The sequence below is a fragment of the Humulus lupulus genome, chromosome 7 (genome assembly GCF_963169125.1).
Source record: "Humulus lupulus chromosome 7, drHumLupu1.1, whole genome shotgun sequence".
In the NCBI taxonomy this organism is placed as follows: Eukaryota; Viridiplantae; Streptophyta; class Magnoliopsida; order Rosales; family Cannabaceae; genus Humulus; species Humulus lupulus.
The window spans coordinates 205,148,231-205,220,319 of NC_084799.1; the positions used below are offsets into that span (position 1 = coordinate 205,148,231).

The following is a 72,089-nucleotide window of genomic DNA, read 5'->3' on the forward strand; positions in this document are numbered from 1 at the left end:
AGATTAAAGACCAAATACAAAAGACATAAGGTTTAAATACAATATCAAGCCATATTAAGGCAAAATAGACAGTTAGGCAATCCCTGTCCTGATCCACTCCTCGACCATGGCAATCGAACAACTGGCTATGTATATTCAACCCCACAGCTCTCCATCTCAGGGTTGGTCCAGCTTGCCTTTGCCTTTACCTGCAGCACGTAACACCCGTGAGCCAAGGCCCAGCAAGAAAACATAACAACAAAGCATAAGCAATCAACAGACAAATCAATATCTCATATTGCATCACATGTTCTCAACCATATAATCATACAACATAGTCAAGTATTCAACATACTAGCATATTAACTCATGTCATATAACAGTTCACAAATGATAACTAGGGCTAGCGCCCTCAGGCCGCTCCCTCCATTATCCCACTGATTCCGGCCCGCTTAAACCGAGCTCAGTGAATATAAAGCTGTCCTCGACTACCAGTGGCCAAGCCGCGCCTTGTGCGCAAATATTGTGTACGACACTCTTAGGCCGCTATCACATGTCCCATGGCACGATACCATCATTGACATAATAAAAATACCGGGAGCACTTAGTCCCATCACAAATACATAACCGGGTGTAGTTTTCTTACCTTTCAATTCGCTAGCTTTGATCACTCGACTCCTTGAGCACGATCCCCCTCGAGCCCTAGCGCTCACCTAAACACAACCATAGGCCAAAGTCATCATTAATACTCAAGTCCAAAACCTAGCCTCGGGGCCAATCCCGAGCCCCCGGGAAGTCCTAGTTCCACCAAACAAGGTGGTGGAATCAACCCCAAACCCTTGGTCAAAAACCCTTGAAAACAACCCTAAAATCCCCTTATGAAAACAGGGCAGCGCTACAGCGCTCTTAGGAGGGCGCTACAGGGCTACAAGCAGAACCAAATTCCCCCTGAAAGCTTGGCCTAGTGCTACAACACCCAAAGGCTAGCACTGTAGCGCTAGTCACAGACAGGCAAAACCCCAACTTTCCTTCCTGCGATTTCCTCGAGCCAAACTCAACCAAAACCTCTCCAAACCTTCACCAAACTCAAAAACAACCTTATTAACATACTCCATTCATCCCAAGCACCCCAAATACCCAAGACTCAAACACATGCATCCCTAATCCCAAAATTCACCATAGCTGACCCTAAACTCAAAACTCAGCAGAAACCAATCAAAACATTAGAGTTACAAGCTTAGAATTCATACCTTTAATGGGATTTCGACTTCAATACAACCTCTACACCTCCTTAGCTTGATCTTCCTCAACCTTTGCCCTGAATTCCCTAAAGTTCCCATCAAACTCAGCTTACACACCATATTTCAATAACCAAAACCAGAAACTGAAGAAACTACAAAACCTTACCTCAAGTTTTAGGGTGTTCTTGCTAAACCTCTACCAATTCTCCAAGCCTAGCTTAGGATTCTTGATGCTCAGCCTAACTTAGCTCCTCCCTGAGCTTTGCCTAAAAAATACTCAAGAAACTGATGAAGAAAGCATAAACTGACCTTAGGAACTCTCTGTTTTCTCCCTTTCCTTTTTCTTCCTTTTCCTTCTTTTCTTTTCAGACTTCTATTACTTTCTACAATTCCCACTAACATAAAGCCTCAACATATCTATCCCTTGCAAGCCAAATGACCTTACTGCCCTCCCCTTTAATCTAAAGTCCTTTAATCCACTTAAGGGCATTTTAGTCATTTTACCCAATTCCTGCTAACTCCTCGAGTGTCTCTAATATTCCCAGCTTTGTTCCCGATACCTAATTAATCTCTAATTATATTCCTCGATGTCAAAATAGACTCCAGTATATTCACTAAATTCCATTTATATCCCTAGGCTCACCCCGAGCTGGGTATAAATCCCCGCCATGACTTTTTCGCTAATCTGCTCACTAGGATCGTCTCGAGTCACAGATCACAGATATATCCACATAATAATGTGGTCTCGACAATTATCACATATATCAATTCAGTTATGCCCATAATGGCCAAAATTACGATTATGCCCTTCTAACCTAATCAGGGCCTACATGCATACTAATACACATAGTCACGCATCTCAAATACTCAAATAGTCATATAACATGCTTTAAATCATAATCATGCATCTTAATCATTAAAGTCACACATAATTCCCATTATGCCCTCCAGGCACACTAATCAAGGTCCTTAAGCCTGATTAGCAAATTTGGGTCGTTACATAAGGTGAGGTTTGGATGTTAGAAATGGTGGGTTTTCTGGGCACGAAGGGAAGGGCCGCGACTCTGTTCTAGAGCGCTGCGGCCCTAAGTTGAAGAAAAGCCAAGGAGGCTCGGCCAAGGGTGGGCGTTGCGGCGCCCAAAGCAAGGGCCGCGGTGCGTGTCTTTGCCCAGGGTGGTCCTTGGTTCTGTTTTGAGGCTAGGGCCGCGGCTAAGCTTCAAGGGCCGCAGCCCTTAGTTAAGCACTTGAACTTTTAGGGATTTTAGGCATGGGAATGTGGTCTAGTATGCTCGAGATTGGTTTCATCACCATGCTTGGTGGAATTTGGAATCCCGGGAGTTAGTTTTGTAACCGAAAACCTATATTTGGATATTAATGGAACCCTATACTTTGGTTGTGACTAGGTGATAAAAGATTAGGCTCGGGAACGGATCGTGCTTGAGGAGTGTCATTCATAATCAATAATCGTAAAGGCTAAAGGTAAGAAAACTGCACCTGGTTGAATATATGTGACAGGACTAAGGGTTCCCTATTGTAAACGCTTGAAATGATGGTATTATGCCATGTAAGCTATTTAGTAAACCAACGGCCTAAGGATGCCAAGGGTTACACTAGCGCACAGGGCGCGGCTTGGCCACTGGTAGCCGAGGACAGCTTATTATGCACTGAGCTTGGTTTAAGCGGGCCGGAGTCAGTGGATAAACTGAGGGTGCGGCCTAAGTCGTCGGCCCTGAATATTACGTGATATGAGTGATATAAGTGATTGATTGCGTCTTGAATCTGAATATATGTGCTTAATGTCTATTGTGGATTATTTTATGAGAGTTCATGCTTGATGAATTAACTGTCTGATATCGTTGATTGTGTTGTATACAATGTTTTCTTGCTGGGCCTTGGCTCACGGGTGCTACGTGGTGCAGGTAAAGGCAAGGGTAAACTTGATCAGCCTTGATTGGAGATCTCTACGAGTGAAATGTACATAGCCAGCTACTCAGCCGCCACAGTTGAGGTTTAGACAGGGACGCGAGACTGTTGCGATATTTTTATTACACGCAAGTGCACGTATCATACAAGTAGTAACTCACACAGGTGAGGTCGAACCCAAGGGAATTGCAGCTAAGTACTAACAAAATCGGATTTATATTTCTATTTGGCAACAATAAAAATTGGTTTTTTAAAATTATAATGCAGAAAACACAACAAGCAAAACAATAAATAAAAAGGATTTGACAATGGATGTGAAATTAGGAATATGATTTCAATTGCTTTGATTACCCAATTGTTAATACTAGTTAACTATTCTTCTTCCTCCTATGTGATGACAGATTATAAAATCACCTAAACTCTTTTCAGATCATAAAGGTACTAAATTGCATGTCAACTACTGCATCTTTGAGATAGTACAACAAACAATTCGCATTAAGCAATAATCTAAAAGTCACACAAGCTATGCAAATACTTTCGTTTCACATCAAAACCTATGTTTATTCATTTAGAGCATTCTTAATAATCACTTTTCTGATTTCATATTAGGATCATAAATCATGCTTAAGGTGATCAATCTCAAACATGTATTGAGCTCAAAAATGAACAAATCACATAAACAAGGAAGAAGGAATAATCAAATAGCATTAATCCATGGAATAATCTCAGTCAACATCCATCAAATCCCTAAATAAGAGTTTAGCTCATAATCTCAGTATTCATATCCATAATAAAATTAAACATAAACAATAACATAGAAAATTAAAGAAAAAGAGAATGAAACTAGATTGGGAATTGCCACAGATCGCCCACGCTTGCTCCAAGTTTCTCCTTGTTTTCTGTCTCTAGCCTCTAATTCACGTTTCTTCTCTCCTCCAAATCGCATCAGAACTCGTTACCCTAAATTAGCCCTTGTGAATGGACCAAAATGCCCTTCATTTAAAAATCTGCCGAATTTCAATTTCCAGCAACCTAGCGCGGTCGCGCTCTACAGTAACGAGGTCGCTCTACTCTCTCAGAAAAGGCATTTTTGACAGCTTTATGAATTTTTGTGCTTTTTGGCATCTTTTTCATTCTAAATCATCCCAATCCTTCAAAACCTGAAAATAAACAAAAACAACACAAAACAAGCGTAAAATAGAACAAAACAACCCTAAACCTCTAAAATACTTCCTAATTAGACACACTAAAACAAGTCTAAAACTTGCTAATCAGAGACCCAGAGATTGTCCATTTTGCCTTAGTATGGCTAACCTTTGCGTATGTATTTTTGAGAGTCTGTAAATTAACTTTTAACTCCATTTCTTTTGGGATCCCGTGTATGTAACAGTTTGATCATATAAAATGAGTCTTTTGAGACCAAAACCTTTTTAACCCTAGCTCCTACATGTTTAATGACACGTTTTTGAAATAATGACTTGATTAGCAAGTCTTGCACCTTAAGTACACAGTGTAGTGGTCTTGGCTATCCAGGGCGTTACAACTTTCTTGGTCGTTATGGTTGCAAGTGGTTCAGCTTCGTCCCATTTAGTGAAGTAATCGACAACCACTACGAAGTACTTGACGCTGCCCTTTCCTGTGGCCAGAGATCCGATTAGATCTATACCCCAGACTGCGAATGGCCACGAACTTTGCATTTGTTTTAGCTCATTAGGGGCTGCTCGTGGAATTTTGGAGAACCTCTGGCATTTGTCACACCTCCGCACAAATTCCATCGAGTCTTCATTCATTGTTAGCCAGAAGTATCCTTGCCTTAGGATCTTTTTTGATAAACTCTGTCCCCCAGCATGGTCCCCACAAAAGCCTTCGTGGACCTCTCTCATCAATTCTTTGGCCTTCTCTTTCAAAATACAACTGAGGAGTGGCATTGAGTATCCCCTTCGGTACAAGATTCCATCGACCAGGATATACCTAGTAGCCTGCCGCTTAAGGGTCCTGGCTTTGTTCCTGTCTGTTGGAAACACACCCTTTGTCAGGTACTCTATGTAAGGTGCCATCCATGTATCCACCACTTGAATCACCAAAGAGGCCCCTTCTACTTGGATGATTAGTGTAGATAGTCGTTCAACTGGCACTATGTTTAGGGTGTCAGCATCCTTGGCACTCGCCAACTTGGCCAAAGCATCATCATTTGAATTTTGGTCGCGAGGTACTTGCTGGAGAGTGTACTTATCAAACTGCGCCAATAGATCCTTCGCTTTATTCAGGTAAGCAACCATTTTTAAACCTCGGGCCTGGTATTCTCCAATGATTTGATTGAACACTAATTGAGAGTCACTGTAGATATCAAGTGACTTTATGTGCATGCTTCTGGCTAACCGTAATCCTACGAGCAATGCTTTATACTCGGCTTCGTTGTTAGAAGCAGTGAAGTCAAATCTGATTGCGCAGTGAAATCGATGCCCCTCAGGCGTTATCAAAATCACTCCTACTCCTACCTGGTGCTCATTAGAAGAACCATATGTAAACAACTTCCAAGAAGGAGTTTGGCTTTAAGACTCAGACCCTTCTGGCTGCTCACTGTCTGGAAGCCCAGTGAGTTCTGCGACGAAATTGGCCAGAGCCTGCCCTTGTATCGCTGCTCATGGCAAGTAAGAGATATCAAACTGCCCAAGTTCGACCGCCCACTTCAATAATTGGCCTGCGGCTTCTGGTTTCTGCAGAACTTGCCGTAGAGGTTGGTTAGTCAAAACTGTGATTGGGTGAGCTTGGAAGTATGTCCGCAATTTTTTGGAGGCTAAGATCAGGCAATAGGCTAATTTTTCAACAGGTGGATACCGCAGCTTCGCTCCTATTAGCCTCTTGCTTACATAATAAACAACCTTTTGCACGCCTTCCTCTTCTCTTACTAGGATAGCACTAGCAGCGTATTCTGTGATCGCCAAGTAGATGAACAAAGTTTCTTTATCAACCGACTTTGATAGAATCGATGGCTGCGACATGTGAGTCTTTAAGGTTTGAAAATCCTCTTCGCACTCCTCCGTCCATTCAAATTTCTTGTTGCCTCTAAGTAGATTAAAAAATGGGACGCATTTGTCTGTTGATTTGGAAATAAATCTACTGAGAGTAGCATTTCTTCCGATCAAGCTTTGAACATCTTTGATTTTTGTTTGCAATTTCATATCAACCAGGGCTTTGATCTTCTCGGGATTGGCTTTAATTCCTTGTGAGTTTACTATAAATCCCAGGAATTTCCCTGATCCAACTCCGAAGGAACACTTGAGGGGATTCAACTTCATCTGATTTTTGTTCAAGACGTTGAAGCACTCTTGCAAGTCCCCTATATGTCCTTCTGCCTTTTTCGACTTAACCAGCATGTCGTCGACGTATACCTCCATGTTTGTTCTGATCAACTCCTTGAACATGTGATTGACTAGTCGCTGGTAAGTCACACCAACATTTTTCAAACTGAAGGGCATTACTTTGTAACAACAGAGCCCTGTATCGGTCTGAAAGCTAGTGTGATCCTCGTTAGGGGGATGCATACTGATTTGATTGTATCCAGAGTATGCATCCATGAATGAGAGAATCTCGTGCCCTGCAGTGGCATCGACCAGTTGGTCGATTCTAGGGAGTGGGAAACAATCTGTAGGGCATGCTTTATTAAGGTCTGTGAAATCCACGGGTTCACCACTTACCATTCGGCTTGGGAACGAGCATGGGATTAGAGACCCATGATGGATAAAACGCTACCCTGATGAATCCATTCTCCTTTAGCTTCTAGACTTCGTCCTTTAGAGCCTTCGATCTATCTTTGTCGAGCAGCCTCCTTTTCTGTTGTACTGGTGGAAAACTCTTGTCTACGTTCAGAACATGGCTAATAACCGCAGGGTCTATTCCAACCATGTCTTTATGCGACCAGGCAAAGACTTCCTGGTTTTTCCTTAAAAATTCCACCAGTTCTTGTTTCGTTGTTATCTCTAAGTTTTTACCGACTTTCACAACCCTGGTCGGATCTATCTCATCGAGTTGGACCTCTTAAAGGTCCTCGATGGGACCTATCTCTTCATCAAAATCCCCAAAGCGAGGTTCCAAATCCCTATCCTCACTTTAGCTTCTAGATTTCGTCCTTTTCTGTTGTACTGGTGGAAAACTCTTGTCTACGTTCAAGACATGGCTAATAACCGCAGGGTCTATTCCAACCATGTCTTTATGCGACCAGGTAAAGAATTCCTGGTTTTTCCTTAAAAATTCCACCAGTTCTTGTTTCGTTGTTATCTCTAAGTTTTTACCGACTTTCACAACCCTGGTCGGATCTGTCTCATCGAGTTGAACCTCTTCAAGGTCCTCAATGGGACCTATCTCTTCATCAAAATCCCCAAAGCGAGGATCCAAATCCCTATCCTCAATTTGGGAAACACCCTATTTGGTGACACAATCACCTGATTGGGCTTGTACATCACTGGCTGTTTGCAACTCCTTTCCAGCAACTTCCCTCGACCTGCCTTTCTTCACCTTAGATATTGAGGCGTTATAGCACTCCCTCGCTTCTCGCTAGTTTTCCAACACGCATCCTATCCTTGCATCGATTGGGAATTTCATGGCAAGGTGCCATATCGAGGTAACGACTCGCAGGTCGACCAAAATTGGCCTTCCAATTACAGCATACGCTGAAGGACAATCAACTACTATGAAAGCAGTGAGTAATGTCATGTTTGTAGGCGCAATTCCTGCTATAACTGGGAGTTTAATCGACCTTGTCAGAGAGCCCTTCGCCAGAAAAAATGTATATGGTTTGGTTGCACGGCTCTAGGTCCTTGACGGGCTCTAGGTCCTTGACGGACAACTTCATCCTTTCCAGTGAGGACTTGTACAATATGTTGACTGAGCTTCCTATGTCAACCAACACCCTTTTAGCCATCATGTTGGCAATTTGGACATCAATGACCAGCAGATCGAAGTGTGGGAATTGGACGTGTTGAGCATCGTCTTCAGAGAAGGTTATCAACTCCTCCTCTGTTTTAGCTTTCTTTGGTGCGCGATCCTCCACTCTCATCATTTCTATGTCCTGGTCGTGGTGTAAGATCCAAGCGTATCACTCTCTTACTTTCCCACTATCCCATGCGAGGTGTGGGCCGCCACAGATGGTGAGTAATGTACCTGCCACAGGAGCTGGTTGTAAAGGTGGCGAGCGTTGGCGTGCAGGCGCCTGTTCGTTGCCACCTTGAGCCTTTCGCTGAGACCCTCCTACGACTCGTACGTATCTCCTTAGGTGTCCCTGCCTGATCAGGAACTCGATCTCGTCCTTCAATTGGTTACACTCATTGGTGTCATGTCCGTAGTCATTGTGAAAATGATAGAATTTTGTTGTATCTCTCTTGGAGATATCCTTCCTTATAGGCGCTGGTCGCTTATAAGGGACATTAGAGCTAGTCTCCTGATAGACTTCTGCTCTACTTTCGACAAGGGTCATATGGTTGGTGAATCTTGGCTCATATCTATTGCCTTTGGGCCATTTATTTTCAGATGTTGATGGCTCGTTGCCCGCCCTTTTTCCACCATTTCTGCCGTTTTCGTTCCCGTTGCCGTTACCATTGGGTTTATCCGACCCGTTGGCAGCTTTGGTGGGATTTTCCTTTGGTCCCTTTTCTTTCGTGGGCGACTTCACTTCGTTGGCAATCACATCTTCGAGCTTGATGTATCGATAAGCTCGATCTAGGAATTCTTGGGTACTTCTTACCCCATTCTTTCTCAGGCTGCTTCAGAGGGGGGAGTGGCGTCTAACCTCGGCAGTTAGGGCCATTATCTTTCCCTCGTCGCCCACTGTTTTGGCTCCAGCCGCTGCTTGCATAAAGCACTGGACATACTCCTTTAAGGGCTCTCCCCCTCTTTGGCGTATCTCGACCAGCTAGTTGGCCTCAGTGGGGTGTACGCGACCTGCATAGAATTGTCCGTAAAATTCCTTCACGAACATTTCCCAGGATACTATACTAGGAGGAGGGAATTTAAAGAACCATTCCTGGGCGGTGTCAGATAGTGCGGCGGGGAAGATCCTGTAGTGGGCATCGTCCGACACCTTCTGAATATCCATTTGTATCTCAAATTTGTTGACATGAGATACTGGGTCCTCGTACCCATCAAAGTTTGGCAGTACTGGCATCTTGAACTTGCTGGGGGTTTCTGCCACAGCAATCCTCTGCCACAGCTCCTAGCGTTGACGCTCAATCTCCCTTTGCTGCAGCGCCAAGGTCTCTGCCGCATTTTCCTGATTGGCCCTCAGACTGGCCAACTCATCTTGCAACACGCCTAGTGTTGTCCTCAGCGTCTCAGAATCCATTTCCTCCTCTTCAAAATCCAAGTGTGGTTCATTTTCAGCCACATTTGGAGGAGGAGGTTGAGACGACGCAACGCCATCATCCTGTCCAGCTTTCTTGGATGTCTTCACCATTTGATTTTCTTTAAGCTTCTTGACTAATCTCTCAATGAAAGCACCCGAATTTTGACCCTTGATTTGGTCAACGACACAGAGTCAAAATAACGACAAAGAAACAAAAAGGAAATCAAGAATGAAATAAAATGGGAAAAGGTGACACAAATGATTTATAGTGGTTCGGCCCCAACTGTGTGGTAATAACCTACGTCCACTTAGTGTTCTTATTGATGTTGAATCCTAATGCTGTGATCAAAGAACTAGGGTTCTTGAGTTTCACCAGCCTGAAGAGAATTACAAATTTTCGGTGGATAATCACACTATGTTCTTTATATGAGTATTCGGGTTCAAGGTTAAAAAAAGTCCCTTCCTTGAGCCTTCTCATTCATATTTATAGGCTCAAGGGGTTACATGGGCCAATGAGACTTAATTATCCTTAATATCAGCGTATCAAGGCAATAAAGAGAAAATATAATAAATTGTGTTATTACAAGATTACATATCTTTAAAGGAAATAAACCGAAGCATGCGACCAGACTAGTCGCATCTAATCACGAGATTTGATGAGGCAAGAAACACCTGGTCGATAAGCGAACAACACTCCTTCGTTTTGATGCTGCCATGTGCCAACCACGTGTAATAAATTATTGCCACATCATCAAGAGCCATTTTTGGGTAAACAACATGCATCACATACTGTGTGCATTTTTCTTACCTTTGGTCCAAGCACATGTTACAAATAAACGAGCCATAAGCACGATCTTGTTTCCAAACCCCTAGAGATAACCTAGTCACTACCATAATTTAAAACCTCATCAAAATGAGTAAATGAATACTTCCAGACCCAACCCAAGCCTCCAGGACGTCGAATCCCACTCAACTGGGTAGTAGGATCGATCCTAGGCCCTTAGAGTTAAGTTCCCACGACTAAAAACCAAATCTGGCAAAATTTTCCCTTAAGCGCCGCAGCCCTCCAAACACTATGCCGCGGCCCACCTCCAGACAGAAGCCAGCCTCCTCCTTCTTCAAGCTTGGGTCGCGGCGCCCTAGAACAGGGTCGCGGCCCAACCACGAACCAGCCCAAAAACCTTGTTTTCTCCATTTAAAAACCTTCCAAAAACCTATCCAAACATCTCCAAATTCCAAAATCAAAGTTCCCAAACATCCTAATTAACCAAAACCAATAAAACCCAAGCCTCAATTCATTCAAAAACTTATCAAAACACAAAATCCAATCCAAGCTTAAAAACTTTAAAAACTTAGAACTTAAAACTTGGATTACCTCCAATTGAGTTGTTTCCCAACTAAATCCTTTGGCTAATAAGCTTATAATCTTTCCTAGAATTGTTATGCCTCGATCCTCGCTTGAATCTGAGTCCTAAAACTCAAGTTTCCTTCGAAAATGCGATTGGTGTCAAAAATGGAACTTTGAGGGAGAGTGAACGTTCTTTTTATTTCTTAACAAGTTACTTCAAGCTTAAGCAACCTCAAGCAAGTCCTAATGCTCGGGGTCCTGAAAACGCCCCAGGATAAAATAGTCAAAACTCCCAAAATTTCCCCCTGATCTCACTAACTCCCAATTTATCATCGAATATTTATTCTCGTTACCCAATATCTCGGTAATGTGCTAAATACCCCTTGACTCACTCCGAGTCAAGTATAAATCCCATTGTGACTTTCCCACTAGCTTACTTCCTAGGATCGTCTCGTGTTGAGTAACCCTAGCATAACCAAATAATATTGAAGCACCACACATATACCACATATATGCCAAATATGCCCAAAATATGAAAATTGCCCAATTAAACATAAATGGACTGACATGCATATTTAATACGCCTAAACATGCATATCTAGTCATATTATGATATAACTCACATAATCACATAATGATACACATAAATATCACATAATTCCAAGATTTGTCATCCTCACCCCCAATCAAGGCCCTAAGCCTTATTAGGAAATTTGGGTCATTTCAATACCATATTGTAAGATACAAATTTCTCATTTGCACCCCAAATAATATATACATCCATAAACATGTATATATATATACATGTTTATAAAAAAAAACATATACAAAATCTATTTTTTTTAATAACACCAAAACAATGAATTTTTTTAATAACACTGAAACATCCTACACTAATGATCTAATTTAAAAAAAACATATACTATTAATTAATATATATTTTTTTAAATATATACATAAGCAAACACAAAAAAAAAAAAAACAAATTAACAAACAAATATAATTAATATAAATTAAAAACAAATTATAGAGGCTATGGGGGGCCGTTGGCAGAGGCTATGGGAAGGGCTCCGTATGGTGGTCGGGGAGTAGGTGGAGCTCCTACAGGTCCTCGGGGAGGAGGCGACACCGACTATCAATAAAAAAACTAAAAATCATAAAAAATCTGAATAAAAAAACTTAAAATAAAAAATTACCTTGCTCGGAGTGGGAGGTGGCTCGGATCAAGAGTTAGAGAGAGAAATAGAGTGAGGGAGGCAAAGAAGGAGAGGGAGGCGGAGGTGATGGGGTGGTTCGGTGGTGGGTTTTTGAAGAGAAAAGAGGGAGATGGAGGTAGAGAGTGTGGTGGTGGGGTGGTTGAATGGTGTAGTGGTGGGGTGGTTCGTTGGTGGTGCGGTGGGAGAGGTTGGTCTTTGCAGAGAAAAGAGGGAGATAAAGTTAGAGAATGGAAATGGTGGGGAAGAAGGGTCAGGTGGATGGTATAATATCATTAGACTTTTGCTGGCGCATTTTATTGCACCGACATCGACACCCTAAAACAAAATGACATCATTTCAATTAGTGAGCCTTTTTCCAGCGCAACGAAACGCGCCGGCAAAAGTCTATTCAGCTAACTAATTAAACACATGGACTTTTGTCGGTGCTTTTCACCTAACACGCTGGCAAAATTCAACGATAATAAGCACATGGACTTTTGCCGACGTGTTAGGTGAGTTCCGCTGGCAAAAGTACCTAACACAAGGCTTTCAAGTTTGCCAAAGGCAGGTGTTTTCCCGCCTCACTTTTGCCGGCGCAATTTTGCGCCGGTAAATGTATTTTAGCACAGGGAAAAGTAATGAAATTTTGAAATTTTGAATTTTTTAAAAATAAAAACTAATAATCGAGCGTCGGGGACAATAATTGTGTCATTAACTATTTTTAAATAAAAAATAAAAGTCTTCGAGTATCATCGAACTGCCACTCTGGATATGCCAAATCAAATCGCAGAGGAATAAAATATGTTAAAAAAGAGAGAGTAGATAACATTCTTACTAACTTGTTCTCAGGAGTTTGTTAAAATGCTTAGTAAATGAAACATTTATTGTTTCTGAACACAAAATAATAGTTACAATGCTTAAAGTACAAATACTTTTGCGGTGTTATATCGACAAACAACAATATAGACATTTTCAACGAACGAGTTTAATTTTTAGTACACCTTAGCATTTCGAATATTTTAACGCTAACTGTTTGATTAAATGATTTATAATCTCCATGATTACTTATAAATACTACATATTTCTAATTTTTTGAGAATTTGGATGACATACAACAATAATTATAAATCACAAGAGCTTGTTTATCTACTCACACAATCAATATGATCATTATTAATTCTTGTTAATTATTATAAAACAATAATACTATGATCGACTGATCCTTTATTGGTCAAAAAATGAATAATTATTTAACGTTCCAACAAACTATTAATACTGTTTTTATATATCAACATTGAATATATATATATATCATAATAATAGTTAATACATATGAGTAACATTAATAATGCTTACTGACTACAGACCATTATAGATATTCATAAACTTTGTGTGTAATTAAACAGTTTATTATACCTATGTTAACAATTTTTTTTAAAAATAAATAATAACCTTATGGTTAGATAAGCATAATCGACAATGCTGATAACATTTCAACCCTAATAGTGGATAATTATAAAGTTCATTAGTATTGTCATTAATCTTAGAACAATCTAAATACATTATATGTTAAATACCCATTAATTTATGAATAATACTACATAAAACTTTAATTACTTCAAAAAATCTAAAAAAATGTGTATTTCTATTATGTAATACTTTTGTCGGCACGTTTATGACTTTTGTCGGCATCTTCGAAAGACTTTTACCGACACAATTGCGTAATGCACCGGTAAAAGTAGCACCGTCAAAACTTGGTTTGAGAAAAAACACTTTTTCCGGTGCAATAATATCTTATGTATCGGCAAAAATATTGTCGTAAAAAGGTCGCATTTTTTGCCGGCGCATTTTTGAATTGCGCTGGAAAAAGTCTATTTTACCGGTGCATGTCGGAATCGCGTCGGCAAAAACTACTTACGTCGGCAAAAACTCCGTTTATTGTCGGTGCAATTCATTAAATGCACCAGTAAAAATGACTTTTGCCGGCGCATTTTAGAATTGCGCCTACAAAACCAACATTTCTTGTGGTGTACTATGAAGAAGATAAAAATGGAAGAAAAGAAGAAGAAATAGGAATAAAAAGCATGACGATGAATGTCTTAATTTTTTCTTCAAAAAATAATGTAAAAAAACATTTTATAAAATATGAATGATAAAAAAATATTACAAATAAATTAAAATTAGAAAAATAACCTCAAAACATATTAAAACTAGCTAAACTATAAAAAAAATTAAATATTACAAATATATATGAAAAAAAAACTCCCATAAAAATAGGAACAAAAAAATATGCCATAAGAAACTTAAAAAAAACTGTCATGTTTTTCAAAGTTAAAAAAAAATTCTATATTTGGTGTAATTTCCTATATATATCCTCCCCTAATACACATCACTTAGAAACTATTTCAACACTGGCAAGATATTTCTTATACTCTTGCCTAATGTCTTATTATAATCAAGAAAATGTCCAAGAATCACTTTTATTATCATGATAAGCACATTCTAAGGTTTCAAGAACCTTTCATTTAGGTCTGACTTTCTAGCATAGACTAATTCCAATCATCATTGCAATTTTGAACTAAATAAACAAAAATTGTACTGTTTCAAATTTTAAGTCAAGTTGAAACTCCAATTTGTTGGATGAGAATATGAATTCTCATCGTGCCTCAATAGTTGTTATGCTTAAATTGCATGATGGGGGATTTGCAAAGGAAGAATGATCTCCACCATACAAATCTGTGTTAGTGAAATAGGCTGGTGGTTTGGCCTGAGGCAACATGTTCTTATCACTCAACATTAGAATAACAGAAGACATATTAGGCCTATCAATAGGATTTTGTTGCACACACAAAAGACCAATGTGGATGCAACGCAATGCTTCTTCCATGTTGTCGTATGGATCTCTCAACAAGCCGTGGTCAATAAACTTAAATGCATTGCCTTCTTTCATCAAAGTCCATGCCTAATAAATATTATAAAAATATAAATAAAAAGACAAAGAATCAATGAAACATTTAATAAAGTTTTTTCTTTTGACACTTACCAATCCAGTGAGGTTAAGAATACTATCTTCATTGTAAAGGCCTCTACTTTTCTTTCCACTTATGATTTCTAGCATCAATGTGCCAAAACTAAATACGTCAGATTTTGTTGAGAACATACCATTGGAAGCATATTCTGGCGCCATATAACCACTACATTTGTACAACATTATTTATTAGTATACAATAGATTTATATTAAAGCAACTAAAAGATTTTTCAAGATGACTTACTAAGTTCCAACAATTTTATTTGTGTTTCCATCTGTTTGGTCTCCACCAAAAGTTCTGGCCAAGCCAAAGTCTGAAATTTTTGGATTCATATATTCATCAAGTAACACATTACTAGCTTTGAGATCTCGATGTACAATTCTCAATCTAGAATCATGATGTAGATAGAGAAGCCCCTTAGCAATTCCGCATATAATTTGGAAGCGCTTAGGCCAATCTAACCGTTTGCTTTGCCTTTCATCTGGAAATGTTGGCTTCTACTTTTATTAGAACAAAATTGGCAAATTATATATAGAACATCATATGTATCTTTACAAAATGAAATAGTAAAGAGGTAAAAAGAGTGTTACCAAAAATGAAATAGTCAAGACTTTTGTTGGACATGTACTCATAAATCAATAGTTTTGTTTCTCTACGAATGCAATAACCAAATATCTTTACAAGATTCCGATGTTGAAGTTTAGCAATTAGTTTAATTTCATTTTTAAACTCATTGACTCCTTGTCCAGAACAAATTGATAGCCTCTTCACAGCAATTTCTTGCCCTCCTTCAAGTATACCCTAATATATGACAATGTAAAAATTATTTATTTATTTCAATCTTTAATTGCCATATCTAGAAAAGAAAAAGAAAAAAGAGAATGTTTTCAACCAGGTAATTGAGAAAGAAGCATACTTTGTATACAGGTCCAAAACCACCCTCTCCAAGCTTATTATTCTCTGAAAAATTATTAGTGGCAGTATTTATTGTATGTAGGTCGAACAATGGAACATCCAAGTCATCATCTTGGCTTTCTGAAAAATTACAAGTGGCTGTGAAGATTAAAGCCTCAGAACAAATGAAAAACAGAACATCCAAGATGTAGAAAGACAATCGAACACATTAAGATACATGGTTAGGTCTACCGGAAAAAGAATAAGCCAGCCAACTCATGTTCACTAATAAAAAAATAGAGTGAGAAAACTTTCTCAAACTCTTTCAATCTTGTAAAGCCAGTGAAACAACTTGATAGTAGCAGGACTAATAATTACATTTCTCTAATATATATATATATATACATATATATATATATATATAAATCATTCAACGAAGTAAAAAGATGTAACTTTACTTAGTGAAAGATTGAGTGATTGATTCTCTTTGTCCTCTCTTAGTGAAATCTAATTTTTTTTTATCGTGTATCTATCTTTATAGATGATGACTATATATATGTTTTGTTGATCTAAGATTGTAATCTTAATGTTATTGTGAGCCTCTAGGTATACTAGAAAAAAACATTGTATTACTATTATTGAACTTTGGTGATAACAAATGATTTAAGCAAACTACGGTTCCTGTAGTTTTTCTCACATTGGGTTTCTAGATAAAAATCTTGGTCTCACTTTTATGGTTGATTTGTGTTTTCTATAGCTTGTTGTGCTTTGGTTTATATATTGATATTACTAATTGGGGTGTTTGATAAGTAAACGGAAAAGTTTGTGTTTGTTGCAATAGGTTTTCCAACATGTTTTGTTCAAAATGTCCTCTTAAGTGTCTTCAAATTGAGTATTCTTATGCATTTGATTTTTATGAAAAAATGTTTCTCTTTAAAATATTGCATGAAAAAAAATGAAGGGTAAAGATTCTTACCATAAAAGTATGCCCCCCTACGAATGTAAATGCCAATTAAAATAGAGCCACCAGCTAATCCGACGATGATGGCTATAATTATCACTGCTCTCTTTGCCTCAACCTTAAGACCAGTTCTTGCTTTCCCATTGTTTGTAGCTGAGAAAAGCAAAGATTGGTTAAAATAGAAGGAAATCCATGTAAAACATAGTATATATAACAAAAACAGAATACTCTTGAACTTGATATATATATATATATCTAACATTTTTAATCTATAGTCTGTACCTATTTTTGAAAACGGTATTCGAATAAATACATATTGTCCGTGAGAAGGAACTTGTTGAATATCAAACAGATCTCCGAACCAGAGGACGCAATTGATTGAATAAGCCATGCAAGAGCAATTGCTCGAGCATTTAGCCTTGCAGTCATTTAGATTCATACTCTCATTCACCCAAGTATATTGAGCATCGGGCAATTTCAAGAGAGAAAAGTCAAGGAACTCATCGTTCTCTTTATCATCATCGCAGCTCATAGAACTGTTTTTCACACACCCTTCTGACCAGTACATCTTGTTCCAGTTGTCTTGGTTCTTTGGCTTAAAACCTTCTAAACATTGGCAAATTTTATCCTTCGTTTTGACACACTCCGAATTAGCTCCACAGACACCATAGTAGTCACACCGGTCACTTGGAATTGAGTAATAAGATCTCCAATATTTGTCTTCTTCCATCCATTCCCTGTGTTCAATTCTTTCGCCTAAGGTAATTCTTGAGATGATTGACTTATCTATGACGTTGTACATGTAGTAAACTTCTTCATCATATATGTGTCTGTACGAAAATTCATCATTATTATTATTATAAGTTCTGCTGAAACTTATGCCATCACCAAGGCTTTCACGATACAATTTTGCAGACCCATTACGGATAATTAGTTCAGGATATGCATGGTGTGGTTCAACAAGCTCAATCCCATAAGTTAAGTCTCCATCACAGGGGTCATCAACACTCTTCCATGCCGATAAGCTCCACGTGAGACCTCTTCTCAAGCTCCATCCCAATTTCATTCCGGGTATCATCGTATCGGTAGGATAATCAAAGCTTTCCCACAAATAGTTTTCTGTGTTCTCATCTTTCTCATCTCTCAAAACCAAGTCACCATCGTCCAAGAGCTGAACCAGTGGTTGCCGGGCTTGTTTCGATGAGTTCGTAGACCAAACGACCCTCTTATTCTGTCCATAAAGCACAAGATTTCCTGTGTCGTCTATGGTCAATGAGCCAGATGAATCGTTGATCGGTTCACACCGGTTTGCAACCCAAACAACAGTTTGAGCTGAGATGTTCTTATACCAAATTCCCAGGTAACGATTCTTTGAATTGCCTGGACTAAAGAATCCCAGTTCAAACCTTCCTACACTGGATACCAAAGTTGTGTTCTCTCTCAAAAATTCTGAAGGTCTAATGGTATCAACCACAGCAAAAGTTGTTGTAGAAAGAGAAAGTCTCAAAACAACAAAGGTAGCCAGAAAAGAAAGGAACTCCATTGTTTTCTAGGCCATGATGGTGCCAAGATGATCCATTTTATCCAACTTAGTGATGATATGACTCAAGAGACACACGGCAATGGAGTTAATGCTATTGGGGTAAGGTAGTTTTCAGACATATTTTTTGTGGAAAAATCTTAGCGAACGTGTTTTTAACATTAAAACATTATTGGGCTCCATATGTGGACTTTTCCAGGCTCTACACAGTGATGCACAATGAGAAGTCGGCGGGAAGTGTTTCTCGTCCCCATTTATAATTTTAATCTCCATCCTGCCCCATCCCATCTTATTCATTTCGGGTGGAGAATTCTCTATTGGGGGCACAGAATCACTACGGGAAATTTATTTATTTAAAAAATAAATTTTAAATTTTAAATTAAAAATTAAAAATTATATCAATATTTATTATTTAAAATATTAAACATTATCTTAAATAAAATTTAAAATATTAAAAAGTTTATTACTATACTATAATAACATATAAAGAAAGATATAAAATATATATATAGAATATTACAAAAATATATAAAAATTAAAATGAGGCTCTGTCGGGGCGGGGAGTGCTATCACCATCCCCGCCCCATTTAACATTCGGGGATTGAAAATTATCCTCATCCCCGCACCGTTCTCCATTTAGCAGGAACCTTGCCCCATTAGAGGCAGGTCCTCACGGAGCTCCGTCCCCATAAGAAAAATGTGCATCCCTAGCCTATCTCTGACTGAAAAATTATATACTGAACATAGATTAGTAAAGAAAAAACCATTATTAGAAGCTATTACATTCACACGAAAGTTCATATTATACTATATGGAATTCAAACCAGATCAATGTATAGCTTGTTAAAGGGAAGAGTGTAAAATTTTAACTTGCAGAAAGGAAGTTATGTCCAAATTTTAAGCACAAAAGAATATACTGTCAAAATCAAGTCGCACGTTACTATATAGCCTAGATCAACTTTGATGTCAAAACTCTGGATCTTTGCATGTTATATGTCATATCCAATCCATAATATCATATAATATACAGTGTTGCACCAACACCAAAATTGAGTAATCTTAACACCATATATTTTTTTTCCATTTTAACCACAACACCAGAAATTACACCAAAAAATTATATGATTTATTATTTTATCTAATATATAAAATAATATACATATATATTTATTATTAAATACTAATATAAAAAATAAAATAACACTGTCTTTTGTTTTTGTTGTTGCGACAGTACTCCACTATATTTGGTGGGATAGCTTAGCTTGACAGCATAATAATAAAATAAATAAAATTAAGTTGAATTTGATTTTGTGATTTTTTAACACTATATTTACTATTTTGTAGTTTGGTTAGAGCCCTTAAGTTACTAGACACGGCAGGTATTGGGGTAGCTTCTAGAAAACTTATGGAAAAATGCATGTGGTAAGTAGGGAAGGCTCTTACCTCACATTTCACTACTCAAAATATTTATGTTGAATATTTAATTAAAGTTAAAACAATATATACACATACTATTGATATTGTGGAATTCAACACGATAAAAAGTACGCAAGTATAATTGAGTAAGAGATGTGCAATGTTGACTCCCTTGACCGTAAGCGAAAGACTCATATATACATCACAAGTTACAACTACATAATACATATAGAACTGATATCATATATTTATAATTTGTCTAATTTATCTAATTATGTATATTTATAAAAACCAACTATTTAACCGAAAAATTCAGACTTACTTCTCAATACTTGTATTTCAATTATTAAGTTCATTCTATTATATATCTCTTCTATGTAATAAGTGTGTAGATAACAGAAATTTTTGGTTTTAACATTTTTCTATTTTTTTAATGTTAATTTTAACAAAATATTCTTATATTTAATGGTAGTTTGTAAACACTTAAACTAAAATAAAATAACTAATTAAAAAATAAAAGTATGATATTTTTGAGATATTTTACAATAATAATTATTTAAAAATAATAAATAATAAACAAATTAAAATATGATATTTTTGAGATATTTTACAATAATAATTATTTAAAAATAATAAATAATTAAACAAATTAAAATATGATATTTTTTAGATATTTTACAATAATAATTATTTAAAAATAATAAAATCATACATTTTATAACTTAAATAAAATTTAATTAAACTTAAACTCACTTATTAGAATAATATCATATTAAACATATAATATAATTTACTGTGAATTAACAACATATTATTTTTTTAAAACTAGCAAGAAACTTATTAAATTTAAAATCCACGTATAATATTTAATATTACATTAAACATATAATATATAATCTCTTGTTTTCACTCTCAAATTCAAAAGTTAGAACAAACATAAACTTAAACAAAAATAAATAAATTATTTAATTAAAATATGATATTTATTTAAAATTTATATGATATTAATATAAATTTAATAAAAATAATTAATAAATTCTATAAATAAAACAAAACAAACGTGTATATTGCACCTTGTTTGTACCTAGTATATATATATATTTGGTGAGTTTGAAGCCTTTTCATATATAATTCCTAACGACAAACTTTAGATGCTGTTTGGTTCGCAATAAGAAAAACAGGAAGAATATAATGATGAGGATGAAAATGAAATAAAATTTAGGGAACTTTGAAATAATATGAGTATTAAGAAATGTTACCTACCAAAATAATTTCATTTCTATTTTTTTGTTTGTTTGTAAAGTAGTATTTATTACCCGCATGATATTATGTTAAATACTTTGTCAAATTTACTTACATTCTATTTGGTGTGATATGTTGATTGTTAATGTAAGTCTGTATGATCTATATGGCTTGCATATAAAGCCTCATGTAGCTGATTATTGGCTAAGTGTAACTATCAGCCTAGTAGGACAATTATTCTAGTTATGTCTTTTATACACGAGTCCTATGTCTATAAATAGGCTTGTGCCCTTTATGTAAAGTCAGCTTATTTATTTGTAATCATCATCGGAGCAATAAAGAATACAAGAGAGTTGGTTTTCCCCATGGATGCAAGTTGGAGAAGCCCTTCTGAACCACGTACATGGTGTTTTGTTTTCTGGTTTGGAGTGTGTGTGTTCTCGAGTGCTTGAGTTACTTATTTCTGGTTTGTGTGTGATTAGTAGCTTTGCATAACAACTGGTATCAGAGACAGGTTGTTCGAAGAAGGTTCTTGATTTCGGTTTCAAGATTCTAGTGGACAATCGAAGAAGATGGGAAATGAGAAGTTTGATCTTGAGAAGTTTACAGTAAAGAATGATTTCAGTTTGTGGAGGATGAAAATGAGAGCTTTGTTGGTTCAGCAAGGGATTCAAGATGTCTTACTTTGGGAGAGTGACATCAAGGATAAAACTGAGAAGGAGAAGACTGAGGTCCTTGAGAAAGCACACAGTGCAAGTAGACAAGGTTTTGAGAGAAGTCTCTAAAGAAACCACGGCAGCTGAGCTATGGAAGAAGCTTGAAACTTTGTATATTGCAAATCGTTTGTTCTTGAAACAAAAGCTGTATTCTTTCAAGATGCAACCAGGCAGGAGTGTTGAAGATCATCTAGACGAATTTAACAAGAACATTCTTGATTTAGAGAACATTAAAATCAAGATTATTGAAGATGAGGATCAAGTGATTATAGTTCTAAATTCACTTCCTACAGAAAGCTATGAACATTTTGTCGATACTATGATGTAGGCAAGGAGTCTCTAACACTCTAGGAAGTTCAGAGTGCTTTAATGTCGAAGGAATTGAAAAGAAACTCAGAACTGAAGGAAGATTCTAATGGAGATTGACTATTTGTTCGAGGGAAGTCTTTCAAGAGGGAGAACAAGAATCAAGCTGGTCAGAACAAAGGGAAATCAACTTTAAAGTTTAAGAGGAGATGCTTTGTATGTAACAAAATCGATCATCTAAAGAAAGATTGTCTAGTGCTGAAAGGATACAATCACAAGAATAATGGCGATGTTGATATGATCTCTGAATGTGATGATAGTGAAGGCTATGCAAGTGCAGGGGTTTTGGTAGTAACAAATGGATATTCAAATTATGGATGGGTGATTGACTCGGGTGTTCATTCCATGTGTGTCCTAACAGAAAACAATTTTGTGAATATACAAAACTAAGTGGTGGGATAGTGAAACTAGGAGACAATCGAGCATGTTCAATTGTTGGAATTGGCAATATTAAGCTGCAATTGTATGATGGGGGTGTTATCGAGTTAAATACTGTCAAACATGTTCTTGAAATCAAGAAGAACTTAATCTCAGTAGCCATGCTTGATCAAGATGGTTGCTTTGTATAAGTTGAAGGTGGTCTTTTAAAGATGACAAAAGGATCTATAGTTGTCATGAAGGGTTCAGTAGTGAATGTAATCTATATTCTACAGGCAAGTACCTTAAAGCATCAGGAAAATGTTGCACCTTAAAGCATCAGGAAAATGTTGCGACAAAGAATGTTGATGAAACAACTTTACTTTGGCATAGGAGACTTGGACACATTAGTCATGGAGACTTGAAAATTCTGGGCAAGAATGGAGTTTTTGGCAAAGTTCAGATACAAGAATTAGGCTTCTGCGAGCAGTGTGTAAATCAACCAGAGTTAAGAATCGGAACTGGAATGCATAAGACAAAAAAGATTGTAGATTATTTGCACTCGGATTTATGGGGTCCAACCCGGACAATTTCGAGAGGTGGTGCAAGGTACTTTCTGACCTTTATAGATGATTTTTCTAGACATGTTTGGGTATACATTTTGAAGAATAAAAATGATGCTTAAACTAAATTTAAAGAGCTAAAGATCATGCTTGAAAATCAAACTGGGAGAAGGATTAAAAAGTTTAGAATAGATAACGGGTTAGAGTTTTGTGCAGATAAGTTCAACAAGTTTTGCAGGCAAAATAGTATTAGTAGACACTTGAAAGTACCAAGAACTCCACAACAGAATGGTCTTGCTGAAAGATTAAACATGACCATCTTGGAACGAGTAAGATGCATGCTTATCTATTCTGGACTTCCAAAGAACTTCTGGGCTGAAGCTGTTGTAACTGCATGTTATCTTATAAACAAATGCCCCTCACCTACTATTACCTTTAAGAATCCAGTTGAAGTCTGGACTGGACATGCTGCAAACTATGGATACTTGAGAGTTTTCAGGTGTGTGGCTTATGCTCACATAAGGCAAGATAAGTTAAAGCCTAGAGCAAGGAAGTGCATCTTTATTGGGTATCTCGAGGGGGTGAAACTGAAAGGATACAAGATGTGGAGCATAGAGCCAGGTAACCATTAGAAGTACTTTATAATTCGTGATGTTGTATTTGAAGAAAATAAAATGTATAAAGATACAATCAGAAGGCAAGCTGAAAGTACAAGTAGAGAGACAAAAACTAATTCTCAGTTTGAGGTGGAGATTGATGAACAAGACAAGCATAACGAACAAGTTGAAACTGAAGAAACTTTGAGGGAAGAAGTATATCAACAAGAGGGAACATAAAGTGATAAAGATGAGGATGATGATGATACTCAAGATTATCAGTTGGTTAGAGATTGTAAGAGAAGGGCAGTCAAAGCTCCAACTAGATTTGGCTGTGCAAATGTAGTTCACTATGCACTGAATGTTGCATATATGGGTGATGAACCAAGGACTTATGAAGAAGCCATGTTGTCAAATGATAAACTTGAGTGGGAAAATGCAATGAAAGAAGAGATAGACTCACTTAACAAAAATGGAACCTTGATTCTTGTAGAAAAGTCTGTTGATAATGAGATATTTGAAGGGAACTACAAACATGGGATTGATGTATGGTTCTGATACAAAATCTGAGGTAGTAGGCTTTGTAGACTCTAATTACGCTGGGGACATTGTCTCTAGAAGGTCACAAACAGGGAATGTATTCAATCTAAATGGTTGCACTATAAGCTGGAAAGAAATTCTATAGCCTATTGTTGCTTTATCTACAACGGAGGCCGAATACATAGCATGTAAAAAAGCTGTGAAAGAAGCATTGTGGCTAAAAGGAATTACTAGAGAATTTGGTATAGAACAGAAACATTTAACTGTCTACTATGACAATCAAAGTACCATGCATCTCAGTAAAAATCAGGTCTTCCATGAAAGAACCAAGCACATTGATGTGCGTTTGCATTTTATTCGAGATGTTATCTCAGAAGGAAAGGTCAAGCTTAACAAAGTTTCTACTAAAGATAATTCAGCAGACATGGTCACCAAGTCTTTGCCTATAACCAAGTTTAGACACTGTCTAAACTTGCTCCAGGTCACAAATGATTAAGTATAGTGATCTAAAAATGTTCTCTCTGTCATAATTGTTTCATTATCAATCAAGGTGGAGAATTGTGATATGCTGATTGTTAATGTAAGTCTATATGATCTATATGGCTTGCATATAAATCCTCATGTAGCTGATTATTGGCTAAGTGTAACTAACAGCCTAGTAGGACAATTATTTTAGTTATGTCTTTTATACACGAGTCCTATGTCTATAAATAAGCTTGTGCCCGTTATGTAAAGTCAGCTTATTTCTTTGTAATCATCATCGGAGCAATAAAGAATACAAGAGAGTTGATTTTCCCCGTGGATGTGAGTTTGATGAATCCTTTTGAACCATGTACATGGGGTGTTCTTTTCTGGTTTGGAGTGTGTGTGTGTGTTCTCGAGTGCTTGAGTTACCTATTTCTGGATTGTGTGTGATCAATAGCTTTGCATAACATTTGGAAAATTATTTTGCAATATATATATATATATATGTTGAATGTGTTTTTTTGCTATCAACCTAATATGAAAGTTTTAAAAAAAATCATGGAAAAGAACACAAAGAATTTACGTGGTTCAGGCTATAAAAGAGTCATAGTCCACGAGTCTCTAGTATTTAGTTAGTGAGCTTGAAGCTTGTTTAGGCAAGCTTCAATAAAGATTCTCAGGCAGTATATATTGTACTGAGTTACATCGTTTCTCTCTCTAAAATTCCAAACCCCCTACAAGGAGATACCCTAACCCTATTTATAAATATTAGGGTCATTAATGTTAATAATGTACAATTAATACAAATTTCCCCATTAATGGAGTATTAATGTTGAATTAATACATAAATGATTGCACTAAATAGAGACTATGACCTAATTGTAATGCTCTTGTGGTAGGGAAAAAAGTGAAGCCTGAGAAAATTCTCATATATATATATATATATAAATATATTGGGTGTGGACATGCCTTTTGTCTTTATGGGTGAGGACATTTTTTTGAGCTTAGATTAATAATCAAAGGGTGATAAGAGTTAGGATATATGATAGTGATCATGGATGTTGTTTCATTCAATTACCACATAAAAAAAGTAGGAACCACATATTATCTTCTTTCATTCTTCCCTCTCTCTCATTTCACATGAAACTGACACTCTTTTTTTTCTTTCTTTATTTCATTTGATTTGAGAACTGAGGAGCAGTGGTTTTAGCCCTCATTTTTTCTCTCTATTTCCTGGCCATGGCCATAAGTCTTTTATCGACGACACGCACAGTGCCATCGTGCTTCTCTAACCATTGCGAGTGGCTGAGCCTACATCAACCCCTACCGACACCACCTTCAATCATTGTCATTTTCCAAAAAGAAGAACGAAAAATTTCATTTTTAAAAATACTAAACAAAATTGAGCATTAAACACAATGGCATCCAATTAATACTTTTATTCTTATTCCTTTGTTGTTAAATATGGTTTGAATTTTGTTTTAATGGTGTTATTTGGAATTTTCTTCCGTATAAAGTTTACGAGAGATATAGACTTTTTCTTTTTTCAACTCACTGATTAGAAAAAAAAATAAAAGTTAAAGCATGTTTAATAATTTATTTACTAATAAATATAAAAGTTTCAATTATAAAACTATGGCATCACCTCAAATTCCATGGTAAGCTTTGTTGTTGTTCTTTAGTGTTTGACTGTTTGTTTGAAGATGTACGAAAAAACTTTACTTTTTGTGCAAAAGAAAATTAAAAATTAAAGTAAATCAGAAGAAAAATAAGGATTTATTTTATATTAAATTTATTTGTGGGACCCAAATTGTGAAATGATTCTTTAAATTAATAACTCCACCAGGTATAACTTTTTCCTTCCAATATATCTTATAGGAAACTAAGGGAGTGCGACCCATAGTGTTTTTGTCTCGCGGAGAATTTTCGATAAATTATTTTTATGATTTTGTACTTTGTACTTATTTAGAGCTATTTCCGCAAATTTTTAAAAATTTCAAAAAATTTATAGTACTGAAAATAAAGTTTAAATATGTTATTTCCATTCGTATAAAAAATTAGTTATGTGTGGAATAATTTATTTTGAGCATAGTTTTTAGTACTTTAAATTATTCGTAATTTTTTAAAAATTTAGAAGATGGTCTAAATAACTAAAATATACATAGTCATAAAAAAAATTATCACTCAAGAATTCTCCTTTATGTATATATATATATACTAGATACAAACAACGTGCAATATACACGTTTGCTTAGTTTTATTTATAGAATTTATTAATTATTTTTATTAAATTTATATTAATGTCATATAAATTTTAAATAAATATCCTATTTTAATTAAATAATTTATTTACTTTTGTTTAAGTTTATGTTTGTTCTAGTTTTTGAATTTGGGAGTGATATCAAGAGATTATATATTATATGTTTAATGCAATACTAAATATTATACGTGAATTTTAAATTTAAGTTTCTTGCTAGTTTTTTTTGAAAGGTAATTTGTTGCTAATTGACAGTAGATTATATTATATGTTTAATATGATGTTATTTTAATAAGTGAGTTTAAATTTAATTAAATTTTATTTAAGTTATAAAACGTATGATTTTATTATTTTTAAATAATTATTATTGTAAAATATCTCAAAAATATCATATTTTAATTTATTTAATTATTTATTATTTTTAAATAATTATCATTGTAAAATATCATATTTTAATTTGTTTAATTATTTATTATTTCCTATTTTAATTTTTTTAATTATTTATTTTATTTTATTTAAGTTTAAATGTTTACAAACTACCGTTAAGTATAAGAATATTTTGTTAAATATAAGAATATTCCGTTAAAGTTAACATTAAAATAATAAAAAACTGTTAAAACCAAGAATTTCCGTTATCTCCACACTTCTTATATAGAAGAGATATATAGAAGACTTCTCAATGATTATTACTCATTGATATTTACCATAAATCACTAAACAAGTTTTTGATAATGAATGATTATAATGATGATAAAAATAAATATATAAAATCAATAATTTTGATATTTTTGGATTAATTAGGCAATAAACATTAGTTGGAATTTATAATAGTCACACTAATTATTCTCATTAATTCAAAAATAATATTTTTTTCTCATAGAATATAAAATGAATGAATCAAGAATGATGAAGGAATAGAGAATGAATATTAAATAAAATTATTTTTTATTATTTAATTAATAAATATATGACCACCATTTCATCATGTAGCTCTTCCAAAAGTTTGAAAAAGTCAAAATTTATTTTTAGAAATATTAATTAACAATTATAAATATGAATCATTGATCTAAAAAACGATTAATATTAAAGTAACCATTTATAGACAATAACTATTAAAAGTGCCCCAATTATATATATATATATATAGTAATAGATACAAGCTAATTACTGGTTTTAAAATAGGGTTTTAGCTCCACTACCAGTTGAGTTATACAAAGAATAACACTTTAGTTATTGAGTTTATTTTTTAGTCAATTTGATCCTTGTGTTTATCAAGGAATGGCAATTAGCCCCAATAATCTAACCCCGTTTAAATTTTAACGGAAATCTCATATAACAAATTAACGTTTGGTTAAAATATAATAAGAATAAAATAATTAATTTTGAAATTTCGTTTTTAATAATTACCAAATTAATTAAACCATGTGAATTAATTAAAGTGCGGAATGGTAATTAAATGTTAAAACAAATTTCAATTTTGTCAGGACAAAATCCGAAGTTGTTATGACAGAAACTGAACACAATAAAAAGACAATGCAAAGCAATAAAGAACACAACAAATTTTTACAAGGTTCAGAAACCCTTTCGGATAACCTACTCTTTGGGGCCACGCCCAGAGAATAAAATCAATTAATAAAGAATCACTAGTACAAAATATTGACTTAAACAAAACAAGACTCCCTCTTGAGATTTGTTGCAATTTTGTTGTTCTTCTCTTCACTAATTTGATCTTGATTGAAACGCTCAACCACTTGAACTCCCTTCAATGGCCAGCGAGTGCTTGCATTCTCCCGACGCAAGGCTTGTAAAAATATTCTCCTGAAGACTATAAGAGTTTGAAATAAAATACCATTGGCCACAATATAATTTTTCATGCAATTAAACTCTGTTCCATTGTCACTACGAACAAGTTTCACTTTTTGAGAAAATTGACAATCAATCATTGCAATAAAGGACATGAACATCTGAAAAACTTCTTTCTTATCAATCAATAAATAGACCCACACAACACGAGAATAATCATCCATCAAAGTTAAAAAATATGAGCACCACAAGAAGAAAGTTCATTATATGAACCCCATAAAATATAATGAATTAACTCAAAAATCCGAGTTGACTTATTTTCACTTAAAGGAAAATTATGTCGAGAATGTTTAGCACAATGACAAACATCACATCCTTTATTCAAACAACCCCTAGAATTATTCAAAAAAGGAAGTAACTTCACTACGTTCTCAGAAGGATGACCCAAGCGATGATGCCATAGCTCTAAAGACTTTGAACTAGGAACAAAAACTGCTTGTACTCTGAAACTCTGTTGTAGGTAGTAAAGTCCATCCCATCTCTCACCCGTCCCAATCACCTCCCTCGAACGTTGGTCCTATATAGCACATAAGTTAGAATTAAATTGAACTAAACAATGGAGATCATCATTCAATTGGAAAACCGAGATTAAATTGCATTGTAATTTAGGAACAAAAAGAACATTATGAAGGATAATGGAGTCAGTCAGTCTCACAACACCCTCTTTAGTAGCAACAGCCGTTTGACCATCTGGAAGATCCACAGGACATAGAGAAGCTGTGTGAATATTCAATAAACAAGATTCATTACCGGTAACATGATGAGAACAGCTGGTATCAATATCCAATCATCCATGCTCAACTTACCATTCAATCGGTTTGAGGAGGAAGAGGAAGAACCAAATGCCGCTGTTAAAGCCGCCCATTGTTTGGCAGTAAAGCCCGGAAGAGCAGCAAAAGGCGCACTTGGAGTAGCAGTGGGGGCAGCGGCATTCGTGCACACTCCGTTATTACCATAACCAACCAAAGACTTGTGGGACGGTGCATGTGATTTTCCCTTGAAATTACTTTTACCTTCAGTAGTGGAACCAAATTTCTCCAAGTACCAATCAAGAGTACCATGAATATCAAAACATGTAGCTTTGTCATGACCTGTTTTATGGCAATGAGAACAGGTCAAGGTTGCCTTGTCCACACGAGGCTTGGATGGATTGTCGGTACGTACAACAAAACCAACAACATCAAGTTTTTCTTCATGAATTCGAGTGATCCCACAAACCCGCTCATCTTGAGAAATTTGTTGAAATGCCTGATTTAACGATGGAAGAGGATCTTGCGAGAGAAGAGTGGAGCGCAATTCTGCATAATTATCTGAGCAAAAACCAAGAAAAAATTGGTGTAGCCGATCATCGGAACGCCGTTTTTCATGTTGTTTACCAACATGACAAGTACATTTACCACACTTACAAGAGATCAAAGGCTCATGTCTATCTAGTTCATCCCATAAGACATTTAATTTACAAAAATAAATAGCAACATGCATAGTTTGATTTTGCTCACAACAATTAATATCTCCCTTAAGTTAGTGAATACGAGGACCATTGACAATGGAGAATCGTTCATGCAAGTCATCCCATAAACGTTTTGCATCATCATAATTTGATAACATAGATCGTACTTTCGGATCAATCGTATTCGTGAGCCATGAGACAAGCATACATTGAATTGTGACCCAGTCATCTTTTGTATAGGGAGGAACAACATCAGTGATGGTCCCGTTAAGAAAGTCGAACTTGCACCGAGAAGAAAGAGCGACACGAATAGCATGAGACCAATCATCGAAATTGTCAAGCTTCAGACGAATGGGAGTAATGAAATTGCTAGGAAGATCTTGGGAGCCTAAGTAAAATGGCGAACTGGGATCAACCTTCGTTGGTGGACCAATCTGGATTGGTAATGGAGTTTTGTCACCGTCAGCCATGTTTTGGCTGCTTTTTTTTATTTTACAATTAAAAAAAACTAGTCTGATTCCATGATAAACTTTAGGTATTGATCCTTTTCTCATTGATTCATAGTAACATTTATATATATATATATATATATATATAAGCAAACAAATCTATAGCTACCTAAACTTTCCCATCACACACAGCAAGAGTTTTGGAAATTGAAAGCTTATTCTAGGAAATTAATAACAAACAAACCATACATAGATTATCCTAGAATAAAAGAATTAACTACACAAATCCCTATCGTATCAAAAAATCATTCAATTATATCTGAATTTTCATATAGACTAATAATTCTAATCATCATTGCAATTTTAAACGAAATAACCATAAATTATAATGATCCACATTCTCATAAATTACGTGGGAAACTCTGATTTGTTGTATAAATTTTTATCTCGCTTTGACAGTAGTCATGCTTGTATTGCATGATGGGGGCTTAGTAGAGGAGGAATCATCTCCTTCCCACAAATCTTTGTTAGTGAAATAGGCAGGTGGTTTTGGCTGAGGCAACACTTTTTCACCACTCAACATTAGAATAACAGAAGATATATCAGGCCTATCAATAGGCTTTTGTTGCACACACAAGAGACCAATGTGGATGCAACGTAATGCTTCTTCCATGTTGTCGTATGAATCTTTTAATAAGCACTTGTCGATAAGCTTGAATTCGTTGCCTTCCTTCATCAAAGTCCATGCCTAACAAATATTACAAAAACATAAATAAAAAGACAAAGTGTTGCTATTAATGTAACATTGATGAAGCTTTTCGTGTGTACACTTACCAATCCAATGAGGTTAAGACCGTTATTTTCATCGTAAATGCATCTAGTTTTCTTTCCACTTATGATTTCTAGCATCAAGGTGCCAAAGCTAAATACATCAGATTTTGTGGAGAATAGGCCATCAGAGGCATATTCTGGCGCCATATAACCACTACATTTGTATAACATTATTTATTAATATGCAATAGATTTATATCAAAGAAACTAAAAGGTTTATGAAGATGACTTACTAAGTTCCTACTACTTTGTTTGTGTTTCCTTCTATTTGGTCTCCACCAAAACTTCTAGCCAAGCCAAAGTCTGAAATTTTGGGATTCATATTTTCATCTAGTAACACATTACTAGCTTTGAGATCTCTATGTATAATTCTCAATCTAGAATCATGATGAAGATAGAGAAGTCCCTTAGCAATTCCACATACAATTTGGAAGCGCTTTGGCCAGTCCAATAGTTCGCTTCGCCTTTCATCTGCAAATATTGGCTTTTACTTTTATTGGAACAAGTTGGCAAATTATATATATATATATATAGAACATCGCATGAATTAAAAGAGTTGAAAAGAATATTACCAAAAATGAAATAATCGAGGCTTTTGTTGGACATGTACTCATAAATCAATAGTTTCATCTCTCTATAAATGCAATAACCAAGAATCTTTACAAGATTCCGATGCTGAAGGTTAGCAATTAGATTGATTTCGTTTTTGAACTCATTGACTCCTTGTCCAGAACACATTGATAGTCTCTTTACAGCAATTTCTTGACCTCCTAATGTGCCCTAATATAATATCACAATGAAGATAATTATGTACTTATTTCAATGTTCAATTATACCTATATCCATATGGTAAAAATAAAAGAGAATGTTCTGAAAGTAGGTAAATAAGAGAGAAGCTTACTTTGTATACAGGTCCAAAACCACCTTCTCCAAGCTTATTATTCTCTGAAAAATTATTAGTGGCAATACTAATTGTATGTAGGTCGAACAATGGAAGCTCCAACTCTTCATCTTGGCTTTCTCTTCTCCCAGAAAAATTATTAGTGGCTGTGAAGATTAAAATCTCAAAACAATAAGAAAACCTGCTCTGTACAATCTTGTAATAACCAGTGTCACAACCTCTAGCTCTTTTTGTCTATCTCTTTACAATGTTCAAGGGCTGAACATGTATATAAAAGAAAGAGCCAATAGAAAACATGGAAGAAACAGTTACTTCAATAATCTGCAATACTAGTAGTTACATTTCTCCTAGTTTTTTTTTTTGGTTTTATTTCCCAATATAGATATTAGAAATCAAGCAACTAAGTAAACATATGTAAGCTTTTACAAATGGCTGATGCAAGTCATCAATACACAAGATTTTTCCTTTTAAAAGATACCACACACATGAACAATGTTATCTCAGTAGTCAAAATTTAGTAATTATAGACTTAAATGTTAATATATGTATATATATATATATGACAGTTTTCATATAGGGGCTTCACTTTAAGCTCTATTGGTGGGGCTCTTCACTGTTCTTGACTCGTGAACAGTTTTCGACATGATTTTTTTATGACAGTGTATATTGTAGTTGTTTAGATCATCATGCAAATTTTCAGAAAAATCTGAATAGTTTACAGTACCAAAAACTAGGTTCAAATATGTTGTTTTCCACGTGCATAAAAAAATTAGTCACGCATGCAACATGTTTGAACCTAGTTTTTGGTACTGTAAACTATTCAGAATTTTCTAAAAATCGCGTCGATGCTCTAAATAGCTACAATATATACGGTAAAAAAAAAATCGTGCCAAAAACGGTTCAAAGGTCGAGAACTCTTAGAGCCCCACCGGTAGAGATTAAAGTGAAACCTGTAAAAAAATTCTCCTATATATATTTTACAAATTTCCTATCCACTCCTGGCAAATCATGTCTCTTGGCAGGTTACTATATATTGGCAAAAACAATGCTTTGTTCTGTTCAAACTCAGAATTATATGCAAAAAAGTTGGTTAGACCTTAAAGACATTTGTTAGTAATAAGAACTAGTTGATATCTTTATAACTTTATACTTCTTGGTCAGAATGTTTCTTCCCTAATAAATTTCATTGAAACAAATGGAAAGAATGAAACCAAGGGTAGAGACTGTTACCATTGATTGTGTATCTCCACCTGCGAATGTAAAAGCCAATTAAAATAAACCCACCAGCTAATCCAAGAACAGAAGCTGTAATTATCACTGCTCTCTCCACCTTCAACTTAGAACTACGATCAGTTCTTGCTGAGATAAGCAAAACAGAATATGGAAGGAAATTGATGATAAACATACACATGTGTGAACTTGATATGATATGGATATGATATGATGATAAACATACCTATTGTTGAAAAGGGTATTCGAATATATATATTTTGTCCGCCATGAGGAGGTTGTCGAATATCGAACAGATCTCCAAACCAGAGGACGCAGTCAGTGCCTTCACTGAGACTTGAGTATTCAAAGCTAAAAGCCATACAAGAGCAATTGCTCAAGCAATTAGTCTTGCATTCTTGTAGATTCATACTCTTGTTTTCCCAAGTATATTGAGTATCGGGCACTTTCAAGTTAGAAAAGACATGGAACACATCTTTCTCCTTATCATCGCAGCTCACAGAACTGTTTCTCACACACCCTTCTGACCAGTCCAAAGCGTCCCAATTTTCTTGATTCTTTGGCTTAAAACCTTCTAAACATTGACAGTTTATATTATTCGTATAACTTAAGATACACTGTGAATTAGCTCCACAGATGCCGTAGTGGTCGCACTGCTCATCTGGAATTGTGTAATAAGAACTCCAAACTTGTTTTTCTCTTAACCATTCCATGTAGTCAACTCTTTCGCTCAGGACAATTCTTGAGATATTTGACTTGTTTTTGACGCTGTAAGTGAAGTAAACTTCATCATCGTTCTGCACAAACTCGTAGTCAGACTCATGCCAATGAATTGATTTGTTATTAGAAGTTCCACTGAAACTTATGGCATGCCATTGCCCTTCACGGAACAATTTTGCAGACCCGTTACGGATAAATAGTTGAGCGTATGTATGGTGTGCTTCATCAAGCTCAATCCCATAAGTGAAATCTCCATCACAGGGGTCATTGGAGCTCTTCCATGACGATAAACGCCTATTGAGACCTCTCCTCAAGTCCCATCCCAACTTCATTCCCGGGAGGATCGTATCAGTAGGATAATCAAAGCTTTCCCACAAGTAGTTGTCTGTATTCTCATCTTTCTCATCTCTCAAAACCAAGTTACCATTATCCAAGAGCTGAACCAGTGGTTGCCGGGCTTGTTTTGACGAGTTCGTAGACCAAACGACCCTCTTATTATTTCCGTAAAGCACAAGATTTCCTGTGTCGTCTATAGCCAACGAGCCAGATGAATCGTTGATCGGTTCACACCTGTTTGCCACCCAAACTACAGTTTGAACTGAGATGTTCTTATACCAAATTCCCAGATAATGATTCTTTGAACTGCCTGGAGTAAAGAATCCCAGTTCAAAAAGTCCTTCTCTAGATTCCAAAGTTGTGTTATGTCTTATAAATTCTGAAGGTCTAATGGTATCAACCGCAGCAAACGTTGTTCTGGATAGAGAGAGTCTCAAAACAACAAACGTAACCAGAAAAGAAAGGAATTCCATTATTTTCTAGTTCATGATGGTGCCAATATGATTCGTTTGATCAAACTTAGTGATGATATAACTCAAGAGACACGGCAATGGAGTTAATCCCATTGGTGTAAGTACTTTTCAGACAAATTGTTTGTGGAAAAATCTTGGTCAGTATATGTGGTACTCAATACTCTTATCAAACGTGTTTTGAGAGGCTTATCAAAGCAATGGGCTCCAGGATATATATATATATATATATAATATATATTACTAAAAAGTTGTATATTAGTCGTAGCTTTTATACTATGCAAGTTTGAATGGATATATATCATTAAATATTACCTCAACTTAATAGAAATCTATGCGTTGACTCACGAAGGTTGTGTCTAAAAATTAATTAATGACTTGTTTTATGTAACACACCTTATTCCAATCTCCGTTCAAGATAGTGGCAATTTTTCGCTCACTAATCTTGAATCACCTGATCACAAGTGACTCTTTTATCTGAAGTGTCTTTTTGCATTATGTGGATCCCATACGGCTGCTCACTTTTTGGATTTTAAGTATGTTTTTGCACTATGCGGATCTCATGTGACATGACTCACTCTTTAGATCAGTATGGATCGAATATTTGCAAATAAATTGACTCATGATATCATAACAAGACTCGTAAGTTTCTATCTAAAAATCAAATTAGTGATTAGTGGAGTTACTAATATCCTTATTAATGACTCAATATTCATATACTTATTCTATATCACCTTAACATTATCTTCTATATTGCACGGTGTAAAAAATATATGGTGATAACTTGTCGGTTGTAGAAAAAGTCTCAAAACAACAAGGTAACCAAGAAACCCCATTATTTTCCAGTTCATGACAATGGAGTTGAATGATATTGGGGTAGTTTTCTGACAACTTGTTTGTTTTGTGGTCAAGTCTTGGCCGCCAGTGTATGGAAAAATACTTCTTGTGGTAGTTTTCGTCAACTTGTTTGTGGAAAAACTCATGTGGTAGTGAATGTTCTTATCCCCACATTAGACTAATAGTAATGTTGAACATTCAACAATAGATAATAATCATAAAGCATAAGAAAATATCAGTTGCAACAAAACTTCTAGCTACACAAAGATAAACAAGCAGCAAAAGAATTGGTAACTGAGATATATCAAAATTAACGTTTACAAACATTATTAATATGGGATAGCTATTTCATAACATTCAGACCACTATTTCTGAAAACTGTGCTAACCCAATATTTTAATCTGACAAAGTAGATTTAAGCTCTGTTTTTTGTAAGCTCCAGAGTTGTTAAAATGTTGAAAAGTGGTCTAAAAGTATAGTGGGGTGCATGGTAAGAAACATAGGGTTTTATCTATAAATCAATTGATAATGAGTGGAGTAACACATGCTCTTATGTATTATTGAATGTATCAATACTTTTTACGTGAGATGTTTTTCTCTAACGTTCCCCCTCAAGATGGTGGTTAGTGTTGATCATCAATCTTGGACGGCTCGATTACAAGTGACTCTTTGACTCTTTTTGGCTCACTATCCCCAAATCACAATTGACTCGGCTCTTGATACCATGTTAGAATGTTGAAAAGTGGTCTACAAGTAGAATGAGGTGAATGGTAAAAAAACATAAGATTTCATCTCAAAACCAATTGGTGATAAGTGGAGTAACCCATGCTGTTATGCATTATTGAATGTACCCACACTTTCCATGTGGGATATTTTTCTCTAACAAGAGCTATATCACAATCACCTATGAGTTCACCTTTGTAATAATGCAAAGGAAAGGTTGCCCAGTTTGAAAAAACTTTCAGTCCGTGACTCACTTCCTCATCACTTAAAATATCGAAAGAATCCAAAAGACAAGCCTTGCTACTCCTAAAGGGATTAACAACTTTGGAGCTGAAACCACTTTTGGGAGCGTCTGGTGTACCTTTCATGAAGAGCATTACTAGCTATTCATCTAGATGTATTGTATTGTTGAATGTACAAAAGTCAGACTAGCAGAGCAGGCTGTTGCAAGAGCTAGGCTACTAAGAGCAGTTGCCTAAGACTACATAATACATATAGAAATGATATCATACATTTATAATTTATCATAAATAAGTGTGTTACAAATCAGAGTGTAAATAAAGAAAAGAAAAAGACAGACGAAAATGATGATCTTTCTTATTGATTCAATGAAAATACTACAAAGCATAGTATTTAAAGCTACTGAAAAGTAACAAGTAACTAACATTGATAGCAGAACTAACTACTTGTGGCCAGTACACATCACATGCTCGACCAACTACCAAATGCATCAAGTAAACAAAGAAACTAACTAGGCAGACCATTGATGCATACAACATCATAGTGTTGTTATGTAAAATACATGATCATGAAGAAGTTGCAGAGAAATAAAGGATGATTCAAGGTGTGAGAGCTTTGCTTGATATCTGAATTGAACACAATACACACACAGCAAAGGAACTAGAAATATAATGACAGAAAGAAAGTGAACAGAAACAAATTACACCAATATACTTGGACAGAGATTCCAATGAGAAACTCCTACCTCCAAGGCAGGGAACTTATCTTCCCTAGTCAAATCCTCTATGAAGAAGAGAGATTTACAGCACTATCGTTCACCAGCTACAGATCTTACAAGCCATTCACCAGGCCAAACCCCAAAGCTCACGGTCACTCTTGTTTTCTTTCTCCACGAGAATAGAGTAGTCAAAACAGAACTTTAGCACACTAAACTCTCTCAACTCTCTACTCTGAACTAATCTTGACTTAACAGAATAAAACAACTACTTGGTCTGCAGCCCAAGATAATGGTTTTAACTAACAGTCAAGAAATGCAAGTCACACATTAACACAAGGGAAGAAAAAATCATCTAGCTACGAGAGTTGTCATGCCAGAATACTATTCTGACAAAGTAGATTTAAGCCATGTTTTTAAGCTCCAAAACTATATCACAAACATCTATGAGTTCACCTTTGTAATAAAGCTGAGATAAGGTTGGCCAGTTTGAAAAGACTTTGATCAGTCCTTGCCTCACTTCCTCCTCATTTGAAATATCGAAAGGCCACAAAAGGCTGAAACCATACTAAGGAGCATCTGGTGTACCTTTCATGAAGAGCATTGCTGGTGAATAAGCAACCACTTTCTTTAACTGATCTTCAAGACACGCCTGGATGATCTGTTATTGTATAATTTATGTAGTTTTAGAACAAGTTCAGACGACTTGAAGACATGAAGAGTCACTATTTGTACGCAAAATGGACACCAAACTTCAATTGTTTTAGAGATATACAAACATAGAGAGGCAAACTGTTTTTTTTTCTAAGAAAAGTATGTATTTGTTACACAAAAATGATCAAATAGGAAACCTGTAAGAATCTTACACAAGGTTAAGATCTTGGGGAGATTGTTAGTGGCAATGAAGTCATGGAACCAGAATTTGTCTCCACTTTGAAAAAGTGAAAAGTCAAATTTGGTAAGGTTATGTTTGTGATCAAAGGTTATGTTAGGGTAGAAATACCTAAGGAAGCTTGGGACACCTTCAAAACACTATTCTCAAAGAAAAATGATACAAAATTACTACCCTCGAAAATGAGTTGTTTTTTATTTCTCAGCAAACTTCAACATTGTAAATATGATTTTTTTAATTGATTTCATCTTTTATATATATATATATATATATATATATATATATTGGGATTAGAAACACCTTAAACTGATCCTTTAATTTTAAAAAATATTTGGGCAAAACAGAGAAAAAATTGCCCAATTTTCTGACTTCTATTCTACTCCAACCAAACCTTAGGCAAGCATGTTCAAAAGTTTCAAATTCACTTCAAATGCATGCCAAACCTTAAAATTGACAGTAAAAACACAATAATAATAGTAATGAAAAAAAAAATTGGTATGCTCTGAGTTAAACCTCAGTGACAAAGTTCTATTCATATACTACCCACCAATAATCATTACAATTTTGAATGAAATTATTAAACAAAACTTGTAATGATTCAAAGGTATAAAAATTTACATGGCAAACTTTGATTTGTTGTATGAATTTTCACCGCGGTTCAACATCTGTAATGCATGTATTGCATGATAGGGAATGATCTCCTTTCCACAAATCTGTGTCAGCAAAATAGGCTGGTGGTTTGGGCTGAGGCAATACTCTCTCGCCACTCAACATTAGAATAACAGAAGACATATTCGGCCTATCAATAGAATTTTGTTGCACACACAAGAGACCGATGTGGATGCAGCGCAATGCTTCTTCCATGTTGTTGTATGGATCTTCTAACAAGCACTTGTCAATAAGCCTAAATGCTTTGCCTTCCTTCATCAAAGTCCAGGCCTTGCAAATATAATCAAAACAAAAATAGAAAGAAGAAACTCTTAATATGACAAATTTATCCAACTTAACAGATTTCAAATGATTTTTTTTTTCATATGTAAGCTTACCAATCCAACGAGGTTAAGACTGCTATTTTCATCGTAGAAGCCTCTACCTTTCTTTCCACTTACTATCTCTAGCATCAATATGCCAAAGCTAAATACATCAGACTTTATTGAGAATAATCCATTGAAAGCATATTCTGGCGCCATATAACCACTGTATTTGGATAACATTATTAATTAGTATACAAATGATTATATTGAAGTTACTAAAAGAGGTTTTTTAAAATCACTTACTAGGTTCCTACTACTTTGTTTGTGTTTCCTTCTATTTGGTCTCCACCAAAAATTCTAGCCAAGCCAAAGTCTGAAATTTTGGGAATCATCGCCTCATCAAGTAACACATTACTAGCTTTGAGATCTCGATGTATAATTCTCAATCTGGAATCATGATGTAGATAGAGAAGCCCCTTAGCAATTCCACATATAATTTCGAAGCGCTTAGGCCATAGTATTAGTCTGCTTTGCCTTTCATATGCAAATGTTGACTTGTACTTTAAGAAAAAAATTGCAAATCATATATATATAGAACATCACATGTATTAATTAAAAGAGGTGAAAAGTCTTACCAAAAATGAAATAGTCAAGGCTTTTGTTGGACATGTACTCATAAATCAATAGTTTATCTTCTCTTTGAATGCAATAACCAAATATTTTGACCAAATTCCGATGTTGAAGCTTAGCAATTAGCTTAATTTCATTTTTGAACTCATCAACTCCTTGTCCTGAACACATTGATAGCCTCTTCACAGCAATTTCTTGCCCTTCTTCCAGCGAACCCTAATGTATAACAATGAAAAGAAAAAGGAAAATCCCATTACTGTTTTTTTTTTGTTCAGAGAGAAAATGATCTGAAGCAGGTAAATGATCGAGAAGCTTACTTTGTATACAGGTCCAAAACCACCCTCTCCAAGCTTATTGTTTTCGGAGAAATTATTAGTGGCAGTACTAATAGTATGCATATCGAACAATGGAAGCTCCAAGTCTTCATCTTGGGTTTTGTCTGTGTAGATTAAAGGCCTCAATACAAATGCAAAGCAGAACAAATAAAATTTCGAAAGATAATCAAACACAGCAATATACTTGGTTCAGGCAACTAGACAACCTACATCCAAGGATGAGATCCCTAAATCAAATCCACCAATGAGGTCACTTAAAAATCAATCCCAGGACAAAAAATAAGCAATCTTACTTCGCTTAGAACCCCAAAAAATACAATGAGAAAACTCTTCCAAAGCCTCTCTATACAATCTTGTAAAACTAGTGTTACCATCAAACTATACATGAGCTAGAAATTAGTGGCACAACTTCAACACTAGTGGCTGTACAAATTATTAAATTATTAAATTTCTGTCTGTTTTTCCAATTTATAATTTGCAAATTTCCTATCCAATCCACTCACATCGTGTCTCAAGACAGGTTATTATATATTCACAAGTACAATGCTTTTGTTCTGTTCAAAATGTTGGCTTAAGTATAGAATGATCTACTCTACATGTGTCTTCAAACTCAGCATTTTCTTCAAGTTCTATTCAGTTTCTTATGTATTTAAATTTTATACCAAGAGGGTTGATTAAAACTCAATGACATTGTTAGTAATAAAAACTCGTTGATTTCTTTAAAAATTAGTACTTGGTCAAAAAGTTTCAACCGCTAATGCATAAAAGAAAATGGTAGAGATTGTTACCATAAGAGTATCTCCTCCTGCGAATGTAAAAGCCAACTAGAAACATGCTACCAACTAATCCGACGATGATAGCTGTAATTATCAATGCTCTCTCCACCTTGACCTTACGATCAGATTTTGCTTTTTCATGATTAACTTCTGGAGCAGAGAAAAGCAAATATTAGAAAATTCATGCAGAACATACTAGTTATAACCAAAACAGAATACACTTGAACTTTATATGGATCTAAATTTTTCAAGCTGCAGTTTACCTGTTTCAGAAGCCGACATTCGAATATATAGATCTTGTCCTCCCAAGTGATATTCTCTTATGTCAAAAAGATCTCCAAACCAGAGCACGCAGCCACTGCCTTTTTCACTGATATCTAAGTTTGTATAAGCCATACAAGAGCAATTGCTCAAGCATTTAACCCTGCATTCCTCTAGATCCATACTCTTATTCACCCAAGTATATTCAGTATCAGGCACTTTCAAGTTAGAAAATCTAATGAACCCATCTTTCTCCTTATCATGGCAGCTCAGAGGATTGCTCCTCACACACCCTTCTGACCAGGACTTCTCCTTCCAATTTTCTTGATTCTTAGGCTTAAAACGTTTTAGACATTGGCAAACTGGATTATTTGTTATGACACATACTGAATTAGCTCCACATATGCCATAAACATCACACTCATCTTTTGGAACTGAGCTATTGGTCTCCCAAATTTTCTATGATTCTATCCATACCAAGAGTTGTAAAACACTTCTTGTTTGGTTCATGACCACTCTTGAGATCACTGACTTTTCGTTCTTGACCAGTTTTGAGATCACTGACTTACCTTTGAGGTCGTAAACATAGTAAACTTCATCATCGTTGTACACAAACCCGTCATCGAAAAGTGAGTCTGCCCTCCTCGCATTAGGATGTCCGCTGAAACTTATGCCATTCCATGACCCAACTCGACAAAATTTTGTAGACCCTTTACGGATAATTAGTTGAGGGTATGTGTGGTGTCGTTCATCAAGCTCAATCCCATAAGTCAAATCTCCATCACAGGGGTCATCCCAACTATTCCATGCTGATAAACGCCTCGCGAGACCTCTCCTCAAGTCCCATCCAAATTTCGATCCAGGCAGGTTCTTATCAGTAGGATAATCAAAACTTTCCCACAAATAGTTCTCTGTATTTTCATCTTTCTCATCTCTCAAAACCAAGTTACCAGTATCCAAGAGCTGAACCAGTGGTTCCCGGGCTTGTTTCGTTAAGTTCGTAGACCAAACGACCCTCTTATTCTGTCCATAAAGCACAAGATTTCCTGTGCCGTCTATAGTCAATGAGCCAGATGAATCGTTGATCGGTTCACACCTGTTTGCGACCCAAACAACAGTTTGAACTGAGATGTTCTTATACCAAATTCCCAGATAATGATTCTTTGAACTACCTGGAGAAAAGAATCCCAGTTCAAAAAGTCCTTCTTTAGATACCAAAGTTGTGTTATCTCTCATAAATTCTGAAGGTCTAATGGTAGTAAGCACAGCCAACGTTGTTCTACATAGAGAAAGTCTCAAAACAACAAAGGCAACCATAAAAGAAAGGAACTCCATTATTTTCAAGAAAGGTACTTTTCAGGCATCTTCTTGTAAAATCATAGTCAGACTCAGGCATGGAAAAATGCATGTGGTATGAACGCTCTTAACCCCACATTTGACTCAATGGTAATGGTGAATATTTAGTTAACTTTATCAAAATATAATTGAGTACTGTTATACTGTTGATGATGGAATTCGACTTTAAGAAAAGTGCACAAGTATAATTGAGTACGCAATGTGCAGGTTGACCAAATCCACATTCGGGCCAGCCTTGTTAAATAACCAAATACATCAAGGAAACAAAGAAGTCAAATAGACAGACCATTGATGCAGAAAACATCATAATACTTGTTGACATTGGTTTTAGTTGAGTCTGTCATTCTGTTATGTTCTGATTTGTCCCTTGTGTCTATTTAAGTGTATTTGTTTCATTGTAATAAAAAGTGTGACATAAGTGAGATCATGGTAATACTAAGAAATAGAGAGTGAAACCGAGAGAGAGAGAGAGAACAAAAGTTGTGTTGCTCTGTGTTGTACAGAGTTGTGTTGGAGGGGCTTGTTCAAGTTGCCTTAGTGTTGTAATAGCTGACTTCAAGATTGATAGTGCAAGAACTGAACTCATTTTCAAGGATTAGACTCTCTCCATTGGAGAGTTGAACCTCTATAAATTTGGTGTTGTTTACTCTTTTGTTTGATTATGTTTTGGTATAGTTTGTTCTTGTGATTTCTGCATTATTGGTTTGTGGTTCTGTGCAGAAAATTTGAGATTGGGGTTGGTGAAAACCAACTATACTATTATATAATGATCATCAAGATGTTACAGAGGAATAAATGACAATTGAAGGGGAAAAAATCAGATGTAATAAAGCTGAGGAAAGGTTGCCCAGTTTGAAAAGACTTTCAGTCCCTGCCTCACTTCCTCAAGGGACCCAAAAGGCCACCTATGAATTTGACTTGGCTTCTTCTACAAAACGTTTGGATAATGGCAATCCTTCGAGTCCAATTTAGTTTATGTTATGCAGCAAACATGGACTTCAAATGTTCTCAGAGATCTACAACAACCAAATCACACCTAAACCAAATACCAAACACTGCAGCAAGTAACACATGCAGACAGAAAAGTCTCCCAAGTCCAGTTTGGTGGCCTTGCCATCTTAATCCACTATTATCAAAGAGTTACAGACTACAAGAGAACAATGGTGGTGCATGGATGGCAGAAAATCTAGTGACACATTCGGAGGAGAATAGAGAGTGTAGTGAGAGAGAGAGTGTATGTCCAGGTCTAAAGCGCACCATAACCCCACTGGTTATGGGAAGAAATATGTCCATTTTCCCACTGGATTTGGACAAAATTCTGGTTCCGGGGGTCCCTTCGTGTCTTATGGTCAGAGGTATTGGAGCTTTCGTACAGCCTTCAAGGTGTTCATGCTGACCCTTTCTAAGGATGGCGGCTCCGTAAGGATCTGTGAGAGGACAAGACTTTCAGGTTATGAGATTTCATTATCTTTAGACGCTTCTAGATGGCTGTTAGAAGAAGTAATGTGGTTGATCGAGGCTAGAGATGACCTTAGGGTGCATCGGAGGAGAACTTTCAGGGATTTTTCCATGAGGGTGTGGCTGGAATGTTATCAAAACGTTAGAGGAATTTTTTTGAAGATTTCCGTACTAAAAAACAGTGCATTCAATTCGATCATCATTCCGGAGGAGAATTTTGCTCAGGGATGGAAAAGACTAGAGGATTGCCTGAGACACTTGGTTAAGAAGAAGGGCTTTGATTCACAAGGAGATCTCGGAAGGAAGGTCGATGGAAAAGTCTCTTGGGCTTCTATAGTTAAAGGAAACCCCAAGGAGGTGATCATGGATGAAAAGGAAGGGGCAGTCAAGTTATCTAAGGATTGCCACACTTTGTTAACAGGGGATGAGGACTGTTTCGATTGGAGTTTGGCTGTTTTCATGTTCAGAAAGGAAAGCCGGTGCCCTTGGTCGGCTGTTCATGAGGGATTCCAAAGATGGTGGGGGAAAAAGTTATGTGTTTCACATTTCTCAGACGACAGGGCTCTAATATGGTGTGCAAACGAGGGAGAGAAGGAAAGGCTGATCTCTACTGGCTCGGTTACTATTCCTGGATTGACTGCAGTTTCCTTTGCTGTATGGAGTTGGAGGAATCAAATGGAGAACAGGAAAATTTCTTGTACACATGAATGGATTGGTATTGAAGGTATTCCTTTGAATATATGGAACCACCATGTTTTCAAGGTGATCGGCTCACTCTGTGGAGGGCTATTAGCTATAGACAAGCACACTTTGGAAAGGAAGAATCTTTTTTGTGCCTATATTAAAGTGAAGGGGGATGCTTCGGGTTTTATTCCAAGCTTCATCTCTTTGCCATATGATGGCAATCAGCTGTCCTTGCGTCTGGTTAAAGCTAGAGGGAAGAAGCTTTTTCCGGTTCGCAAATTCTGGCTGAGGAAATCGACCAGGAAGTCTGGGTGTGGCTCGGGTCCCGATGAAGGAGGTTGTTCGGAGAAGCAGCAGGGGACCAACGCTGAGAACGAAGAGACAAGTGGGGTAGTGGAGGAGAGGGAAGGCGGCGCCACGGTGGCCATGATTGATCGGAAGTTGCAGGTAGCAACGAGTGGGTCGGCGCCGAACACGATTTCCATTGATGAGCTTACCGTTGCTTCACGTAACTCATGCCTGCCATTAAGGAGAATATTTAATAGAATAAAGTCAGATTTATCTATTAATTGTAGAGGGATGGCAAGCACGTGCATCTATTTCAAAAAGGTGATTCAAGATGAGTCTCCCACGTGGCACCTTCAGGATAAAGGCTGGGTTGTTTCAGCACTTTCTTTGGGCCGTTTTCATATTAAATTGGTAAATGGGCCTTGTTTATTTAATTTGATTATCATGCCATGGGCTCTCTTCAATCCAATAAATCTTTTAAATATTTTGGGCCACGGTTTGGGTTATACAGAATCAATAATTAAGCTGGCCAATTCAAAAAGGATTTCTCCTAAGGAGCGTGGCAGTTTTTCAAAAGGGATTATCTTTTTTTGGGATGATTCGGTGCGAAGGAAACCCAATACAAAGAAAAGTGTATTGCTGGAGAAGTTTGAGGAGAAGGAGTCAGAGTTTAAAGATAACAAGGGTGGTTTGAAAGTGTATTCTCGCCGGCAAAATTACGGTGGCGTAGACAGTAAGTATTTTATGGAAGATCTTGATAGGGGGGAGCCTTCTTTTGAAACTGAAGGAGAAGAGAAGGATCTTGTTTTCCCAATCGATGAGGAGCTTGATTCAGGCAGCTCAGAAGATGAATATGTGGATGAGAATGGAGACGGCGAAATAAATGACAAAGAGGACTGTGTTGAGCAGGTGAGATACCTGTGGGATGGAGGAAGGAATGAAGAATGCACTCAGGTTGAGGAAGATCAGGGGACTGCGTGCGTAGAAGGGTCGTCAGAGGGAGGTGTTTCGCAGGGAAGGCCTGCCTCTATCGACAATATTAGGAGCAAGGAAGAGGAGAAGTTGAGTGAGTCCGCTAGACTTCTTAAGTCTATGGATTCTCTGGGTATATCGGTGATCCATTCTGCTTTGGGAGGGGAAAGTTTAGGAGACTCTGTCAGCCTATCTGAGAAAAGTTACCGGGAATTACGCAGGCTGAGCTTTGATGTTAACTATGGAAACAGGAAAAAGAGGGGCTTGGGGCACAGTTACAATTTATGAGGATGCTTACTTGGAATGTAAGAGGTTGTGGCAACAAGAGCAAACGGAAAGCAATTAAGGAATTAATCTGTAAAGTAAACCCAGACATTATTGTTCTTCAAGAGGTAAAAAGGAGTTCCGTTGACAGGAGTTTTATTGGAAGCATTTGGAGATCTAGGTTTAAAGCTTGGATTTATCAGCATCCATTAGGCCGTTCGGGAGGCACATTGGTAGTTTGGGATACGAGGTGTGTTTCTGTACTTGATTCTTTAGTTGGGGATTTCTCAGTCTCAATTTGCTTGGAGGCTGAGGGGAAGGGTCCCTAGTGGTTCTCAGGTGTTTACGGTCCTGTAGTCTATGGTAGGAGAGACAGTTTTTGGGATGAATTGGCTGGGTTGAGTGCTATTTGTGGAGATTACTGGTGTGTTGGGGGAGATTTCAATGTGGTTAGAAGAATTGAGGAGAAGTTGAATAGCAGTTCTAACACTAGGAGCATGAAGATGTTCGACGCTTTGATTAGAGAATTAAAATTGGTGGATCCAAAGCTTCATAATGGTCGTTATACATGGTCAAATTTCAGACACAAGCCAATTTGTTGTAGGCTGGACAGGTTTTTTCACTCTCCTTCGTGGTCGGAATATTATCCCTTCATTCGGCAGGAGGTTTTGGTTCGGGTAGTTTCTGATCATAGTCCGGTAGTGTTGGACTCTAGTCCTCCGTCTTGGGGCCCTTCTCCTTTCAGATTTGATAATGCTTGGTTGGAGCACAAGGATTTCTCTCATCTTTTCCAGAAGTGGTGGGGCCCAGCTAAGGGGCAAAGGGAATCTGGCATGATTTTTATGTCAAAACTAGACTCTATTCGTGGTCATATTAGGAAGTGGAGTCGTCATGTCTTTGGGGAGAGGAAAATGCGGAAACATTTATTGGAAAGGAGGCTGTTTGAGTTGGATAGATTGGAGGAAGGGGGATTTTGGAATGAGAATCTTCTTTTGGAACGATCAAAGGTGAAGGAGGATTGGCAGCAAATTGTTTTTGAAGAAGAAAGAAGTGTGTGGTTTAAGGTTAAGTGTCGATGGGCAAAGGAAGGGGATGCTAACTCCAAACTTTTCCATAGCATTCTTAGTGCTCGGAAAGCAAGGAATTTCATTTCTAGAATTGAGGAAGATGATGGTACTATTTGGGATAAAGATCCCGATATTGAAAGGGCTATTGTGGGCTTTTATTCAACTTTGTATTCGGCGATGCCGAGAGATTGGGTGGGTGTGGACGGGATTTCTTGGTCTCCAATTTCGTCGGTTATGGCTTCTTTCCTTGAGCGTCCTTTTGCTGAAGACGAGATCAGACAAGCGGTTTTTTCGTGTGATGGCACTAAAGCCCCGGGGCCAGATGGGTTTTCCATTGCTGTTTATCAGAACAATTGGGAGGTAATGAAAAAGGATTTGATGGATGTATTTCATAATTTTTTCAAGGACGGTGTTATCCACGAAAGGATCAATGAAACTTTCATTTGCCTGATTCCGAAGAAATTGAACAGCTGTCGGGTAAGGGACTACAGGCCTATCAGTCTAGTCACTAGTCTGTACAAAATTATTTCAAAGGTGTTGGCTTATAGGCTTCGAGGAGTTCTCTCAGACACAATTGCGGAAACTCAAGGTGCTTTTGTCGAGGGGAGGCAGATCTTGGACACAGTTCTGATTGCAAATGAGGCAGTGGAGGAATATAGAAGCAAAGGAAAAAAAGGTTGGGTGTTCAAAATAGACTTCACCAAAGCTTATGATTGTGTGGACTGGGATTTCTTGGAGTTAGTTTTGGAAAGGAAGGGTTTTGGTGAAGTTTGGAGGACGTGGATGCGTGGGTGTTTATCCTCCACTTCTTACTCCGTCTTTGTGAATGGGCGGCCGAGAGGAAAGTTTAAAGGTTACAGGGGTATTCGTCAGGGGGACTCTTTGTCTCCATTCTTGTTCACTTTGATAGCAGATGTTTTAGGTAGAATGGTAGATAAAGCTAAAAGTGCCTCGGCTCTGAGAAGTTTCTCGGTGGGCAAGGATAAAGTGGATGTGAGCCACCTTCAGTTTGCAGACGACACGATTTTCTTCGCAAATGATGAGGAGTCGCTGGTAGTTCTTTTGGACATTCTAAAGGTCTTCGGTGGAGTTTCGGGGTTATCTATCAATTTGCCGAAATGTCAGCTGCTGGGGATTAATTTGCAGAAAGAGATGGTGGATCAGAAAGCTAGTGAGATTGGGTGTGAAGTGGGTGATTGGCCTATTCAGTATTTGGGGCTTCCTTTGGGGGCTTCTCCACGCTCCAAAGGGTTTTGGGACCCGGTGTTATCTAAATGTGCTACTCGTTTGGATTCCTGGAAGAGTGCATTTCTGTCTAGAGGAGGGAGGCTGACTCTTATTCAATCTGTTCTGTCTTCCATTCCCGTGTACTACCTGTCGCTTTTTTGTATCCCTAAGAATGTGGCGATGTCAATTGAGAAACTGATGCGCGACTTTTTTTGGGAAGGTGCGGACAATTCAGGTGCCGATCATTTGGTTTCCTGGGTCGATGTTTGCAATTCTCGTAGTCACGGAGGCTTGGGGATTGGGAATTTGGTTTTGAGGAATAAGGCTTTTCTTATGAAGTGGTTGTGGAGGTTTCCATTGGAAAAGAATTCTTTATGGCATAGGGTGATCAGTAGTAGGTATGGTGAAGATGCTGGCTTCTGGGATACAAACGTGGGGAGTAGATTTTCAGTTCGTGGTCCGTGGAGAGATATTTCTATGTTGTACGAGGAGTTCAAGCGTAGGGTCTTTTTCAAGGTGGGGAGGGGTGACAGGATTCGCTTCTGGGAGGATAAGTGGATTGGTGATTGTTCCTTGAGCTCACGGTTCATTGATCTAGTCAGGGTGTCCGAGGCAGTGAATGTTTCGATCAGAGACTTGGTGGTGGCTGATGGTGGTATTAGCTCGGAAGGTCTCGGCTGGGATTTCCGTTTTAGAAGGAATTTATTCGACAGGGAGATTCCTAGCTTGATTGAGATGTTAGATTTGATTAAGGATGTGCACCTGCCAGAAATTTTAGAAGACAAAAGGATCTGGAAACCAGACAGTAGCGGGGTTTTCAGTTGCCATTCGGCCTTTCGCAGCTTAGCCTATGATCATTTAGGGCCAGAGTGGCCGTGGGCAAGAAGGTTATGGAAAAGTGATGTCCCATACAAAATTAAAGTGTTTGGATGGTTATTATTCCTTGACAAATTGAGTGTCCATGAGAATTTGCAGAGGAGGAGACCTTTCCATTCCTTGTCGCCCAATCGATGTGCTAACTGTAATAACAACAGCGAGTCAGTGGGACATTTGTTTCTTCGGTGCTCTTTCGCCAGCATCGTTTGGAATAAAGTATTACAAGAATTCGGGGTCGGTTGGTGCATGCCTTCCTCCTGTGCGCAATTGTTTCTCTCTCATTTGGAGGGAGGAAAGAGGGTGACGCGTTTATGGCAGTGTACTGTCCTCGCTACATTTTGGGCTATTTGGTTGGAGAGAAATTCGAGGACTTTTGACGACTCATCTTCTTCCGTGGACAACCTTTGGGATAAAATCAGGTTCTGGGTTGCCACTTGGGTGTATAGAACGAAAGAGTTTGAGGGTGTGTTCTTTCTGGATCTTCGTAGGGAGTGGGTGCATTTGTGGTCTTAACTTTTGTTTATTTATTTTTCACTTTGTTACTACGGTATTCCTCCGCCATAAGTGAGGGTTTTCAATATTATTGAGAGGAGGTCATTTCGACCTCTTACTCTTTTTTCAAAAAAAACAAGAGAACAATGGTGGTGCAATGAATACAAACCCTCAGCTAACACACGCAGGTTTGTACACTTATAACTTGTATTACAAAGTTTCTTTCTCACACCATTTCTGAACTTCTCTTCTCTCTTTTTCTCTATACAAAACTAATAATTCTGTAACAAACTCGTCCTTTCCAGCCACCTGCCCTACAAGTTTTCAATAACTCAGTCAATCATTAGCATCAGAGGTGTAATCATCAAAACACCTCAGCAAATGATTGTCTAAAAAATTCTGCAGCTCCACCTTTTTTCCACAGTTGAGTTGTTTGCTCAATGTGATCCTCACCAATGTTGCTCAAGAGGATTGTTCGAACACCGTGAGACATTAACACATAATGAAGTAAACAAAGAAACTAAATAGGCAGACCATTGAAGCATACAACATCATAATGTTGTTATGTAAAATAAATGATCATGAGGAAGTTGCAGAGAAATAAAGGATGATTCAAGGGAAGAAAAAATCATCTAGTTACGAGAGTTGTCATGCCATGTTTTTAAGCTCCAAAACTATAAAGCTGAGATAAGGTTGGCCAGTTTGAAAAGATCATCGAAAGGCCCCAAAAGGCTGAAACCACATGAAGGAGCATCTGGTGTACCTTTCATGAAGAGCATTGCTGGTGAATAAGCAACCACTTTCTTTAACCGATCTTCAAGACACGCCTGGATGATCTGTTTTTCCACTAACACTTTCCTAAGCTCCCCACTTTTTTTTTCTTTTCATCTCTATAGGAATAGCCATGCATGATTAGTATCATTGCAGCCACTAAATGGGACAACTTCATTCAAGAAGATAGGAAAAAACGTTTGTCACTGATAAATGTGTTATTGTATAATTTATGTAGTTATAGAACAAGTTCATACGACTTGAAGACGTGAAGAATCACTATTTGTAAGCAAAATGGACTCCAAACTTCAATTGTTTTAGAGATATACAAACATAGAGAGGCAAACTATTTTTTTTTTTAAAGAAAAGTATGTCTTTGTGATCTTTTCATTGAAATCTTAGAATATTATTAATTTCATCTTTTATGATTTTTTTTGGTACATGTATTTGTTTTTTGGTATCTTCTTCTTGGGTGTTCTGTTCTTTCCTTTGCTTTCCATGGCTGATCCAAGATCAACACCTCATTAGGCCCAAATCAAAAGCCAAGTCCAAATTCAATCTTTGATTTTGAGTAGGTCATTGTTGGATTACTTAGCAGCTACTCTTTGCTCTTTGAAGTCCCTAGAGGTCACTTAGCTAAAGTCCAAGTTGCTCTTATTTACTTGGAGAGCAAGTTCATCTAGCACTTGGTAGTTTTACTGTATAAAGCAAATGGTATTAGCTGATAATTATACAAAGATTACACAATCTACAGAACTCAAAGAGGAAAAAAAAAGAAGAAAGAAAGAGAGGAGCTAAGTATATTACAAAAGAAAAGCAAATGTTCACTTGCAAGAAAAATAATCAGCCAAGCCTTATAAAAGACAAAAGATAATAAAATAACATAAAAGACTAAAATAGCCTTAAGATAATAACTATAACATTAGCTATACTTTTCTTTGATAAGAAATAGTTTTTTCTTCAATTTTTCATGTCTTGTCGTGTTCAACAATTGGTACCAAAATCATATCGGAGTAGGGCCGCGTTATTAGGAGTTACTTAATGTCATCTGCAAGCTTGCTGGTGCATTCGAAACTTAGCCAACACAATGGTGACCTTCATGTTGTCAGAAGTATCAAGCTGGATAACAAAAATGATCAAATAGGCAAGGTTAAGATCTTGGGGAGATTGTTAGTGGCAATGAAGTTCCTCCACTTTGAAAAAGTGAAAAGTCAAATTTGGTAAGGTTATGTTTGTGATCAAAGACCACAATAGAAGAATAAATGCTTGAACACTACTTAAGAAGGGTAGAAATACCTAAGGAAGCTTGGGACACCTTCAAAGCATTATTCTCAAAGAAAAATGATACAAAATTACTACTCTCGAAAATGAGTTGTTGTTATCTATTACTCAGCCATATCTTCAACATTGTAAATATGATTTTTTTTAATTGATTTCATCATTTATATATATATATATTGGGATTAGAAACATCTTAAAATGAACCTTTAATTTTAAAAAATATTTGGGCAAAATAGAGAAAAAATTGCCCAATTTCTGACTTCTATTCTATTCCAACCAACCTTAGGCAAGCACGATCAAAAGTTTCAAATTCACTTCAAATGCAAGCCAAACCTTAAAATTGACAGTAAAATTAAAATAATAATAATGAAAAAAAAATTGGTATGCTTTAAAAGAGAAGTGAGAAAGAGAGAGAGAGAGGAGAAATACCCATTTAAGATGTAAATCCTCAGGGTTAAACCTCAGTGACAAAGTTCTATTCATATGCAACCCACCAATAATCATTACAATTTTGAATGAAATTATTAAACAAAACTTGTAATGATTCAAAGGTCTAAAAATTTACATGGCAAACTTTGATTTGTTGTATGAATTTTCATCGCGGTTCAACATCTGTAATGCATGTATTGCATGATAGGGAATGATCTCCTTTCCACAAATCTGTGTCAGCAAAATAGGCTGGTGGTTTGGGCTGAGGCAATACTCTCTCACCACTCAACATTAGAATAACAGAAGACATGTTAGGCCTATCAATAGGATTTTGTTGCACACACAAGAGATCGATGTGAATGCAGCGCAATGCTTCTTCCATGTTGTTGTATGGATCTTCTAACAAGCACTTGTCAATAAGCCTAAATGCTTTGCCTTCCTTCATCAAATTCCAGGCCTTGCAAATATAATCAAAACAAAAATAGAAAGAAACAACTCTTAATGTGACAAATTTATCCAACTTATCAGATTTCAAATTATTTTTTTTCGTATGTAAGCTTACCAATCCAACGAGGTTAAGACTGCTATTTTCATCGTAGAAGCCTCGACCTTTCTTTCCACTTACTATCTCTAGCATCAATATGCCAAAGCTAAACACATCAGACTTTAATGAGAATAATCCATTGAAAGCATATTCTGGCGCCATATAACCACTATATTTGGATAACATTATTAATTAGTATACAAATGATTATATTGAAGTTACTAAAAGAGGTTTTTTAAAATCACTTACTAGGTTCCTACTACTTTGTTTGTGTTTCCTTCTATTTGGTCTCCACCAAAAGTTCTAGCCATGCCAAAGTCTGAAATTTTGGGGATCATCGCCTCATCAAGTAACACATTACTAGCTTTGAGATCTCGATGTATAATTCTCAATCTGGAATCATGATGTAGATAGAGAAGCCCCTTAGCAATTCCACATATAATTTCGAAGCGCTTAGGCCATAGTATTAGTCTGCTTTGCCTTTCATCTGCAAATGTTGACTTGTACTTTAAGAAAAAAATTGCAAATCATATATATATAGAACATCACATGTATTAATTAAAAGAGGTGAAAAGTCTTACCAAAAATGAAATAGTCAAGGCTTTTGTTGGGCATGTACTCATAAATCAATAGTTTATCTTCTCTATGAATGCAATAACCAAATATTTTTACCAAATTTCGATGTTGAAGCTTAGCAATTAGCCTAATTTCATTTTTGAACTCATCAACTCCTTGTCCTGAACACATTGATAGCCTCTTCACAGCAATTTCTTGCCCTCCTTCAAGCAAACCCTAATGTCTAATAATGAAAAGAAAAAGGAAAATCCCATTACTGTTTTTCTTTTTGCTCAGAGAGAAAATGATCTGAAGCAGGTAAATGATCGAGAAGCTTACTTTGTATACAGGTCCAAAACCACCCTCTCCAAGCTTATTGTTTTATGAGAAATTATTAGTGGCAGTACTAATAGTATGCATATCGAACAATGGAAGCTCCAAGTCTTCATCTTGGGTTTTGTTTCTCTCAAAGGTGCCTGTGTAGATTAAAGGCCTAAATACAAATGCAAACCAGAACAAATAAAATTTCGAAAGATAATCAAACACAGCAATATACTTGGTTCCGTCGACTAGACAACCTACATCCAAGGATGAGATCCCCAAGTCAAATCCACTAATGACGTCCCTAAAAAATCAATCCCAGGACAAAAAACAAGCAATCTTACTTCATTTAGTACCCCAGAAAATACAATGAGAAAACCCTTCCAAAGCCTCTCTATACAATCTTGTAATGCTAGTGTTACAACCTCTCTTTTTGTTTGTCTCTTTACCATCAAATCAAAATATATATGAGCTGGAAATTAGTGGCACAACTTCAACACTAGTGGCTGTACTAATTATTAAATTTTTGTCTGTTTTTCCAATTTATAATTTGCAAATTTCCTATCCAATCCACTCATATCGTGTCTCAAGGCAGGTTATTATATATTCACAAGTACAATGCTTTTGTTCTGTTCAAAATGCCCGCTTAAGTATAGAATGATCTACTCTACATGTGTCTTCAAACTCAGCATTTTCTTCAAGTTCTATTCAGCTTCTTATGTATTTAAATTTTATACCAAGAGGGTTGATTAAAACTTAATGACATTGTTAGTAATAAAAACTCGTTGATTTCTTTAAAAATTAGTACTTGGTCAAAAAGTTTCCACCGGTAATGCATAAATGAAAATGGTAGAGACTGTTACCATAAGAGTATCTCCTCTTGCGAATGTAAAAGCCAACTAGAAACATGCCACCAACTAATCCGACGATGATAGCTGCAATTATCAATGTTCTCTCCACCTTGACTTTACGATCAGTTCATGCTTTTTCATGATTAACTTTTGGAGGAGAGAAAACCAAATATTAGAAAATCCATGTAGAACATACTAGTTATAACCAAAACAGAATACACTTGAACTTTATATGGATCTAAATTTTTCAAGCTACAGTTTACCTGTTTCAGAAGCCGACATTCGAATATATAGATCTTGTCCTCCCAAGTGATATTCTCTTATGTCAAAAAGATCTCCAAACCAGAGCACGCAGCCACTGCCTTTTTCACTGATATCTAAGTTTGTATAAGCCATACAAGAGCAATTGCTCAAGCATTTAACCCTGCATTCCTCTAGATCCATACTCTTATTCACCCAAGTATATTCAGTATCAGGCACTTTCAAGTTACAAAATCTAATGAACCCATCTTTCTCCTTATCATGGCAGCTCAAAGGATTGTTCCTCACACACCCTTCTGACCAGGACTTCTCCTTCCAATTTTCTTGATTCTTAGGCTTAAAACGTTCTAGACATTGGCAAACTGGATTATTTGTTATGACATATACTGAATTAGCTCCACATATGCCATAGACATCACACTCATCTTTTGGAGCTGAGCTATTGGTCTCCCAAATTTTCTTTGATTCTATCCATACCAAGACTTCTGCCACATTTTTTGTTTGGTTGAGGACCCCTCTTAAGATCAGTGAAGTTTCGTTCATGATCATTTTTGAGATCACTGACTTACCTTTGAGGTCGAAAACAAAGTAAACTTCATCATCATTGTACACAAACTCGTACTCGAAAAGTGTGTTTGCCCTCCTCTCATCAAGATGTCCGCCGAAACTTATGCCATTCCATGACCCAACTCGATGAAATTTTGCAGACCCTTTACGCATAATTAGTTGAGGGTAAGTGTGGTGTCGTTCATCAAGCTCAATCCCATAAGTCAAATCTCCATCACAGGGGTCATCCCAACTCTTCCATGCTGATAAACGCCTATTGAGACCTCTCCTCAAGTCCCATCCAAATTTCGCTCCAGGCAGGTTTGTATCAGTAAGATAATCAAAGCTTTCCCACAAATAGTTCTCTGTATTTTCATCTTTCTCATCTCTCAAAACCAAGTTACCATTATCCAAGAGCTGAACGAGTGGTTCCCGGGCTTGTTTCGTTGAGTTCGTAGACCAAACGACCCTCTTATTCTGTCCATAAAGCACAAGATTTCCTGTGTCGTCTATAGTCAATGAGCCAGATGAATCGCTAATCGGTTCACACCTGTTTGCCACCCAAACTACAGTTGAACTGAAATGCTCTTATACCAAATTCCCAGATAATGATTCTTTGAACTCCCTGGAGAAAAGAATCTCAGTTCAAAAAGTCCTTCTCTAGATACCAAAGTTGTGTTTTCTCTCATAAATTCTGAAGGTCTAATGGTAGCAAGCGAAGCTAACGTTGTTGTACATAGAGAAAGTCTCAAAACAACAAAGGTAACCATAAGAGAAAGGAACTCCATTATTTTCAAGCTCATGATGAGTCCAAAGTTACCATTTAAACGAACATTGTAATGATATAACTTAGGAGACACGGCATTGGAATTAACCCCATTATTTTCAAGCTCATGATGATATAACATTGTAATGATATAATTGGAATTAACCCCATTATTTTCAAGTTGATGATAATTTTGGAGGTACTTTTGAGGCATCTTCTTGGAAAATCACAGTCAGACTCAGGCATGGAAAAATGCATGTGGTAGTGAACGCTCTTAACCCCACATTTGATGATGTGGGGTTAAGAGCGTTCAGTACCACATTCGGGCCAATCTTGTTAAATAACCAAATACATCAAGTAAACAAACAAAGTAAACTTATGCTTTATTTTTATTATTGGTATTAAAAATTAATTAAATTCTTGTCTAACAAATTATATAGCATAAATTTTTTTTTCTAGAAAGCATATTATTTTTCTTTAAAAAAAAGGCAAAATATCTAAAAGATATATATGTATTTAATTAAAAAAAAATATTATACGATGCATATATGAAAAAAAAAAATTAAAAACATTATATGATGCATATATGAAAAAAATTATTTTTTATAGGAGACTATGAAAATAATAAATAAAAAAAAAGTAAATGATAATCTTAATGAAATAATTGATTTAAATAGGTGTAACTTAACTTTTTTATTTTCTCTTTTTAAATAAATATATCAAATCTATTTTAATGTTCTGATAATTTACTTTCCCAATAACTAACATATATAAATTAATGGAAAAAACATCAAAACGTAAAAAGAAGAAAAAAATGAGCACCTGTTAGAATTCTATTGGTGGGACAGTGAAGGGATAGGGAATTTGGGATAACTGATTTTTATTCGTAATTACACCAAGATTTGGATGCAATATTTAACCACAAAACACTTTAAACATTTACATATTTTATTTTAGAGCACTCACTTACAACTTCTCCCACACTCTTTTTAGACACTTATATCGTACTCACTTATACTCACATTTTTGAGACACTCTTTAACCATACTTTGCTACAAACTTAGACACACTTGCAAGGGATCCACGATTCCTATTTATAGTGCTCTAAAGTTGGATGCCACAACCGACTTATATTAGCTAGAATATTCTAGCTTAAACCATTTGGTGTAGCTTCGTAAAACTAGATGATTCTAATGGGCTTGGGACCATTGCTAGATTATTTAAGTTAATATCAGAGGAGTGAAATCGACTTCCTATTGATGAGATCAATATGATACTTGCCCCCGATCCATTTTCATTGGAGGATCCATCGACATAAAGTTTCCTATAACTTCATCATCAATTACTCCAGTGCATTCCACTACGAAGTCAGTCAAGGCCTGCCCCTTAATAGTCGTTCTGGGATGATAGGTGATCTCGAACTGTCCGAGTTCGACAGCCCATTTCAACAATCGACCTAAGGCTTCTGGTTTTGATAAGACTTGTCGTAGTGGTTGGTCAGTCAGCACATGGATGGGGTGTGCTTGAAAGTAAGGTCGAAGCTTTCGAGATGAGTGGATTAAGCTGAGAGCCAACTTCTCCATTAACAAGTATCTCGATTCTGCCCCCAATAACCTTTTGCTAACATAGTAAACTGGTTTTTGTACCTTCTGATCTTCTCGAACGAGCATGGTGTTGATGGCGTGCTCGGTTGTGGCGAGGTATAGATACAAAATTTCCCCCGTGATAGGTTTTGACAAGATAGGAGGCTCTGCGAGATGCTTCTTGAGCTCCTGAAATGCCAGCTTGCATTCCTCTGTCCACTCGAATTTCTTGCCCCCTCTCAAGAAGTTAAAAAATAGAAGACAATAGTCTGTAGACTTCGAGATAAACCTATTTAATGCCACCATTCGCCCAGTCAAACTCTGGACATATTTATGTCTTCGAGGTGAGGGCATGTCAATTAATGCATGGATCTTGTCAGGATTAACCTCTATTCCCCGTGCATTCACAATGAAACCCAAAAACTTCCCCGACGACACTCCAAAGGAGCATTTCTGGGGGTTGAGCTTCATGTTATACTTTCGTAGCACAGTGAAACATTCTTCGAGGTCGTCCACATGGTTATTGTTATGTCTTGATTTGACCAACATATCATCAACATATACTTCCATGTTATTACCTATCTGCTCTGAGAACATCATATTTATTGTGCAATATAAACAAAAAAAAGAAAAAAAAAAGAAAAAAAAAAAAAAGAAAAAAAAAAGAAAAAAAAAGAAAAAAAGAACATCATATTTACGAGCCTTTGGTAGGTGGCTCTAGCATTATTGAGCCCGAAAGGCATGACGTTGTAACAATACAACCCTTTATCTATCACAAAACTCGTATGCTCTTGGTCCGGGGCATGCATGGCAATCTGGTTATATCCAGAATAAGCGCCCATGAATGACATAAGTCCGTACCCGGCTGTAGCATCTACGAGCTGGTCAATTCAAGGTAAGGGAAAGCAATCCTTAGGACATGCCTTATTAAGGTTGGAGTAATCAATACAAGTTCACCAGGTACCATTAGGTTTTGGAACTAGTACCGGGTTAGCGACCCAATCAGGGTAGAAAACATCTTGTATGAATCAATTTGCTTTCAATCTGTCGACTTCTTCCTTCAGGGTTTTTTTCCTGTCATCGTCCAGGAGTCTTCTTTTTTGTTACGCCTCTGACATTATTTGGGTGGATGTAGTTTCCTCCTCTGATATAGATTTTGAAATCTACCTATGGACCAAGCATCTTCAGCCCAAAAGTTCAACGCTAGCTATAGAATTTTTGTTTTGGTTGTAAGGATATATTGGTGTGTTGATGATCATTTATGTATTTATTTGCTTAATTAACTTGGAAAGAAACTTGTTTATATTGAGTGAAACTAATAAGAACATATAAATTACCTGTTATATTTTTTGCAATCTTTGTCATGAACTTGATTGATTACACCCTCAAGAGTAACAGTCAAGTTTCTACAAAAATTCTATTAGGCTTTCTTAGCTCACAAACATAACCAGAGTTGGCTAACACTGTTTCTGGTTTTCACACACTAGTAGAGTAGGTAATAATCTTATTCTTTCTGGGGTGATTAGTCCTAAAGCTACATATAGGAACTCAACTGTACAATCTTGAATGTGAGAGATAGACAATGTTACTTAAAGACCAACTCTTCAGTTATTAACGGTCATAACTACCAAAACTGATTGGCTGGACTTGCAGAGAATGGTATAGCCTAGTTGAATATTTATGTTTTAAACAACTTTTACAACAAGAGTAAAAATATATATTTTCGGTAATACATTTGTGGGGTCATATAAAAATTTACTATTGAGGTGCATTTTATGTACACTAGTTTAGAAACTTCTTTTAAGAATTTGACTTGGCTTCTTCCACCCAAATTAGGACTTCAAATGTTCTCAGAGATGTACAGCAACCAAATCACACCAAAACCAAAATACCAAACACTGCAGCAAGTAACAAATGCAGCAATGACAAGTATAGAAAACACAGGGGAGTTCAGAGCATAAAGGTCTCCTAAGTTCATTTTGCTAGTCTTGCCATCTCAAAGAGTTACAGAATACAAGAGAGAAACGGTGGTAATACACACAGAGCTTCTCTTCTCTCTTTTTCTCTATTCTCTACCTTTTTCACCAGCCATGTACCGTACAAGTTTTCCATAACTCAGCCTTAAAACACCTCAAAAAATGATTGCCAAACCAAATCTGCAGCCCCACGTGTACCAACTGCAAATTCTAGTTGTTACCTTAATTTTAAATCACCTTTTCTCCACTGTTGAGTTGTTTGCTTTGCCATAAATATATATATATCAGAACATGTGGTCTGAATATGATCCTCAACAATATTGCTCAAGACAATTGTTTGAACACTGAGATATTAACACATATTCTAAAGATTTTTCACTCACTGTTGCTTTCCCATTGGTTGCAATTGCGCAAGAAGATGAGCTTCTCAGAGAAATTCATAGGCCAAATCTGCATTTGGACTAAAGAAATATGCAGAAGTTATTTCATCTCTAAAGAAAATACAGAACCAAATGCAACTCTGGCCAGCATTGCAATAAGCTATGTCTTACTCTTGATCACTTAGTACAACTAATGTGAGAGACATCCTTAAATAACAGTTATTATAACTAAAACAAGCCTAATCATATATGTAATAATTTTTTATTTTTTAAAATGAGTGCTTTAATATTAATTTGGAGTGTAAGTATGACTCCCATTTTCCAATATCCAACTTCATAGTGCATACCCCAATCTGCACACTAAACGAGCCATAAGGTTCATAAGACCAAATAAGAACTCTCTCTCTCTCTCTCTCTCAGTCCAAATTTTCAAAGATTCTCATATTAAGTACTTGCTTTATAGCCTTATAGATCTATGGAAATACTTGCTCATTCTCATGTTACAGACTGTTGACGCAGTTCTTCGCCAACAGGTAATTAAGAGAAGAAGAAAAAGGGATTAGTGCTAAAGGTGAACCGAAATAGATATATGATCTTAGAGGATGAAAGAGGTGACTCAAGACACGGTTTTTAAGTGGTTCGAATATTAAAATCCTTCTACTCCACTAGTCAATATTATTGATCTATACTGAGTATTTGATTACAGAGTATTTCTTACAAGAGATTATTTTTCCAACCCATATCAACTCCTAGGGTCTCCATATTTATAAGAGAAGGCACCTGGAAGTTGGTAAGAAGGTCATCCCGTGACCTTCTTACTTGTCGTATCAATTCCGTGACATTCATGATTAATTCCTAAACCTGACACATAAGTGTGGTCAAATCAATAGGTAAGGAAGTAATGGGCCGCACAGCCCAACCCAGTCGTGGGTGTCTGAACACGCACGTTTCTGCTGCGTGTCCGAAAAGTCAGGGGGATATCGGACACGTGATGCTTGATATATGCACGTTTACATTGCGTGTGTAGACTTCACAAAGGGGTACAGCCTCCATATCCAGCTTATACCACGAGCTTCATACTTAGCTAGGTCCTCGGCCTTCGGAATCCCTCCCCCGGCCTTGGCGGTGAAGGCGAGCTCTTAGGGCTTCCTCGAGCTAAGAAGGCATGACACTACGACAGAAGCTCCGGCCCTGGGGATGAACATGAGGTAATCATGGTTAGGCCGCAGCTCGGCTTGCTAATCAGCCCGTGGGAAAATCAGGGCGTACATCTGCCCCCCAAGCTCCTGCTCGTGGTATATTTCGTCGTATATAAGACCATAGTAGGGGCTTTTAGACTTCCCCATGAGCTCTTCGTATTCCATTTTTTACGCAGGCGCCTGATACGTGGAACATCGTGGGTGGTGACGGTACGTCTTGCGAGAACCGCATTTAATGGCCTAGCCTATGCCCAGCCATCGTTTCGTATTTCGAGTGGAGGGCCTCGGATCCCTCATCAGGGCCATCCAACGGCCCTCTACACGTGATCCTTTATGCATATAAAAAGGGGTGGCTACCCTACGCATGGGCCACCCTTTCATTCGAAAATTTTCAAACTTCAAACTTCTCTTCTTCTTCTCTCTTTATTTCAAAAGGACAAACCCTCTACTTTGTTACTGCCATTTTCAGCGTTCAAGAAGCTCAGGCGCACGGATTTCTTCAAAGCTTTGGAAGCCAATACACCGACGAAGCTTTCACCAAGGCGACACCTCCATCCACTCCCCAGCCACACACTGTAAGTTTCCTGACCATGTGCTTTTTGAAAATATATGCCACTGTAGCACAGGTAAAAAAAATTACTGTAGCCGCATGCAAGGGTTTACTGGGTTTTGTGGATATGGAGGGTGAAAGCCCTTTTTAGGTTAGGGTATCTTTGCTGTAGGAAACCATTTTAGAGTATGGGTTTCAGGATGCTTTTTCTGGGGAAAATTTTCTGGGTAGGAGTTTTGGGAATTCTAGGTGCAAAACCGGGTAGCTTAGGGAACACGCCTCACAGGCGGTTTTGCAATTTTCTGCTTACTGAAACTTTCCCCCCAAGGAAAATTCTATCCTGACCCTCGTAACACACGAATCCCGAGTAATCGGGGATCGATTGGGAGCACAGGCGCGTGTTCATCGAACCGTGTGGTCCCACTCTCCACGGGCTGGGCTTACCTCAGCTCGTGCAAATAATAATTGCTTTTTTCTCATGCTTGGGTCGCCTTTTCTGAAATGTTTTCTTTTGTTCGTTAGGGGACTAGATGGCTCCAAAGAGAAATCTCCCACAGAAGAACGTCAGCAGCTCGGCCTCCCAGCAGGACAGAGGAAAGGCGGCGATGCCTAGCTCCCCGATCCCCCGTTTTGGGCCGGCAATGGAGAAGGAGGTCGAGGTGGCCCCTGATGCATTCTTTGAGGCGGAGAGGATCGTCTCGAAGATAACCGACCAGGTGAAGATTAACAAAATCTTTATTTCCCACAACATCGCCCTGGGGAAAGCATCCGTAGTGGCTCGACCTACTTCAGATGGCGAGCGGAGCTGTTCGCCGCTCGACGAGTCGTTCGCGGCCTGGAGCGATGAACATTTTAAGGTAGGGGCCTTCCTTCCACTGGATCAGTATTTTGTTGATTTCCTTAACTACGTGGGGTTGGCCCCATTTCAGCTCCCCCCCAATTCCTACCGTCTGCTGGCAGGGTTGAGGTATTTGTTCCAGAAGCACGAGTGGGAGGTCCCTACTCCTACAGACATTTTATATTTCTTCTGCCTCAAAGCCAGCCCGGACCAGCGGGGGCAAGGCGACGGGTTTTACTATCTAACCCAGTTTCCCAATACAGCGGCGGTCATCGAGCTGCCCAGCCACCCTAATGACTTTAAGGACCAGTTCTTCATGTCAACTGGGTTCCGGAACTGCGAGCACCACTATTTCAATCATCCTCGTAAGTTTTCTTCGACCTTAGCTCGTGCTTTAAGTGTCATTTTAGCTCCTCCCATACCCCGTTCTAACTCAGATTAATCTTGCAGCCATCTTCGCAAGGACAGAGAAATCTGTTACTGTAATGCCCCAAATTTCCTAATAAGGTTTAGGACCTTGATTAGGAGGCCAGGAGGGCCATAATTGATTTATTATGGCATTTAATGATTATATGCATGTTTATGTGAATTATATTATTATATGATGGTGAATGCATGCATATGGGCTCATATTTTAAATGCAAGGGCATTTTGGTAATTTGGTCGTTGGGGGCGTGATTGTGTAATTTTATGCATATGGGTGAATTATAATTTTACCACATTGTATGTGGATTGGTTTGAGCCATTCGACATGAGACGATCATGGGAATGCAAGTTTTCGGTCTAGTCATAGCAGGATTAAGTGTGAGGCTCGGGGTGAGTCTCGGGATCATTTTGATGATTAGAACATTACCGGGAATAAAAGGGTAATGGGATATGATTTATTGGTATTTGATAACTTTGAGAATAACGGGAAATGGAGGGTGTTAATTATAATTAACGAGATAGGCGGGAAAGGACGGTTTTACCCTTGGGAGTGTTTAGAAGCTTTAATTTGACCTAGGGGCAAAATGGTCTTTTCACCCCTAAGATATATACCAATTGGATGGCTGTAGAAACCTGTAGACCAAAACAGAGCATCAACCTCATCACCTTCTCTCCCTCCCGTACATGTTCTTCCCTCCATCTTCCTTTGGAATTTTTGAAGCCAACTTGAAGAACCAAGCTAGGAGATCAAAGATGAGAGCTTAGGAACTTAGTTCAAACATTGAAGAGGACTCAAATCCAACTTGAGGTAAGGTTTCATCCAAGAACTTAAGCTTTACTCTGTTTTTCAAGTTAGTTTTCAGTTGGGAATTTGAGATGTTAGTTATGAGAATTAATGGAAGTTCTTGAGTGTGGTTGCTTGGGTTTTGTTGAGGGTGTGATGTAGATGAGGTTTGGGGGTTGAGTTTGATGTTTTGATGATGTTTGGGATTGATTTGGAGGTTTGTTTTTCAAGGGAAATCGCAGAGGAGAAGACCAGAAGAGTTTCTGGTCTGCTGATGGCGCCCCAGCGCTAGGCAGAGTCGTTTTTGGTGCTCTCTGGTTTTGGGGCAGCGCCCCAGCGCCATTATGCAGCGCCTAGGCGCTAGTGTATTTTCCAAGAAGCATATTTTAGGGCTCGGGAGGACTTTTAAGGCTCAGGGGTTGGTTCCTTTACCCCGTTTGGGTAGTTTGAGAGTCCCGAGAGTGTGGGATGGATCCCGGGAGTGAGGTTTTAGATTATAAACCTTTCCATGATTTATTTTATTGATGGGATTCTATATTTGGTTATGACTAGGTGACCGCTAAAGGACCAAAGGATTGATCGTTCTCAAAGGTCGTTTATTTTATTAATTCTCGCTCGAACCCAAGGTAAGAAAACTGCACCCCATTTGTGACATGCATGGTTATGTTTGATGCATGTTAGATGTTTAAATGTAAACATTGATAGCATAATGAATGCTTGGCAATCTTGCCCATTTGCATAAGATTATTATTGAGGCATGCTGGTTGGTTAAATGTGATGCATGTGATGCATGAGAAACATGTGATTAGGGCATGCCATGAATGATGAATATGAGATTGGTCAGAGCTTGAGTCTCTTTGTTTGTGCATGATTATAATTATGCTAGCAACTGTTTAGTAAGCATGCTGAGTGCCCTATTCTTGGATAATTGGCATATGATACATATTGATAGGATTGCTTACTTGTGCATGGCACTAACTAATTAGTCAGAATTGGCAAAGGTGCTAGTATCAACTGTGAAGCTGTGACTTATTAGTCAGGTTCGGCAGTGGTACTGGGCACTGGTCACACTGTGCTAACTCACTAGTCATGACAACCCTAGTGAGTAGTGCAAGCTATGTCGATTAGACCTAATCGACCCTCTGCATTGAATGACTCCAAGAGCATTAATGCAGGACCGACCTCAAGTTCGATGTATATAAACAAGCATTTATCTAGCTAAAGGCTAGTCATGTAGAGCCATTGCAGGAAGTGGGCACTGGGCCCCTAGTGACCTGGTTGTCAGTCACTCAGTATGGTTTACCAGAACCTCAAGTGATATTCACTCATCTGATCAGAGCTACGGGCTCTGCATGATCATTTTGATCATCATATGCATGGCTTAGGCACTGAGGCCCCAGTGACTTGCTTGTTGGTCACTCAGTATGGTTTACCAGAACCTGTTGAAGGTTAGAGGCTTACCCAACAGCCAGCCTTCCATTTGAATTAGTGACTTGCTTGTCAGTCACTCAGTATGGTTTACCAGAACCTGTTGAACGTTAGAGGCTTACCCAACAGCCAGCCTTCCATTTGAATTAGTGACATGCTTGTCAGTCACTCAGCATGGTTTATCGGAACCTATAGTGTTACGACACTCATCTGATCAGGATTGACTTGATAGTCCTCCAATCAGAAGGCCAGGATTTCTTGTCCTGGATACCCCAGCATCTGTTTAAATTCATTTGCATGCTGAATAGACCTATGATTGCTAGACATGCCAGATATGAATTGATATCATGATATGACTGTTTATGAGCATATGAGTTTTCTTGCTGGGCTTCGGCTCACGGGTGCTTTGTGGTGCAGGTAAAGGCAAGAGGAAGTTGGACCATCCTTGAGTTGGAGAGCTTAGGTGATGACGTGTACATATGCAGCTGCTCGACCAATACTTGGGCGAGGTTTGAAAGTGGAACTAGGGCTGAACCCTGTTTTGCCGCTTAGAACGGCCTGTTGTAAACACTTTCTTGTAATAAACTCTGAAATTATATTTTTGGGATCCCAATGTATACAGTAAACGTTATACCTTAACCAAAGTTTTTAACCCCTAAACCGCTAATCATACTTAGTTACACGTTTATGGCCAAACGACTCGATTAGCGAGTTTAGCACTGTTTGCAATGTGCACTGTAGCGGTCCCTGGAGTTGGGGCGTTACAGTTACCCTCGGGGCCCAATATGAAACGCTGGCGGGCTTGTCCCCCAGTGAGAAGGATTATCGCGTGCTCGTGCCGGACGAGACGATGGTGGCATGCAAGCTGATTTTTCCAAATCAGACCCTGAACCTAAAGAGGCCCCGAGGGCTGCCCCCAGCTCGTGACACCAGACCTATCATCGTGGAGGAGGTCGCGGGAGATGAAGGTGAGGAGGACGAGGGCGACGAAGTTCCGCTCGTGAGGAACAGGAAGAGGACCCTGGAAGTCGCCCAGAGGATGGGCGAGGAGAGGACCCAATCCAGAGCAGTCGCGGGTCCTTCTGGCCAAGGTAACCCTTACATGTTTAGGAATCTAGATAGGGCCACTGCAGACCCCCGGTTGGCTAGGCTCAATCCTAGGAAGCTTGTCCATCGTCACTGAAGCGATCCAGACCTGAACACAATCCTGCTCCATTGTGTCGACCGGCTCATGCTGGTTCACCAAGAGAGCCGACCTAGGGGTACCATAGTAGTAGATAACACCCTAGCCTTTAGGTCGATCCTATTCGAGGAATACGGGACCAACCTCCGCACATGGCCATCACTCCAGAGGGGTATGTTAGCTCCAGGGATTAGGCAGTATGTAGGAGAATCTAGCCCTGAGTCATACCCGGACCCAGAACTTGCGCCAGTTCGGGAAGTAATCGTCTTAGGTTCTTCCAGCTCGTGGGGTAGGGCTCCCTTAGTATTCGCATACTTTTTACTTTTAACCCTTTGTCTTTGTCTCTGTATGGTTGCTGACTTGTACTAACCATGTTTTTGTTTTGACAGAAGAGATGTCTCAGCCCGAGGAGAGCTTGTGAGGCGCAGTCTTCGGGGGAAACCCCTCAGCCGGGCCAAGACTGAAAAGGCTCCAGGCGTCCAAGAGCGCCGCTGGGGCCTCCAACAAGTCTCTGGCAAAGGAGAAGGAGAAAACCCCGGCAGCCCAGGTCGCGGGAGCGATTCTTCCTACTGCAGGAGCAAGCCAAATGCCTCCACCACCTCCGCGAGCTCCAGCCGCCACCCAGGACGCAGGAACGGAGCTCGGGACTCCCGCTGTGCTGGCCTCCGATGTACGCATCCCAGTCAATCCCCAGGACCTGGAGAAGATCCCAGAGGCCTTCCGGGGAACGGTGTATGAGTCGGTGAACTACGCCGTCAGCCATATATATAAGTTCACCGAGAAGGAACTCCGAGCCATTGAGACAATGAGCTCGGTTGGCGTAATGGAGTCTTCAATGAGAATGACCCTAACGGTAAGCTGCCCTGTTTTCTTTTAAAGCTTTTACTCTTACACTTTGCCCTATTTTTTCTCTAAGGAAATTTATCTTTCATTTCTCGCAGGGCGTCGTCTCTCTTCACCGGAGCATCATCAGGGCCAAAACTCAGCTCGAGGATATGAGGGCCGAGCACCAGGCCTCTCTTCAGGAGGCTAAGGCGACTAAAGATGCCTTGGCGACCTCGAAGGCCGAGTTGGAGAAGACCTGCTCGAAGGTCCAAGAGCTCGAGACCTCCCTTGCCACCTCGTAGACAGACCTTGAGGCTGCGAAGATTGAGATCCAGGCCGCCCAGGCCGCCCTGGAGGTCGAACGGACCACTTCAGAGCAGTCCATGGAAGATCTGTTCTATCACTGCTGGGCCTACAATCCGGAGGCTGACTTTTCCTTCATGTCACCGAGTCTTTGGGCACGCTTGCTGGTGAAGTTCCAAGCTCGCCTTGAGAAAGAGGCGCCGCCTTCGGAGACTGGGGAAGGCTCTGGCGCGGCGGAGCAGGGTGAGACAGCGACCTCCCAGGGGCCATCTGGCGGAGCTTAGGGCGTTTTTTCTCTTTTGCCCCTGAATATTTTTAAGTATATTTTTTTTATGTAACCTTTGCATGAGGTGTTTCCACCTCGAGACAATTTGCTTTGACGTTTTTAATTTACACTTATACATGCCTTTAAGCATTTCAGTTACAATTTATTGAAAAACTTAGTTCGCGTTAACTTTTATCCATATCTCAAGCTCTTTAGGAAGAACATCGATCAACAGATTTAAATTAACTTCTAAGTTCTATGACCCGGTTAAAACCAGGAACTTAATTTGAAAACTTAGTTCGTGTTAACTTTTATCCATATTTCGAGCTCTTTAAGAAGAACAACGATCAATAGATTTAAATCAACTTCTAAGTTTTATGACCTGGTTAAAACCAGGAACTTAATTTTAAAACTTAGTTCGTGTTAACTTTTATCCATATCTCGAGCTCTTTAAGAAGAACAACGATCAATAGATTTAAATCAACTTCTAAGTTTTATGACCCGGTTAAAACCAGGATAGGACTTAGTTAGCGTTAACCCTTATCAATATCTCGCGTTTTTAAGAAAACAACGGTCAATCGATAAGAATCAACATCTAAGTCGTTAAGGAGACCTGGTTATATCCAGGTACCATATGCCCCCAAGTAACTAGGAAAGGGTTTTTCTTGGTTACTTTAAGATTACACTTGCAAATACGCGTAAAAAACTGATTTTCATTAATACATAAAAAGTGGCCTTCCAGGCCTTACAAGTGGATCATTGATAATATCTCTTTAAGTGGATGGTGTTCCAAGTCCGCGGGACCGCCCCTCCATCAAGTCGAGCTAACTTATAAGTTCCCTCCTTGATGACTTCGATGACCTGGTATGGTCCTTCCCAGTTCGGTCCCAAAACTCCATCTTTGGGATCTTTTTCGGCGAGGAAAACTCTCCTTAGGACCAAGTCGCCTACGCTAAAGGTGCGTGTTTTAACCTTGGTGTTGAAGTAGCGGGTGATTTTCTGCTGATAATGGGCGAGCTGGAGTTGCGAATCCTCTCGCCTTTCCTCAACCAGATCGAGGGAATGGCACAGGAGCTCATGGTTTCGATCCTGGTCGTAAGATTGGACTCTATGCGAAAGAACCTTTATCTCCACGGGGAGGACTGCCTCACTCCCAAAGGTTAGAGAAAAGGGAGCATGACCCGTAGGAGTCCGATGCGAGGTCCGGTATGCCCATAGGACCTGGGGGAGCTGTTCTGGCCAGACCCCCTTCGCTTCATCTAATCTTTTCTTGAGGCTTGCCTTTAGGGTATTGTTGACAGCTTCGACCTGGCCATTAGCCTGAGGATAGGCCACGGAGGAGAAACTTTTCACAATCCCATGTCTTTCACAGAACTCGGTGAACAGGTCACTGTCGAACTGAGTACCGTTATCGGAGACGATCTTCTTGGGCAAGCCGAAGCGACAGATGATGCTTTTAACCATGAAGTCAAGCACCTTTTTGGATGTTATCGTTGCCACCGGCTCTGCCTCATCCCACTTAGTAAAGTAGTCGATGGCTACCACGGCGTAACGGACCCCGCCTTTTCCAGTGGGGAGGGCTCCAACCAAGTCTATCCCCCAAACGACAAACGGCCATGGGGACGAGATCATCTTCAGCTCGACTGGAGGAGCTTGGGCAACGGCAGTGAATCGCTGCCACTTGTCACACTTATTCACGTATGAGATCGAGTCTTTGGACAGAGTTGGCCAGTAATACCCTTGCCTGAGAACCTTTAAGGCCAAGCTCTGCCCCCCGGTGTGGTCTCCGCAGAATCCTTCGTGAACTTCCTGCAGGATGGCCTTCGCTTCACTTGGAAGAACGCACCGGAGGAGAGGTAGGGAATGCCCACGTCGGTACAACACCCCATCGACCAGCGTATATCTCGTAGCTTGGTACAGGATTCGCCGTGCATCGTTACGTCCTTCAGGCAGCTTGCCCTCGATGAGATATTCAAGAATGGGGGTCATCCAGGTCGGCCTGGCGTCGACCATCTCGACCTCAGCCCGGTCTCCTTCTATACTTGGTTTTTCCAAGAATTCTATTGGCACCAACCCCAAGGTCTCCGTTTCTCCCGAGGTGGCGAGCTTGGCAAGAGCATCTGCATTAGTGTTCTGCTCCTGAGGTATCTGTTCGATCGATCCTCGCTCAAATGCGGATAACTCAGCTTTTACCTATGCCAGATAGGCGGCCGTCTTGGGTCCCCGCACCTGATACTCGCCCAGAACCTGGTTTACCATGAGATGGGAGTCACTGAAGCACTGGACAGAGCTCTCCTTTAACTCCTTGGCTATCCTCAGCCCGGCCAACAAAGCTTCGTACTCCGCCTCGTTGTTGGAGGCCTTGAATCCGAACCTTAGCGCAGAGTGGAATCTATGTCCCTCGGGGGATATCAGAGTGATTCCGGCCCCGGAGCCGTTCTCGTTGGATGAACCATCCACAAATATTGGGGCGAGGCGACCTGGGGTGAGCCCTCCGCCGGATTCTCCTGGAATCCCGTGCATTCTGCCACAAAATCGGCAAGGGCCTGACTTTTTATAGCAGTTCGTGGAGTGTAGAAAATCTCGAACTGACTGAGTTCGATTGCCCATTTTAACAAACGTCCCGATGCTTCAGGTTTTTGCAAAACCTGCCTTAAAGGATGATCGGTCATGACGTGTACTGAGTGAGATTGGAAGTACGGCCTGAGCTTTCGCGAGGCCGTGATTAGGCAGAATGCCAATTTTTCCATCAGTGGGTATCGTGATTCTGCCCCGAGAAGTCTCTTGCTGATGTAGTAGACTGGCTTCTGAACTTGGTCCTCTTCTCATACCAGTACGGCACTAGCTGCATCCTCAGTGACAGCCAGGTAGAGAAAAAGAGGCTCGCTTGCCTTGGGCTTGGATAGCACGGGCAATTCAGCCAGATGTGCCTTCAGGTTGAGGAATGCGCTTTCGCATTCTACTGTCCATTCAAACTTCTTGTTTACTCGGAGCAGGTTGTAGAAGGGAAAACACTTATCGGTTGACTTGGAAATAAACCGGTTGAGCGCTGCCACTCTTCCTGTTAAGCCTTGGACATCTTTCCGCGACCTGGGCGAAGGAAGCTCGAGCAGTGACCTGATCTTAGCGGGGTTCGCCTCGATTCCTCGGGTATTGACTATGAACCCCAGGAATTTCCCTGACGCGACTCCAAAAGTGCATTTCTGGGGATTGAGCCTCGTGCCGTATTCTCGTAGTATTTTAAAACATTCTTCCAAGTCGGAAACATGGTTATCGGCAGTCTTTGACTTGACTAGCATGTCATCAACGTACACTTCCATGTTCTTTTCGATCTGGTATGCGAACATTCTATTTACTAGTCTTTGGTAGGTTGCTCCGGCGTTCTTCAGACCGAAAGGCATGACCTTGTAGCAATAGACATTAGTCGGGGTCATGAAGCTGGTGTGTTCCTGGTCCGCCGGATTCATGGCGATCTGATTGTAGCCTGAGTACGCGTCCATAAAGGACATGAGCTCGTGCCCCGCCATGGCATCCACCAGCTGGTCGATCCTTGGCAATGGAAAACAATCCTTGGGGCAGGCTTTATTCAGGTCGGAGAAGTCGATGCAGGTTCACCATTTCCCGTTGGGCTTTGGAACTAGCACGGGGTTGGCGACCCAAATTGGAAACTTGGCTTCACGGATAAAGCCACATTTTTTGAGCCGGGCTACTTCTTCTTCTAGGGCTTCAACCCGGGTTGT

At 38.2% G+C, this 72,089-nt stretch overlaps 3 protein-coding genes, 2 long non-coding RNA genes and 2 pseudogenes across 5 annotated transcripts; 1 reads left to right on the top strand and 6 right to left on the bottom strand.

The window, feature by feature from the left end:
* Nucleotides 1-14,488: 14,488 nt before the first annotated feature.
* LOC133789196 (G-type lectin S-receptor-like serine/threonine-protein kinase At4g27290) lies at nt 14,489-18,464 on the bottom strand. Its single transcript, XM_062226959.1, has 7 exons — nt 17,192-18,464; nt 16,925-17,062; nt 15,971-16,089; nt 15,645-15,855; nt 15,298-15,535; nt 15,068-15,218; nt 14,489-14,986 (listed from the first exon to the last, which is right to left on the bottom strand). Exons 1-7 carry the CDS (start codon nt 18,450-18,452, stop codon nt 14,681-14,683), a joined length of 2,424 nt encoding a protein of 807 aa, XP_062082943.1. The 5' UTR covers nt 18,453-18,464; the 3' UTR covers nt 14,489-14,680.
* Nucleotides 18,465-28,533: 10,069 nt separating this feature from the next.
* LOC133789197 (uncharacterized) lies at nt 28,534-30,806 on the bottom strand. The gene is made up of 2 exons (XM_062226960.1): nt 29,637-30,806; nt 28,534-29,547 (listed from the first exon to the last, which is right to left on the bottom strand). Exons 1-2 carry the CDS (start codon nt 30,310-30,312, stop codon nt 29,348-29,350), a joined length of 876 nt encoding a protein of 291 aa, XP_062082944.1. The 5' UTR covers nt 30,313-30,806; the 3' UTR covers nt 28,534-29,347.
* A 213-nt stretch (nt 30,807-31,019) lies between these two features.
* Nucleotides 31,020-35,397, bottom strand: LOC133789195 (G-type lectin S-receptor-like serine/threonine-protein kinase At4g27290). The gene is made up of 7 exons (XM_062226958.1): nt 33,918-35,397; nt 33,692-33,820; nt 32,462-32,607; nt 32,133-32,340; nt 31,794-32,031; nt 31,564-31,714; nt 31,020-31,477 (listed from the first exon to the last, which is right to left on the bottom strand). The coding sequence occupies exons 1-7, from the start codon at nt 35,218-35,220 to the stop codon at nt 31,172-31,174; spliced, it is 2,481 nt and encodes an 826-aa protein (XP_062082942.1). The 5' UTR covers nt 35,221-35,397; the 3' UTR covers nt 31,020-31,171.
* A 3,695-nt stretch (nt 35,398-39,092) lies between these two features.
* On the bottom strand, nt 39,093-42,935 carry LOC133789214 (G-type lectin S-receptor-like serine/threonine-protein kinase At4g27290; annotated as a pseudogene).
* Nucleotides 42,917-43,575, top strand: LOC133789218 (uncharacterized). Its single transcript, XR_009873514.1, has 2 exons — nt 42,917-43,046; nt 43,164-43,575. It is a non-coding gene; the product is annotated as an uncharacterized LOC133789218 (long non-coding RNA).
* A 7,415-nt stretch (nt 43,576-50,990) lies between these two features.
* LOC133789219 (uncharacterized) lies at nt 50,991-51,722 on the bottom strand. Its single transcript, XR_009873515.1, has 2 exons — nt 51,576-51,722; nt 50,991-51,120 (listed from the first exon to the last, which is right to left on the bottom strand). It is a non-coding gene; the product is annotated as an uncharacterized LOC133789219 (long non-coding RNA).
* Nucleotides 51,723-52,705: 983 nt separating this feature from the next.
* Nucleotides 52,706-56,635, bottom strand: LOC133792632 (G-type lectin S-receptor-like serine/threonine-protein kinase At4g27290; annotated as a pseudogene).
* Nucleotides 56,636-72,089: the final 15,454 nt, after the last annotated feature.

What these genes read in the sequence shown, in the direction of transcription:
- LOC133789196 (XM_062226959.1), bottom strand. Translation starts at nt 18,452, where the DNA reads ATGGAGTTCCTTTCTTTTCTGGCTACCTTTGTTGTTTTGAGACTTTCT. An exon ending in AATACCGTTTTCAAAAATAG is followed by an intron (nt 17,063 to 17,191) that starts GTACAGACTATA and finishes TGCTTTTCTCAG; the next exon opens with CTACAAACAATGGGAAAGCA. An exon ending in TTCTTAACCTCACTGGATTG is followed by an intron (nt 14,987 to 15,067) that starts GTAAGTGTCAAA and finishes AATATTTATTAG; the next exon opens with GCATGGACTTTGATGAAAGA.
- LOC133789197 (XM_062226960.1), bottom strand. Translation starts at nt 30,312, where the DNA reads ATGCATGTTGCTATTTATTTTTGTAAATTAAATGTCTTATGGGATGAA. An exon ending in CTCCTCAAACCGATTGAATG is followed by an intron (nt 29,548 to 29,636) that starts GTAAGTTGAGCA and finishes ATATTCACACAG; the next exon opens with CTTCTCTATGTCCTGTGGAT.
- LOC133789195 (XM_062226958.1), bottom strand. Translation starts at nt 35,220, where the DNA reads ATGGAATTCCTTTCTTTTCTGGTTACGTTTGTTGTTTTGAGACTCTCT. An exon ending in GTTTTGGACCTGTATACAAA is followed by an intron (nt 32,341 to 32,461) that starts GTAAGCTTCTCT and finishes ATATTATATTAG; the next exon opens with GGCACATTAGGAGGTCAAGA. An exon ending in GTCTTAACCTCATTGGATTG is followed by an intron (nt 31,478 to 31,563) that starts GTAAGTGTACAC and finishes AATATTTGTTAG; the next exon opens with GCATGGACTTTGATGAAGGA.